This window comes from Staurois parvus, unplaced genomic scaffold, assembly GCF_062004578.1.
Source record: "Staurois parvus isolate SC_StPar_1 unplaced genomic scaffold, SC_StPar_1.0 ptg000440l, whole genome shotgun sequence".
In the NCBI taxonomy this organism is placed as follows: Eukaryota; Metazoa; Chordata; class Amphibia; order Anura; family Ranidae; genus Staurois; species Staurois parvus.
The window spans coordinates 2,236,384-2,308,472 of NW_028318236.1; positions in this window are offsets into that span (position 1 = coordinate 2,236,384).

Here is a 72,089-nt window from a genome sequence, read left to right on the forward strand (position 1 = left end):
GGCATTATAGGGCCTCAAGCAATGAGATAGGCTGCTTTTTCATCAAGACTGATCAATTTTCCTAAAAATATACCGTAGTTTGTGAACTCTATAACATTCTCACTGACTACATAATATAAATCTAATTTTGGTTATTCTAATTAAAATAGCAAAAAAATAAAAAACCCAGTGATAATTAAATACCACCAAAATAAAACTATATCTGTCTCACAAAAAAATTATTAAAGTTTCATTTGGGTACAGTTTTGCATGACTGAATAATTGGCATTTAAAGTGTGACAGCGCTGAAAGCTGAACATTGGCCTAGGCAGGGCAATACTAAGACAGGCCATAGACAAGTCAAAAAACAAACGTTCTGTTGATTTAAAAACAAAAATGGCTTATATTATTGTGCCATCAATAAATTCAATTTTATAAAAAAAAAACCCAGCCTGTTGGATTAGGCACTTTCATTTGCTGCATGAAAATCACATGTCGCAGCTGGCAAACTCGACACGAGTTTTGTTCATTTTTTTCGACTCATCTATGGTCGATATAATGTTTCTTGTCATCTCTGTTACAGAACACTGCTCCTTTAATGAGAAATCTCTATTTAAAGTCTCTTTCTAAAAGAAACATCAGGAAGTGTTGATCTTGCGTTCCCCTGCTGCACTGAATGGTTCCTTCCACTGACCTCCACATCACTATAGGACACAAATGACACAATAGAGATATAGGGGTTGGCAGGGGGAACCACCCAGCACAGAGGGAAACCAGGATATTGAAACTCTTCAAAAGAACACTCTCAGTAATTAAGTGGCCTTTGGCCACAGGAGAGGTGAGAATTATCTTTCTTCTTTTGCAGTGACAGCAATTCAGCCAATTTAAAATATATGTAAACCCTAACAATAAATGCTTTTATTTGGGCCCTTTTAGTCTGTTAAATATACCAATGAAAGGATTTGCTGTCACTGATAACTGATAGCTGGTAACTGAGCTGGTAACTTTCTGTGTTTCTGCTTGTTCTAAATGTTATCAATTACAGTATGTTGATCTCAGAGAACTACAAAACCACACCCCTCTATGTTATAAAAACTAGGAAAGGGACAGGGTTTCATCAGTCCTATCTTGTATCCTAATACCGAAAGAGTGTTACAAGCCTAGGACTAGAAGTGTGTTACTAGCAAAATAACCAGGTCAAAATGAAATGGAAAAAGAAAAAAAAAACTAATGCAGCTCTCACAGATGCACGATCGCCACCTTCTCACCAAACTCGTGACCAAAGGACCGGCCAATCTAAAACCGTGATATGACGTGCGTAACAATGCCACACTCAGCTGCGCCCTGCACAACGATTGTCCAGCTAATGGAACGCAATCGACACACTGGCAGCCTGAATGCGCTTGTTACTGGGTCGGGTTAATTACGCAACTAACCCTTCACTGCCACCACCCCTTTTTTTACAGAGAAAGGGGAAACTCTCTTTATCCAGTATACACTGTAATGGTTGAAAAGTTGCCTGTCCAATACGGTCACCTCAGGCCGATTGGGCAGAGGATTAAACAAACACAGTAGCATCTCTTCAAAAGGCAGGAATTTGTGAATTGCAAGTAAGCCCTTAGAAACAGTTTAACACTTTCAGAAAGAAAGATTTATTACTAAAAGAGTCAAACAGGTGCAATAAAATATTTACAAAGAAAATGTAACTAGATATATATATTTATATATAGAAAACAGCTCAGCACAGAGATAACAGGAAGAAGTTAAAAGGTTAAGATACTTGCCATGTTCAGCCTTCAGGTAAGCAGATCCAAGTTGCAGAGCGAAGGGTCTTTGATCTCCTGCTGTTACGATGTTAAAATTAGTAGATCTCTTCAGCTTATCTTTAGGCCTGTTACCTCAGTTTTTAAAAGTCCCCCAGCAGGGGGAATGGCTCTGAGTAACTGACCAATAGGCTGTTTAGGGAGGGGTCAGTCGGGCGAACTCTGAATTAGAACCAACATCTGTCATAATCCATGACATGAAACAGGGGAAAACCTGACTTGAGGAATGTTCATTTCATTCTGTCACCTTTAACTGTTAGGTTTTATGAGGTTACAATCTCTTTCAATTCCTGGGAGAAGCTGCCTTATCTGTTTTATTATGTGTGAGCCTACATAGGTTCTTGGGTCAGTGCTTTCCAATTCTCTGAGGAACACTGGCCTTATCATGACTTAGGTGAGGAAGGCCACACTTTCGCAGACTGCTCGGCACCGAACTAAGGATGCCTTAACCTGAGGTTGACCCATAACCAGCACACACCACATCTGTCACTGTGCCTCTCAGGATGGGAGGGGGGAAGGAGAATAAAGGATTGAGGAATACTTCTAATAGAAAAAAGGGGAACTCCGCATCCAACTCTGATGAGCAAGTTTGCTACAGCAGCCACTACATCTAAGGACTCGTAAGCTGTAAAATATTACATTTTTGTTTTGGGACTTAGATACTCTTTAAAGCAGAACTTCACCATCTCAATCAACATTAGCTATTATGAATCCTTATGTGGCTAGTATTAGTAAATAGATAGGAAAGAATATCATCTACTTGTTTTAAACAATTTTTTTTACTGTTTTTAGTTACTTCCTGGTTTCCATGTCTAGGTAAATGGTGTCATAAATCCCGTGGGTCCTTAGGAAGGGAAGAAGGGTTTTCTCAGCTAAGCACACCCTCCTGATTGCATGCCTGAGCTAAGGGCAGATAGATTCCAGGAAGTAATCACTACATGAATCATCTGCCCTTACTTAAAGCGGAGTTCCACCCAATTTGTGAAGCTGTGCCCATCACGTTGCTGATCACAGTGTCAGTAATGTTCGGAATGCTTTTGTTTTTTTTTTCAAAATATATTACCTTTAACCTCTTAGCACCGGCCGCAAGCAAATGTGCGGCCTCCCGGCATCTGGGCCTTGACATATTTGCGTGTAATTAAGAAAAACATATGTGCTGAGAGCACACACCCTGTGCGCTCCCAGCACAAATGTGAGGTACAGCACAGGCTGTGAACATGGGCACCATTTATAAATGGCAACCCGCTCCTGCACTGCTCCCATCCGGTCGTTTATGTACGTGGGCCGGATGGGATTTGGTTAAACAGGTCCACTTCCGCTGTACCTCACTGCTGCAAGGTACGTCATATCCGGCTGTCCGTTGGCTACTGGGTTATAAGTGTCATCGATCCCAGGAGTCAATGGACAGCCTCCGCTTCTAGCATTGCGGTATTTCCAAACCGGAAATGACGAGATGTCAGGCGGAGATAAGCGGAGATGACTGTGCCGCACTGCGCATGCATGAGATCAGGAGGTGCATGCTGGGTAGCCAGCAGCACCTTATCCCAGAATGGAGCTACAAGTGGGCTTCAGATGCCCACACTGAAGATGGGAGTGCGGTTGCTACAGAGGTGACAGCGAATACATTGCATAACAATATAGCATAAAAGACTACATATAATACATATGTCGGAATGTATTATATAAGCTGCGACCATCTGTGGGGTGTTTTTTTGGAAAAAAAAAAAAAGGCTGGAACTCTGCTTTAGGATGGCCACAATCAGAAATGCTAGAGATGTGTTTTTCCAAGTGACCTCTCAGCAAAAGAAAGCATGGAGACATTGGTGGATGGGGGAGTTTGCTTTGAATCTTAAAAATGAATAAATAGTGTTTTTGATATGTGGTGCTCAGTGTAGCTCAGCTTTAATTTACGTAACAGTGTCATGTTAGATTTGGAACAATTGCTCTCCCAAATGTCTGCTAATATTGGATGGTTTACCCATTATCAAGGACAACATTTATCTGGATATACTGTATTACTACCTGCCACCTTCACCCTGTTCAGATGCCTTGCCTGGTTCTAAATTGTACAAAACCCTCAACGGGATGAATGAAACTTCTTAACAAAAAGTACCACCTCCTTATATCTGTTTAGTTCCCCATAAACAAACCTTACAATCTTTTATGTTACAGACTATTCTGAATATAGCAACACAACAATGAAACATTGGCAATGTTCTGTACAAAACATTATGCCATAAAGTTATTTGTGGAACTCAATAAAAATATATTTATTCAACTTCCAGACTTAGGGAACCAGTAGCCTGTCAAACCCATAACGAATGGCCAAACTGAGGCTTGATGTTTCAGTACGGAGCCTGATATAAAAATCATCAATGCATTAAGTCATATTAATAAATCATACTCGTAATCGATAGAATGTAATTGCCTAAATAACAGGATTCATTGTTAGAATTATAATCCTGGCTCACAGGACGAACACTGTCTGCAGAAATACAATTAAATGCTGTACTACGAGGTAGTTCCACTTTATAAATCCTTCAGGAATTAATCCATTTTAATGCTTTCCATGATTCTTGTATTGTTAGCGGATACCAGGGAGTACAGCCATATCTCACTTCTATGAAGCGCACCCTTTATTTCGGTGTTTTACTGCCAGTGTCTTTTTGTTACAGCAGAATAGAAAATTAACGAGGCAAACTTTGCAAATAGTTGTATTCCCCTAAAGAGACAGAGAAATTAGAAGTCTGTTCTTGCTTGCTCTATGTATATTATATGCATATATAGTATGAGATATATATATATATACTGTATACAATTACATATATATACTGCTCAAAAAATAAAGGAACACTTTGAAAACACATCAGATCGCAATGGGGAAAAATATCATGCTGGATATCTATACTGATATGGACTGGGTAATGTGTTAGTACCGTAAGGATGCCCCATCGTTTGATGGAAATGAAAATTAACCTACAGAGGATTGAATTCAAAGACACCCCAAAAATCAAAGTGAAAAATGATGCAGCAGGTTAGTCCATTTTGTTGAAATTTAATTGCAGCAACTCAATGGTACTAAGTAGTTTGTATGTATGGCCCCCACGTGCTTGTATGCATGTCTGACAACATCGGGGCATGCTCCTAATGAGACAACGGATGGTGTCCTGGGGTATTTCCTCCCAGATCTGGACCAGGGCATCACTGAGCTCCTGGACAGTCTGAGGTTCAACCTGGCGGCATTGGATGGACCGAAACATGATATCCCAGAGGTGTTCTACAGGTGAGCGTGGGGGCCATTCAATGGTATCAATTCCTTCATCCTCCAGGAACTGCCTGCATACTCTCACCACATGAGGCCGGGCATTGTCGTGCACCTGGTGGAACCCAGGACCCACTGCACCAGCGTAGGGTCTGAAAATGGGTCCAAGGATTTCTTCCCGATACCTAATGGCAGTCAGGGTGCCATTGTCTAGCCTGTAGAGGTCTGTGCATCCCTCCATGGATATGCCTCCCCAGACCATCACTGACCCACCACCAAAACAGTTATGCTGAACCATGTAACCGCAAGTATAACATTCTCCACGGCTTCTCCAAACCCTTTCACATCTGTCACACGTGCTCAGGGTGATCCTGCTCTCATCTGTGAAAAGCACAGAGCGCCAGTGGAAGACTTGCCAGTTCTGGTGTTCAATGGCAAATGAAAATTGAGCTCTATGGTGCCAGGCAGTGAGCACAGGGCCCACTAGATGTTGAGCCCTCAGGCCACCCTCATGAAGTCTGTTTCTGATTGTTTGGTCAGACACATTCACACCATTGGCCTGCTGGAGCTCATTTTGTAGGGCTCTGGCAGTGCTCATCCTGTTCCTCCTTGCACAAAGGAGCAGATACCGGTCCTGCTGATGGGTTAGGGACCTTCTACGGCCCTGTCCAGCTCTCCTAGAGTAACTGCCTGTCTCCTGGAATCTCCTCCATGCTCTTGAGACTGTGCTGGGAGACACAGCAAACCTTCTGGTAAAGGCACATTCTGATGTGCCATCTTTAAGAAGTTGGACTGCCTGCGCAACCTCTGTAGGGTCCAGGTATCACCTCATGCTATTAGTAGTGACACTGACCCTAGCCAAATGCAAAACTAGTGAAAAACAGTCAGAAAAGATGAGTAGGGAAAAAAACTTTCAGTGGCCTCCACCTGTAAAGCCAAATAAATAGAACAGTACATTCTTGAGCACTCTAAACCTGCAATGCCTTCGGTGTAATAGACATCAATGTGTGTGGCCTCCTCAGAGCAGAATCGAGAAGTATGGAAGCAAAGAAAGCTGAATATGTGCTGGAAGGGGTGTATTAAAGCACCGGTTTGTTTTGAAGCCCAATTCCATCTTGTCACTGGAGGTCGTGTATTTCTGAATCCTTTTTAGTGTACTTACCTGCAGGACTTTTCTTCAGTGGGAATGCAGGAGAACGCAGTTCCAGCGCCTCCAGTACTAAATGTGTGTAAATGGGCAGGGATGATGGGGTGTGCTGGAGGGTCTATTGATGCTGGCTGCTGGGAAATCTATTGTTCTTGAAAGGATCTATTTCTGCTGGGAGGTCAATTGTTGCTGGGAGGCATCCACTGTTGAAGGAGGAGGTCTATTATTGCTAGCCTTTGGAGGGTTTATTGATCCTGGCTGCTGGGAAATCTATTGTTCTTGAAAGGATCTATTTCTGCTGGGAGGTCAATTGTTGCTGGGAGGGATCCACTGTTGAAGGAGGAGGTCTATTATTGCTGGCCATTGGAGGGTTTATTGATGTTGGCTGCTGGTAGATCTGTTGTTGCTAGGAGGGGTCTACTTTTGAAGGTGTGGATCTATTGCTGTTGTGGGGGTATTTTGTTGCGGGGGGTCTAATCTTGCAGGGGAGTCTATTGTTGGTGGTTTTGGAGGATCTATTGTTGCTGGCTTAGGGGGACCTATTTTACTGCTTTGTTGTTATTATTAACAAATTCTGTACAAATTATTTAGCATCACAAAATGATACTTAGTTCTGTATTCTCTAAAATGGAGACAAGGGGTGACTCGGAAGGGGGGGGAGTTCCTGCACCTATTCTCTGAGAAAAAAAAAGCCCTGCTCACCTGTTTCCAAAGGTCTTCTGGCTGGTCATGTGGCATGCAGGATTCTTTTTCTCCTATCTTTGAGCCCAGCAATAAGGGGTCCCTTATGAGGCAGAGAGTGTTGCTGAGTTTAGGATGCCGACACTATTCTCTGAATCAGCGAAATGTGAGTTCAGCCATGATGAGGCTCTCCTAAGGAATGGGGTCAATGACACCTACATGCACACAGAGTGTGTTGACTGATGCTGGGCACCAATGAAACTGAACGAGTACCGGTGCTGTACTGCAAAGCAGTGAGTGTTCAGAAGACAGATTTGAAGAGGATTTAATTATATAAAACAGTTGAGCAAAGGGAAAAAGTAACCTGGAATTGGGCTTTGGGGCTACCAAAAACCCAAAGTCATGTTGAGACTAATAATGAGAGGGTTGATATAGATAGAAGCCACAATATGTTCCAGCCTGGTAGGTTAAATCCCAACTCCAGGAATTACAAAAACCTACCTTTCCAGTGGGTCCCCCTGCACTGCAAGGACTAAATGGTCATTAACTCTAAGGGATGAGGAATAAGTTGTAATACCTGCAGTACCTTACTCCCTTTATCTGTGGGACTAGTCCCCCAAAACCTATTCCATAACACACTTTTTTCCTGCATCCGGAACGCACTGGAACTGCAAGATGTGAACTATGACATTGACAACCATATAACCTACTTTTTGTGCATTTTGGATACAGAAAAAAACACAATTAAAATGCATGTAGTGTGAACTGGCCCGTAGCCTCACTCGCGGGAGTGTAGCTCGGGGTAAAGTTTCAGTACCACAAGCGGTAACCCCGAGCTACACTCGGGAATACCTTGCAGCGCTGCTTCGGGATCTGTTCTTCTCTTACCTTGTCCTGCGCTCCTGCGATGTCCCTCCTGCAGTGTCCCCTGTAATGTCCTACGGCCGATGCCGGCATCTGTCTTCTGGGTTCCGTTCCCTGTGACGTCGGGACGTACGGGGAACGGAACGGCGGGAAATTTGAAAATGACAAAAAGTGACATTCACTAAATGCATTAAAATCACCTAGTAAAACATTACTGTATCAAAGCATTTCACATACATTTTGTCCCGAGTGCTTTGTTCTGTGCCCTGCCTGCATTTTTACTGTTCTTTCTGCCTGGAAACTGAGAAACGTCCATGGCGTCCAAAAAGCATCCCTTTAGGTCAAAAGCGGCTTTAGACCAGCTAGAGAACAGCGATAGTAAATCAGAACCACTTGCAGAATTGAGTGATAATGATTCGTGGGGAAATTCGTCATCAGACACTGAAAATGATTTTGCGACTTTGCTCAGTGATGTGCGAACTTGGCGCTATATTTCAAATTTCAGTGTTGATTATATTATTGAATTAAATTTATTATTATTTTTTATGATTATTTATTAACTTATAATATATGATTTTGTGTTTCAAATTTTAACATACCTGGGATGTTTACTAGACTCTTGTTCGGACAGATTTCAGTGAGTTATTCCTAAAAATTACAGGCCTACAATAAAAAAATACATGTTTTCATGCAAAAAAAGTACCGCTTTGAGTACAGAAATATGGACATAATCAGACCGCTAGGGAGGTTAAAGTGCAGGGGGACACCAATGCAAGGGTAGTTTTTTGTAATGCCCGGAGTTGGCTTTAATTGTAAGGCTCCATGCAAACTAGTATTTTTTTTAGCTTAAAACACTGGGGAAAATGCTGGATAAAAAACGCTGGCAATAGTGTTGTTTAGCAGCATTCAGAAGATTTTAGGAGCATTAGTGTTTTATTAGGGTTTTTACAGTACATGTAGAGGGGGAAAAGAGCTAGAAAAAAAGCTGGTAGGAACATTTTATCAGCGTTTAGTAGCATTTAGCATTTTTTTCTGCTGGAGAAACACTCCAAAAAAACTACAAAAACTATTCTTTTTTCTGCTCCTAGATGATGAAGCTCAAAAAATATTAATAGCCTAAAGCAGAGTGCATGGACACATAGGATAACACACTTTAGCTTCTAGGAGCAGAAAAAAGTACGCGGATAATAGCTTCTAGGAGCTTAAAAAAAACACTAGTGTGCATGGAGCCTAATAATGCAAAAATGACAATGTAGAAGCAAAAGTGAGGCAAAAAGTGTCCCCATTCTTTTGAAGTACTGAAGTACTGACAGTTTTTGGTCAGAGGTGAGGGGGCAGTGGCAGGGTGGAGACCTTCATCTGTCTTCCAGGTGATTGTTATTACATGTCACATTGTGCTGAGTGATTTTACAGCAAGTATTGACTTTGGCCTTTGATGAAATCTTTTTCGTTAAGTTGATCTCTTTCAAAGGCATGAAACAGAATGAAAAGTAGATTTTTTTTTTGTCTGGAATAAAGGAAATGGCTATTCCTGAGCTCCCTATTGTCACTTAAGGCTAAACTCCAGATAAAGAAAAAAAAAACAAAAGAAAAAAATAATACATTTGTAGTCAGTAAAAAAAAAAACTTTTTTTTTTTTACGTAACTACTCTAGTATGGAGGTAAGTTGTGATGGAGTGAGCTGGGGTAAATTAGTGGAAATTAAGAATTTTTGTATGGACTCTGTTGTTGGTTGATGTGTGTCTGGATCATCTCTGATGTTGTATAAGGTTTGGTAGTAGGTTGCGAAAGCATCGGCTATGTCTTTAGGATTTGTGAGTGAGGTACGGGTATTTGGGTATAATATAGAGGGAATTTTGGATTTGAGGCGTTTTTGTTTAATTATTTTTGTCAGGAGAGAATTTGCTTTATTTCCAAGGGAGTAAAATTGTGATTTCGATTTTTGAAGATTAAGGTCATATTTGTATAGTAAGAGGGATCGGAGCTGATTTCTATCCGAGGCGAGGGATGCAGAAGTGGTGGTGTTGGGGTTTTGTTTGTTAAGTTGTTCGTTTAGTTTTATAGAAGCTAGGAGTTGGTCGATTTGTTTAGATCTCTGTTTGTTAATTCGAGAGTTGAGTTGTATGAGAATACCTCGCATGTATGCTTTATAGGCGGGCCAAAGTGTGGTTATAGAAATGTCAGGTGTGTTATTTAGATCAAAAAATAGGTTATGAGCATCTAATACATGTTTTAAATTTTCTGGATTCTTCAATATAGTAGAGTTCAGTCTCCATATGGGAGGAAGCGCTGAGCGGTGAGAGTCGTCCAGGAGTATGTTGATTGGAGCGTGATCTGACCATGTGATGGTGCCAATGTTGGATGGCGTTACATGTTGTAAAGTCCACTTATCTGTGATAAAGAAATCAATCCTGGAGTAGGACATGTGGGCAGGGGAGTAATAGGAGTAGTCTTTTTCGGTGCTATGTTGACACCTCCAGATGTCATAAAGATCGTGGTCGAACAGGAAACGGTTGAAGTTTTGTTTTGAGGATCTGTTCTTAGAGGATGAGTCCAGGAGAGGGTTGCCGATAATATTAAAGTCTCCGCCGATGATGAGTCTGCCTTGTTTTTTGGAGGAATAGATGTTATAGAGTTTCCGATGAAACTGGGTTTGATTGTTGTTTGGACCATAAACATTCACTAGGGTGTAGAGAGTGTCATTAATTTTACAGATCAGAATATGGTAGCGACCTTGGGGGTCAGCTACTTCCGAAACATGGCTAAATTGTACTGTGTCCTTAATTGCTGTAAGAACGCCATTATGCTTCTTGGGATTGGTGGCCATATACATGGTAGAGAATCGATGCAGTTGTAGTTTGGGGATCTTGGATGTTGCGAAGTGAGTTTCTTGTATGAAAATTATGTCCGCAAGGGATGCCCGAATTTCCTTTTGAAGCATCGATCTTTTGAAAGGGGAGTTTAGACCACTTACGTTTAGAGATGTTATGTTAATCATAGTGTATATTTTCTGTTCGGTGTGTAAGGTGGTCGAGTTGGCATTTAAAGCGTTGAACGCGTTGATCTACGTTGAGCGGATATAGTTTGAGTAGATAGATTGTCATGGTCTGGGTCATGCAAAGTTGGCTTATGCGGGGATTCAGAAGCTGTATTCTTGATGCATTCGGTAGAGGTAGTGAAACTGGTCATATGTCTATTTGACTGCTGGTGCATGAAGGGAAGGGTGCGGGTACGGTTAAAAAAGGCTTGCAAAAAATGCAAAAAACATGGGTAGCATGGTATGCTACTTCAAAACTGGGGGGTGAAAACAAGCATTGACCATCCATAGGGTCATGCCAAACAGTATTCTGTAACCAAATAATTTTCCTTAATCGGGCCGATCGCCAGATCTTGATATAATGGGACGTCGTAGAGATGAGCGACGGAGGTATGTAGTTTGAGGATGGATGAGGTACTAATGTTATATTCAGCCTGCTTCCATTTGATGAGCTTCGCAGGAAGAAGATTGTTGGGGGTCAGTGGGTATTATGTTCCACGTTTTCAATAATTCAATGCCCGCTTCTAGGTTTCTAATAGTGTAGGTTCTTCCCTGGTGTCTGACCGTTATTTTTGTGGGGAATCCCCATTGGTATGCGATACTGTGATTCCGCAGGGCTTTGGTGATGGTAACCAGTTTTTTACGGTTAAGGAGTGTAGTTTTAGAAAGGTCTGCGTATAACTTGATATTTGAGTAAGATGGTGATAATGATGGAGGGTTTCTGGCTGCTGACATTATTTTCTCCTTTATATGGTAAAAGTGAATCCGCGCCAGAACATCCCTAGGGATTGATGCTGACAGGAAAGACGGCTTGGGTATTCTGTGAGCGCGGTCAATTGCGATCTCTATATCTGAGAGAGATGGTATAAGAGATTTCATGTATTGTTGTATAAAGGGTAGTAGTGCCTCGTTGGTGATGTGTTCAGGAATACCTCTAAATTTGATGTTGTTGCGTCTTGAGCGGTCCTCCAGGTCCGCCAGCTTTAGGTTAATTTGTTCGATGTCTGAGGTATGGTCAGCGTGTGCATCAATCATGTCATTGTGGGCTGTAATGATTTCCCCCATCCGTGTCTCAATATGGCGCAGTCTGTGGTCTTGGTTCTGAATCACGGTAGTGATTTGGGCAAGCGATGATGTCAAATCACTATGTAGCGTCTGTCTTAGTGAGAGGAGCATATTTTTCATGCAAATCTCTGAGATAGGTTGGTCAGACACCGGGAACGACTCAATTATTGGGAGATCATTGGGATGCTGAGGGGATGGATGGATGAGGGTTTGGCACATGGATATATTGTCAATGTCCAGCCGTGGTCTGGACTTAGCTGGGCTGCCTGATGTGGGTGTCAGGGGAGGAGAAGACTCACCAGGGTCCCCTGGGTAGAGTGGATACTGCAGCCTGGGATCTGTGTGCTGTGCTCTGTCATCCTCTCCCTGCCTGTCAGCTCCGTTCCGACAGCCGGCGCCATCTTGGATCCCTGCCTGGATTGCAGGGAAGAAAAGAGTCAGTTTCCCGGGCTGTCCCGGGGTTTTCCGTCGGCGTGGCATAGGTAGGGAGGGTTGTACACCTCTGCCCTAATGTGCTGCGGGGTTGTTGTCCCTCAGAGCCGGTGTGTGCCGCGTCGGGTCTGGCTTATGGACGGAGCGGTGTTACTCCACGTCCATACAGGAGCCGGCCGCGCATGCGCCCCCACTACTCTAGTATGATTTACAAATAGAATGCATATAATAGGCAGTTATGGCTGCACCCATGTACATTGTGACAGTGCAAGGCCCTGCTTGAAGACTTGAAGACAACATAGAATTCAGAGTGAGGCACTCCAAGGTTCAGTTCTAAGCAGAAAAGACTGACTTTTCAGTTTTCTCCTGCTTTTGTAATCTGGGTCTGGGGCTTGGAGGCTTCGAAGAGCTTTGAGTGGGAAGAAACCTCCAATCCTGTGTCCAGTTCTTGCTGGAGACCAGCAGGCAGGGTGTGCAGCTGTGCACACTTGTTAAAATCAAGGGCATAGCAGCAATCAGGACTGTGGATAAGGGGGTACCACCAGTCCCCTGTACAGGGCCCAGGCCAGCAGGGGGGCCCAGGCAGCTGGGTGGATCAGATGTGGGCAGAGAGGGTGATCAGCATTGCGGGGGGCAATTACTGGAACCAATCCCCCCTATATGGCTCTCTCTGCAGCAGCTGAATGCCCACTTCTTCTCCTTTCTCTCCTGCTAGCTTTCAGCTGCAGGGGATTGGCTCCAGTAATTGCCTCCACGCAACACGCATCAACCTCCTTGTGCACCATATGTTTCCCCCTTCTTCCCAGGACCCCCTGTGTTCCCCCACCCTTGCAGTGCTGTCGGCTTCCCTCCTCTCCTTCTCACAGACAGCTGCAAGCACGTAATAGGATCCTTCAGGATGGAGACTGGGGAAAAGGTCAGTTAATAAGTCACATTTACCAGCGCCTTCCTTTCCTGAACGAACACTGATTGGTACCGATCACTCACAGTGTTTATTCATAACAGAAGCATAGTAAACTGTTTTTTGGGGTGTGGGGCCCCATGGTTTCTAACAGCAGCCCTGGCAGCAATTCATGGATTCACCCCTCCCCAGGAGTCAGTGAAGCTGTAAAGGAGATGCCATTCATGCGTGTCTGCATGGTGCAGATATAGTTTGTGATGTTACAGGTCAGAGCTGCAGGGAGCTGTGAGAGAGCTGGGTATCAGGTGCGGAGGTTGCACGAAAGCACAACGATGCTGAGAGTGAGTTGGTCTGTGGGACCAAACCAGAGGTCTGAGCCTGAGACCTGAGCAGCAGTGCTGCCAAATCAATCCTGGAAGCTAAAGGATGTTTTTGTTTCCAATTTGAAATGATGGTGGAAACCCCTGCGAAGGAAACCAGTCTGTTTAAACTTTTTCTCTCTGCTCAATAAAAGTGGACCAACAAGCCCTAAAAACAGCATATTTGGCTTGGACTGAACTCACTGGTGAGCACTGCACTTGAGCTAACAAATCTCCCCCCCCCAAACATTACAACATATATTATTACAAATGTATCAGATACAACAAAGCAGTGGTATATTTAAGGTCTCATGCATGCTGGATGGGGTTTTTAACTCTTTTAGAAGCCTCCTCTTGTCCAGTATTTTGGACAAAAACACATTTCTCTTGCCACTTCAAGCTTTTTGGTGTTAACCACTTGCCCTCCTGAGGATTTACCCCCCTTCCTGACCAGGCCATTTTTTGCGTTACAGCACTGCGTTATTTTAACTGAAAATTGCACGGTCAGGCAACGCTGCACCCAAATGAAATTTACATTCTTTTTTTCCCACACATTGAGCTTTCTTTAAGTGGTATCTTACAGCTTGTGCGGTTTTTATTTTTTGTGCTATATTAAAAAAAAAGACTGACAATTTTGAGAAAAAAACAATATTTTGGACTTTTCGCTATTAAATATGTCCAGTAAAAATTGCGTCATAAATTTAGGCCAAAATGTTTTCTGCTAACAAAAAACAAATCCCGTAAATTAATTGGTTTACGTGAAAGTTATAGTGTTTACAAATGACAGTATAGGTAATGGGATTTTTTTTTCTTCTTCTACTAGTAATAGTGGTGATCAGCAACTTTTAGTGGGACTGCGGGACTGCAGCGGACACTGGGGGGGAACTAACTTGGTGCCACTGACACGCCAGCGACCCTAATACAGTGATCAGTGCTAAAAACTGGGCAGGAAGAGGTTAATGTGAGGGGCGATCAAAGGGTTAACTGTGTGCTGGGAGTGTTTTGCTACGGGGTGGGGAGGGGTGTGCTTCACTGTAAGCACACTGATCGGGATGGCTTACTGTGCACTGCCATCCCAAGTAGTGTGCTCGAGCTGACAGGGAGGAAGATTGTTTGTAAACAAAACAATCTCCCCCCCCCCGGTCGGAGATGCTCGGCAATCACTGGGCGCCGGTGGGTAATTACTGGCCGGGATCTGGTGATTGACATCCGCGGCCGCAAATGGTAGTGTGGGTAGGGCGCACGGCTCGCATGCACCGCCTACCTGGAAATGCAGAATGACATATGTATACGTGATACTGCGCACAAGCAGTATATCTGCTATAGGGTGGTCCTTAAGCGGTTAAATCATTTCATTAGCCATAATAAATCACTAATTGTAGCCATTAAAATTAAGTAATGCTCAATCACCAAACGCTCCTAATGTTAATGTGCTTTTAGATGTGTTAACACTCGTCAAGCATTTTTTCTGCCAAAACCGCGTGGCTCCTGGACGCACTGGCAGTGGATTTTTTTCCTGCTTCTAAATTCTCCTGTCACTAAACACCTCTTAAAGTTTATGTGTGCATGGACATGGAATGGAGTTTAGAGACAGGAAAAAAAAATGCCAGACACTCCTAGGAGCAGCTTAAAAACATCCAGTCCTAAAGTGTATGTAGACCCTAATAATGAGCACCTCCTATTTTTACCCTTTTGGATTGTTACATAGAATATGTTGCTAAACCCCCTTATGGGACTTTCAAGGCACTCAATATACAACTTATAAAAAAAATATAATATAGATGTTATTTATGCAAGTTCAAAATAATAAAGATCACAAATATATGACTTTTTGTACATAGAATAAGTGTGATGTGTTTCCATTCACCCGACACGTTTCAGAGACACACAACTCCTTCCTCAAGGATATCAGGAATTTCACATCTCTACAATACAATTGTACACATTGAAAACACAAAATTATATATCTTATTTCATATATAATACGATGAATTGCATGTATCTACCCTCACAAAAATGACAATTTTTGCATATGAAGAAAGCCATAATATATAAAAACAACAAATGTAGACATCACCGATCCAGCCACGTGGACCAAAAGACGCGTAGATGACCAGGACTCATGGACAGCACGGGGGGATATTTGGGTTTGTTACATATAGCACTGAAAGGGTGTTATACCTGTTCAACACATGCAATAAAACAAAATACCTGTTCATCCTGCCAGAAATCTCTATGGACTACAGAACACCTCACCTCATGTTATGAAAAGAATTTAGAAGGGCAGGTATTCTCTAGTCCTAAAAAAATTTCTGTTTTAGGGTGACAATGCTGATCCTCTACAGATCAGTGAATGGGAGTTGTCATCATAGGACAGGAATTGTGTTACTGGCAGGGTCACCAGGGGAAAATAAAGGAAAGAAAAGCCTGAAAAAACGAATGCAGCCACCACATTTAGGGACCAGTAAGCTGCTATATATTACATTTACAGTTATGTTCATGGGTTTGGATACACCTGAAGAGGCTAGAATGGAATAGGGCCTGTTTATTTTAAAATGTACATATGCACTAAAGTGTCATTAAACCCATATCACTAAAAACTATCAGCAAATTCTGGATTAGATGCTGTTCACAGTCACTATGGGACATGTTTTCTATATTCTGCAAAAAAACTTGTTTATTCTGATGTTCTCTGTCTCCCCCTCCTGTCTATGTCCCCAATGCAGTTGGGGATTCTGCAGAACAGTGTTGGCAGCTAGTGCACATGCTCACTTTTCAGTGTATTTCTATCTTGAGCATTTCCTCCCTATCACATCTGAGCAGTCCATTTGACTATAGAGTTCAGGGGCGGACTGACAACTCATGGGGCCCCCGGGCAATAGGGGATCATGGGGCCCCTGTGTCCTTGCCCAAACTCAAAAAAGTCTATGAAAAAGGTACCAGGGGCATCTCATGGGGCCCCCTACTGACCCCGGGCCCTCGGGCAGTGCCCGTGTTTTCAAATGGTCAGTCCGCCCCTGATAGAGTCACACATGTTGACATATACACAGTGGTAAATGACAGTCCACTCCCTCCTTACTCCATCATGCTCACTAAGCAGGTAAACACAATGTGGGTGGGATATTACATCTTGATTGCTGGAGGTTTCACCTCCCTGTTATTCTAAGACACAGGCTGGGGGAGTCCTGTGACTGGCAGAAATCTGCCAACACAATGTTATTGCCAAAAAATAATAAAGATCTGATTTCAAATATATATTTATATGACGATTGGTTTATTGATATTCATTATTTATTTTTACTCTATATTCCAAAGGCTGTTTATTAATTTTGAACATGCTGCAGCCAGTAGAAGAGGACCAGAAGCTCCTCCTGCCACTGTGTCCCTACAGATAGGCTGGGAAAGAGCTGGGTCATGTGACAACTGTATATCGATTAGGAAAAAGGTACTTAGATTTTTTTTTATGAAAATAGTTACAGTGCCATCATCCATATACAGAAAGAGAAGGGATAATATTAATTAAATAGTATGAGTTTAGTATCACTTTAAGTCATATTAAAGTGGTTTTAAACTATCACATTGAGCACAATAAAATAAACATTCCCCAGTAAACTGTTTGTTAAAATACTCCAACGCTTTCAGTTTACAACTTTCAGTGCCGCTGACTCCTGTTTTCTCAGTACTGCTTCCAGTGGTGTATTTTGGTTTTGTGCTGCCCTAGGCAAGACTAAAATCGGACATCCCCCCACTTCTAAATTTGTCCCACCCCTTCCTGTTTAAGACCCACTGCTTCTGTAAACTCCACCCTTCCTCTTTAGGCTCCTCCTCTTCCTATTAGAGCTCCACCTCATTTTATTCAATTATTGGTGTCATTTGGAGGAATATTGCCCCATCACTGGTGTCAGTGGGAAGAATATTGCCCCATCACTGGTGTCAGTGGGAGGAATAGTGCCCCATCATTGGTGTCAGTGGGAGTAATAGTGCCCCATCATTGGTGTCAGTGTGGGAGGAATAGTGCCCCATCACTGATGTCAGTGGTAGCAATAGTTCCCCTTCATTGGTGTCAGTGGGAGGAATAGTGCCCCATAATTGGTGTCATTCGGAGGAATAGTGCCCCATCATTGGTGTCAGTGGGAGGAATAGTGCCCCATCATTGGTGTCAGTGGGAGGAATAGTGCCCCATAATTGGTGTCATTCGGAGATAGTGCCCCATCATTGGTGTCAGTAGGGGGAATAGTGCCCCATCATTGGTGTCAGTGGGAGTAATAGTGTCCCATCATTGGTGTCAGTGGAAGGAATAGTGCCCCATCATTGGTGTCAGTGGGAGGAATAGTGCCCCGTCATTGTTGTCAGTGGGAGGAATAGTGCCCCATCATTGGTGTCAGTGGGAAGAATAGTGTCCCATCATTAGTGTCAGTGGGAGGAATAGTGCCCCATCACTGGTGTCAGTGGGAGAAATAGTGCCCCATTACCGGTCTCAGTGGTAGGAATAGTGCCCCATCATTGGTGTCAGTGGGAGGAATAGTGCCCCATCATTAGTGTCAGTAGGAGGAATAGTGCCCCATCATTGTTGTCAGTGGGGGGAATAGTGCCCCATCATTGTTGTCAGTGGGGGAATAGTGCCCCATCATTGGTGTCAGTGGGAGGAATAGTGTCCCATCATTGGTGTCAGTGGAAGGAATAGTGCCCCATCATTGGTATCAGTAGGAGGAATAGTACCCCGTCATTGTTGTCATTGGGAGGAATAGTGCCCCATCATTGGTGTCAGTGGGAAGAACAGTGTCCCAACATTAGTGTCAGTGGGAGGAATAGTGCCCCATCACTGGTGTCAGTGGGAGGAATAGTGCCCCATTACTGGTCTCAGTGGGAGGAATAGTGCCCCATCATTGGTGTCAGTGGGAGGAATAGTGTCCCATCATTGGTGTCAGTGGGAGGAATAGTGCCCCATCATTGGTGTCAGTGGGAGGAATAGTGCCCAATCATTGGCGTCAGTGGGAGGACTAGTGCCCATCATTGGTGTCAATGAGAGGAATAGTGACCCATCATTGGTGTCAGTGACACCAATGATAGGGCACTATACCTTACACATTTACCTTACCGGACCCGACACAGACACTTACCTTACTGATCAGCTGTCTTCCTTCCCGGCCACTCTCGTCCTCTTCACTGGCTCTGGCCGGTCCCTCAGCTTCTTCGAACTTCGCGCTGCTGCTCGGCTCCTCCTCTCTGCTTGTGTGCTTTCCCTGGGCTACAGATCTGGCAGTCAATCACCTGTAAGGAGGCAGAGTTTGGAGAGGAAGGGACATGCTGCCATAGGCTGCCCATTGATCCTGGGGGTGTGGCCAGATGATAGGGGTGGCATGTCATCCCACCCACATCGTGATCCAAGATCCAGGGAAATAAAGACACCAGACTGGACAACCTCTCTACCCCTCCTCCAGCAGCGCCTCATGGACCGGATTGAAGTGGGACACGGAGTCACGGACACAGTTAAGACACAGCAGCCCCTGTTCTAAGCATCCCTTCCGTAGGGGCAGCGTGGCAAAAAGTGCCACCCTAGGCAAACACTTTGTTTGCTTCATGGCAAATACGCCCCAGACTGCTTCCCTGAACTTCCAGTCTTCACAAAAATCATTAACAGTGGACAGTGCAGTCTTGAGCAAGTCTGTTAACTTGGAAAAGAATGAAAGGGGGGGGGGCAAGGGAGTGCCTTGTCATCCTAGAGTATGGGGCTGTGTGTATCTATTGATGCACACAGTGTAGGGAGACGAAACACCAGTCCCTGCATGCAACTGTGTCGCTATAGGATTCTGCAAGAGAAAGGAACCAGCCTGAAACTGTAAAGTTGGTGGGGCATCGATCATGGCACCAGCCCAAAATAGAGCATAGGCAAGTATTAAGAAATAAAGAAGCTGCAGGCTCGGTAAGTGACTAAATCAGTTGTTGAAAGTGCTTAAAAACTGAGGCTGTAATATCACTTTGAGGAAAGATGAATTGTGTGGTTGCAATTAGTTATTGTACAGTAACCCACAAGCCTTCAGAAATTAGTCAAATGCACCTTTATGACTAATATAACATAAAAGAGGAACAACGCAGCAAAATATAAATACAAAAAAATAGCCGGGCACGTCGGAAATAGTCCAGCATGTCTAAAATGTGTTAGCATCTCAGTGTGTCACCAAAGCAATATGACAAACTGTAAAGCTGTCGGTTGACAGATAACCTTTAAAAAGCACAATGTTAAGTTCTCTGTTTGTGCGCTGCGATTTAAATTGTTTCTATTTAGTTTGACATTCTTGGCATGCTGTGCTTTGTTTTTCTTCTTTTCTTAATAAATGTTTGCTACTTAGATAAAACTTAGAGAAACTCGACCCCCTGTCATGCGTCTCTTATTAACCACTTGCCCTCCAAAGGATTTACCCCCCTTCCTGACCAGGCCATTTTTTGTGTTACGGCGCTGCGTTACTTTAACTGACAATTGCGTGGTCATGCAATGCTGTACATAAATGAAATTATGTCCTTTTTTCCCCACAAATAGAGCTTTCTTTTGGTGGTATTTGATCACCTCTGCGGTTTTTATTTTTTTGTGCTATAAACAAAAAAAGACCAACAATTTTGGGGAAAAAAACTATTTTTTGACTTTTTCCTATGACACATATCCAATAAAAAAATTAAAAAAATCAAATTTCATCATAAATTGAGGTCAAAATGTATTCCACTATACTTATATTCTTATATACTAGTAATGGTGGCAATCAACGACTTATAGTGGGACTGCGTCGGGCATTCTGACACTGGGGGGGGGACTGACTAACTGCCACTGACATCCAATTACAGTAATACAGTGATCAGTGCTAATAAAAAGCACTGACACTGTACTAATGGCACTGGGCAGGAAGGGGTCAACATCTGGGGTGATCAAAGAGTTAACTGTGTGCTGTGTGTGTTTTATTGTGTGCTGTTTTATTGTGTGCTGTGTGTGTTATACTTTGGAAACATGCTGTTTTGCTCTTCTCTGCTGTGCAGAGAGATACAAAGCAGCATGTCCATGCTGACAGGGGAGAGACCTGTGTTGTTTACACACATCTCTCCCCTGTCAGCTTTCCCTGACTGGGAATTGCCAGCTGGGACCTGGTGATTGACATCCCTAGCCGCCAATGGCGGAACGGGTAGGGTGGCGGCAGGGGCGGACTGACAACTCATGGGGCCCCCGGGAAATAGGGGATCATGGGGCCCCTGTGTCCTTGCCTAAACTCAAAAAAGCCTATGAAAAAGGTACCAGGGCATCTCTTGGGGCCCCCTACTTACCCCGGGCCCTCGGGCAGTGCCCGAGTTTCCAAATGGTCAGTCCGCCCCTGGGTGGCGGGCGTGCATGCCCCCTACCCGGAAATGCAAATCAGATATATACGTGATTTTGCACAGCCCTGCTGCTCTGTAGCAGTATTTCTATCTGTATGCTATAGGGAGGCGGGCAAGCAGTTAAAGTGGACCTAACACTTGCTAAATACAACACAAGATGCACATGTCAGATTTTGCATTCTGACTCGCAAAGATCGAGCCATTAGGGAAACAACTGGACCTTCAGGCTGGATATACTTACTGATGCAGATTGGATACATCAGCACTGAAGCATGGTCAAGGCTAGGCAGCTCTTGTCATAAGGTGCAGGTATGCATAGCATAAATGCACATTAAGGCAAATTTACCACTTGGCATGGTCTTCTCTAGTGCTAACAACTGCACGATTCCTGCGAAAACCTCCATCCCTGCCACTGCCTTATTCCACCGTGGCATCCTTTGCTTTAAAATGATTCATCAATTTTTTCAAAATCCTTAAGCCCAATAAAGGTCAGTAGATATTAATCAGTAAAACTGGATCTGAAGAACTGGGTACCTACTATTAATAAAAAGCACAAACAATTGTTGCTGACTGATAAATATCAAGGTCAATTCTGTACAAAGTGCATTTCTTTAAAACATAGCATAAATGAAACTGACCTTAAAATATCTGGATTATCATAAAATGCATGGTGAATAGTAAATAGAAAAAAAAAAGTTATAATATGAGCTTTTTCAGGATTTCTCTCTATGACGTTTTGTTTTTTTTTTTCAAAAAGATTCACTTCGAATAGAATGGAAGCTATTTATCATCCAAGTGATTATTTTTACTGTGGACAGGACTAACATGCAATTGTAAATTTCTTACTTTTTATATATGCACTAATTTCTTTATTTATTTTGCATTTTTATATCCTATATGTTTGTTCTTATAGACCCTGAAGAAGAGTGAGTCTGTTTTACCACTCCCCTTTCTTCCCAAACAGATGGACTTATCTGTGTTTTCCTATTATGAACTAATTTGTTTTTAAAAGTTTTGGACTCTGATAATATTTGAAGCTTTCATTAAACTACATATACAGATTCCCAAATTTGGATCCAAAAGAAGGGGTTCTTTAAGCGGTGTTCCTGATTTGGGAAAAGTTGCTCAACTCCTGCTGCTCCAGACCCTCCTTTTCTTATTTGTCTTTGCACGTCACAAGACAGACACAAGCAAGCTACCTGGAGTTGCTTCCTATTCCATTTGTGCAAAGTGAAGATTGGCTCAGGATTATCTCCATCAGCAGTTTGTATATGGACAAAATGTAATTACACAGATGGCAATCAATGCCAGAACTCTCAGCCCTATGATGAATGTCTACTTTTTCAAGAACTTTTGCAAGAACTGGGCTCTCCAGTTAAAAAGTGAATAGATTAGGCCAATAATTGCCTCCTCCTGCTTCACTGCATACACTACACACATTGGTGTCCATAATTACATCCTATCCCACCACAAAATCTTCTTATAATGGGGATCTTCAATATGACCACTTGTCCTGCACTGGACAGGTTGGGTTCTGACAATAGCTGGGATTCAGATTTATCCTGCTGGGCAGATTTATATCAACTACAGGATGTTTGGCGCTGGCGTCACCCCTTTGAGAAGATGTATACTTGCCATTGTGCCACATACAGATCTGTGTCACGCATTGATCTAATTTATGTGTCCTCTTGCTTTCTAAGGTGTATTATGTAACCATTATCTCACAGGGTATATCTGATCACCTGCCAGTGTCTTTGAGGCTTTTATTGACAGTTGCTCTGGAGTGTGCTCGGTGGAGGTTGTTTCATTACTGGATCACTGATCGTGTGGTTGAACCTTGGATACAGAATAAGCTAAGTAATTACTGGCTTCTGAATGTGAACTCTTCCTCCCCAGGTGTGCTCTGGGATGCCTTCAACGATTCCTTGAATGGGCACTATCAAGCTATTATTGGACAGCTCCACAAAAGTAGAAGCAGAGATCTGGTCCAGGCAGGATCGGGTACACCATTTGGAGCTTCAATGTGTTGGTCTGCGTTTCTACTCTCATCATCAAGTGGCTGTTAGGGAAGTTATGTTACTCTGTACTGCGTCCACCCATAAACAAATGTTGTACCAATCACAACGCATTTGTGAGCAGGAAGAAAAAAACTAGCGGCTTCTTGCATGGCTTGCCAAAGAACAGACCCCAGCTGTGGCCATAGCCACCATAGTTGATCAGTAGGCATACTGGTTACAGCTCTGGAACTAATCAACAATAGCTTTGTCACTCTATTCCTCCAAAGTGACCTGTACCTTGGATGTGCTGATCCTCTACTTGGACCAGATACAGTTTCCAACTCTTTCTTCCTTCCTGAAGGAAGAACTAGACTCCCCATTAACTTTTGAGGAACTACAGCTTTCTATCCACTCTCTGCAGTCCAGGAAAACAACACGCCCTGATGGACTCCCAGCAAATTTCTATACAACTTACCTAGAAAATCTGTATAGGATGTTTCATGTTACTATAATGGAAACCCTGCAGGGAGGTAGATTATCAGGGTCCATGTCGGAGGCCATAATTATAGTTCTTCCCAAACCCAGAAAAGACCTTACCCTTTGCTCTTCATACCGTCCTATCTCTCTACTGAACGCCAACCTCAAAATTATTGCATAACTTTTAGTTACTCACTTAATGAAGGTCCTGTCTACAGTTATCTACCTGAACCAAACCAATTTCATGCTTGGTAAGGGTGCTGATATCAATATTTAGTGCCCTTTTGTGAACATTTTGACTTTGCAACAGCGGGGGAGTGGAGGGGCGGTGGTGTGAGTGTTGTATGGGTCTATTTGTGGTAAATTTTGGATTACTTCGGATTTGGTACTCAATTTATCTCTTGGTTGCGGACTCTATATGCCAATCCCACTACAAGGGTTTTTGCACCAATGACATTACATCCTCAAAGTTTCCAGTGACCAGGTGCATAAGAGAGGGGTGCCTGCTTTCCTCAGGGTTATTCATTTTGGATATGGAACCCCTAGCTATCCTAATTAGAAAATTTGCTTTGATCAGGGGTCTGTTGGTGGGTCAGTGGAAGGAAAGAATTTCCTTGTGGTCGATGTTCAGCTATACCTGGGCGACACCATGACTTCGCTGTTGTTGGCGCTAGAAATTGTCAACACTTCTGGCTCCTTCTCAGGTATCAAAATTAACATGGAGAAGTCTCTCTTGTTCCCACTGGATCCATCAACACCATTAATTGCAGCATCCACTTCTGTCCGACAGGTAACCAGATTTAAATACTTAAGAGTAGTGGTTCAATCTGATCTCTCAAGCTACGTATCTGACAACCTGCATCCTACTGTGGACCAATTCACACACCAGTGTACGAGCTTGTCTTCCCTCCCTCTTAAGTCCGGTAGGTAGAGTCAAGATGATCAAGACGGTCATCTTGCCCATGTCATAATAACCTATGCCTTTTTTCGGACAATTGATAGAGCTGCTACTTCATTCATTTGAGCTAGGCTGACACCTATGTAGATTGGCCAAGATGGTTCTGCAGCATCTTCTTACGCTGGCTGGCCTCACTCTCCCCAGCTTTGTAAAATATTATTAGGTGGCAGTTCTAGTGATGGTCTATTGGTGGTTTGCCAGACCACATGGCAATGTGGCAGTAACATTAGAGGCTTGTCTTTTGGGTTCGTACATGGAGTTGAGAAATCCTTTTCCTTTTATGGTCCTCGATCAAACACAGCTGTTATGCTTCCTATACGCACTACCTTGAGGGTCTGGACACAAGCCTCTATGAGATATTATGAGCCTGGAGTTTACTATCCCCATACCCCGTTATGGGGGAACCTAAATTTACCACACTTATGCATGATACCTAACCCCCAGATATGGGCAAGATACGGCATTACCCTCCTGCAGCACATTGTTTCTCGAGGAAACCTCCTTAGTTTCAAACCTCTGAAAGTCACCTTTCGCTAACCCAATCATATGCTTTTCTTCTAAATAAAAAAACCGCAGCGCTTAACAGCATGAATAGTAACTCCAATTATATAAATAAATAAACATAAACCTATATAGTTGTCAGCAGTCTTTGTAACTAAGGAATACAGCATTAAGATCTGTGTCAATGGGCTTTGGGCTTGTGTCGATGGGCAAATGCATTAATGTGCATTCTTCCTGTATTTGATATCAGTTTGTGGTCCTGCTGAGATCATTCAGGGCTCCACCCCTTCCCATAAGTCAGCGAGGATGTAAAGGAGTAGCCATGCATGCATGTTTGCATGGTACAGATGTAGTCAGTGACAGAACACACGAAGGCTTTAATCCTGAGACTCATAGAAGCAAGGAGCTGCGAGAGAACTGATTATCAGCTGCAGAGAATGCACAGGAACATAATGTTGCTGAGAGTGAGTTGGTCTCTGGGACCAAACCAGAGGTCTAAGCTTGAGACCTGAGCAGTGGTGTTGCAGAACCAAGCCTGCAGGTGATGGTGGAAAGCTCTGCAAGAGAAACCAGTTTGTTTGGACTTTTTCTTTCTGCTCTACAAAAGTAGATCAACAACATTTGGCATGGAATTAACTTACTGGTGAGCAATACACTTGAGCTAACAATCTCCCCAAACATTACACTATATATTATCACAATTATTACAAATTTATCAGATACAATGAGGCAGTGGTATATTTAAAGTGTATGTACAGTAAATCCTAATGACAAATACCTTTTATTTTTACCCTTTTGGTTGTTACATATACCACTAAAAGTGTGTTATCTGTTAAATATGTGCAATAAAAAATACCTGTTAATCCTGCCAGAAATCTTGTTGACTGACAATTTAATGTGCTCTCTGCCTGGGCTACACTCTTATCAGATTACTGTTCCCAGTTTTCTCTGTCGACCCCAGAACACCTCACCTTAAATTGTGAAGAATAGTATAAGGGGAGGTATTCTGTAGTCCTAAAACGCTTTCTGTCTAAGGCCCCTTTCACATGGGCAGATTCCACTAGAGGATCCTCCTGCTCAGCAGGGGATTTTTCTGCTGATCTCTGCTGAGCAGGAGGATGACAAATCCTTGTCCAATCTGCTTATGCAGAGTGAACAGGGACACATCCCGCTTTCCTCTATCGACAGTCGGATGTAAACGGACCTCCTGTCCATTTACATCTGACTGTTTTTAGCAGCTTGGATCGGATGCAGGCAGGTGTAATTGGACACATATCCATTTACAATTGCTGTTCCATACAGGACAATGGATGGTCCCATTGGGTCCCAATCAATCAATCAGTGTGAAAGGGACCTTAGGGTGACAATGCTGTTCCTGTATAGAACAATGTGCGAAAGTTGTCACTAGGACAAGAATTGTGTTACTGGCAAGGTCACCAGGGGAAAATAAAGGAAAGAAAAGCCTGAAAAAACTCAGCCACCACATCTAAGGACCAGTAAGCTGCTATATAATAGAGTTATGTTTATGGGTTTGGATGAAGCTATCAGAAAATTCTGTATTACATGCTGTTCATACTCATTCACATGGGATTTGCTTTCTGTATTCTGCAAAAAACCTGGTTGGCCACTTGGTCGCTAAGGAAGACAGTATTAGGATCTGTGTCATTGGGCTTTGGGCTTGTGTTAATGGGCAAATACATTTTTGTGCATTCAGCTTGCATCTGAGATCAGTTTATGGTCCTTCTGAGATCATTCAGAATTAATCAACAGGTGCATTTGACCTGCAGTTAACTTCCTTCTGAACTGCATTCTAATCTTCACTAACCTACTACAAGTTGCTTTTGCATTCCCATTGACTTATATGAGGAAAAAGCTATCCTGAAGCTAAATAAAAACCCCATCAACAATGACTCTTGCCTGTGCCCTAAAATATCTATAGTAGCAAGCTTTTGTGGCCATTCTAAATGTTTGTATCCTTCTTCATGCAGGCCATAGGTACAGTGCTCAGCATAAATGAGTACACCCCAACAGATTTGTCAGAAAACCTTTACTTTCCTTTCAGAATCAACATTTTCTATGGGACACTATATTACGAAATACTCCCACAAATTCGGCCATTGATTGCAAACAAGATTTGTTAATTTGCACACACAAAAAAAGTATTTTTCCTAACAAATTCATTCTAGACCATGTTGCATGGTACTTACAGTGAAACATGGTGGTGGCAGTGTCCTTCTGTGGGGCTGCATGAGTGCTGCTGATGTCAGGGAGCTGCATTTCATTGATGGTATCATGACTTCACAGATGTACTGCTCTATATTGAAAGAGAAGATGCTCATCGCTTTGTGCCCTTGGTCGTTGTGCATTTTTCCAACATGACAATGATTCAAAACACACATCTAAGGCCACTTATGCATTTCTGAAGAACAGAGTGATAGTGATTCAGTGGCCAAGTATATCTCCAGATCTGAAACCTAATTGAACACCTATGGGAAATTCTGAAGAGGCAAGTTAAGTATCACTCTCCATCCAGCATCCAGGCTCTAAAAGAGGTCGTTCTTGAAAAATGGAAAAAGATAGATTTTGCGCTATGTCACCAACATGCCTAGAAGACTTGGTGCTGTCCTACAAATCATGGAGGTCATACAAAATACTAGATGTAGAAGTTTTTGTTGTTGTGTATTCATTTTCCCTAACTAATTTGAGTATACTGAAGATTTTGTAATCCAAGTTATATTATTAACCTTACTTTCATGTAACGAGCTAAACAAATGTTCTATAAAACTCAGTTTTGTCAAAATTTTGGAAATTGTTCATTGAGATATTGATAAAAATTTTACTTTTCAAAAGGGGTGTACTGTACATATGCCAGAAAGAGGGAAGCTCAATGACAATGCAGACCAAACAGGGGAGAGCTTTATTCACTTTGGTTTTCTGACTGTTTCCATTTTGTCCTTCATTGCTTGTTCCTCATGTGTGACTCACAAATCCTTGCTTTTTATCATTGCTGTCCCGGGGCTCTTCCAGAGGAAGTGGTGGAAGAATAGGATCTGCTCCGGTCTCGGTGGTTCTTTTCCAGAGAGCTGCTGAAGTCCGGCTCTGCACACCAGCTCTGGTACAGAGCACACAGCAGAGGATTCGATACTTTTTTGGGGGGCATTTTTTAATAAAAAACAAAATAAGAGTTCTACTTTAACAACAGGTTTCACATTTTTCCTAAAAGATAAAGAATTAATATACTTTTTTCAAACAGTAAGTGTTGACATAGTCCTTTTCTTCAACACAAGAGGCTTGTATTATGTAGTTCACCAAACATAATTAAGTTCAGTGTTCCATATTCACCGCAAGCCCTGGTTTTTAGTGGAGACAGACCTACTACAGTTCTTTAGTGAAAAAACAAGACAGGTGTAATCTAATTCTAAATTAATAAGGTCCAGCACCTTCTCAATGTCACAGCAATAATGGGGAAAACTACTTTTTATTGGAATAAAAATGCTTAAAAATAGATAATGCTTTTAAAGTAATGCAGAACTTCTAAAATAACTTTTAATTGGAAATTGAAGCTCTACACTGCTTTGAAATAACTTGGTTGGTTTAATGCAATTTGATTCTAATAAAAGAAAATTATTAAAGCAATAGTATTGGAACCGCAACTCATGATAACAGTTTCACAGAGGTGTACATGGATTTTACCAATTTCAGGTTTGGAAAGGCAGAAAAATCTTACTTTGTATCTAAATGGTCTTTTTTCTATTTTAAAGGGATATTATAGGAATGTGAATAATAATAATAACCAGCACACTTATATCAAATATATTAAAAGGTATTCAATCCCGGTTATTATTTTTTATTTGAGCGCACTGGTTATTATTATTGGTATATCTCTCTGTAAGGGGAATAAATTATATCCAACTGCCTGGGGAGGGATTGTACAATTTTTTTAAAAGGTTCCTGTGCGCTAATAAGATATAATTACATGTTACTAAACCAACAACAGTAAAATCAGTCTGCATATGTAGTAAAGCATTATAAGAAAACCTCAGTACATGTTGGAAGGAAAAGGCTGGCACATGCTCATACTTATGTTCATGCTCATAGTTCTGAGCAAAAGCTCAATACAAAACAGACATTGTCACACTTGCACTAACATATTAGTGTGTGCAGAAAACAACTGTGCATGCCCATGTTTACGCGCATGCGTATGAGCGCTGACGCAAAACAGCCTATTTAAGCTGCACTCTGACATGGATGGATGGCTGAGTGGTCTTCAGCTAGTTCCTGCTTTACCTGAGCCTTGACCTGCTATACCTGATTACCCGTGCACGACTCGGCTTGCCCCTGACCTGAGTTTGGATTTCTGCCTGCCTATTGTGACTCCGGCTTGTATTCTGACTCTGCTCCTGTCTTGCCTTCCTGTACCCCGCTGCCCGGCTGTTGATGACCTTTTTGGTTGTGTCTTGACTACACTCCTGTCTGCCAAACAAGTGTCACCGTGTTCCAGTTCCTGGTTCCTGCCTGGTGATCAACAGTCATCTGCTTACTGCAAACCCCAGCTGGTGCTACCTGCTACAACGGCCCTCATGCCACTCTGTGTCCCCACACTCCCTGTCACTACTAGGGGTGTTGGACAAGAGGTGCAAGAGAAGCCCCCTCTCCATCTCAATCTCCACCAGGTACGCAACAGTACTACACAGCCATATTTCAAAGACCGAGAGGGGAGTTTCGCCTCTGGAGGAACTTTGCCAACAAATCGCCTCCCTTTCCCAAGTAGTCAACAATCTGCAGGAGGGTTATTTCCAGCTGTAAGGCTGCATCCAGTCAATGGTCGCCTTCCCTGCAACTTCTGCATCTGCTGCAGCTCCTGAACCCTCCATGTCTGAACGAACCTACTGTGATCGTACCACCACCAGAACCCCAAGTACCAACTCCACAATGGTTCTCAGGCATTTAAGAACACTAGTGAGTTATATTTTTCCCTGCAATCACAAAGTTTCTTGCTTGAATCCACAAAGGTGGGGTTTGCCATTTCACTGCATCTCGGAGAACCACAGTCCTGGGACCATCACCTTCTGGAGCAAAATAGTCCATTCTTGAACAATATCAAATCATTCTTTGAAACAATGGCACAGCTCTATGATGATCCTCAGCAATCTTATACTGCTGAATCCACCCGATATGCTCTCCAGCAAGGTCGTCAACCTGTTGAAGATTATGTCGCTGAATTCCACAAGTTGAGCTCCGACACTGGCTGGAATGATGCAGCCCTACGGCATCAATTCTGTCTGGGCCTATCTGAAGGCCTTAAAGATGAACTTGCTAGAGTGGGAGTTCCCAGTTCTCTTGATGGCCTTATTAGCCTTGCTATCCAGCTTGAACGCAGACTCCAGGAAAGGCGAGCAGAGAGATCCAGTACCACCAGACCTACCTGGATGTTGCCAGAAGTGTCATCAGCTCCTATACCCCCCCACCTGTCAATGTACCTACACCCTCTGATGCAGAACCAATGCAACTGGGACTCATATGTTCACCGCTCACCAGTGAGGAGAGACTGCATAGACATGGGAATAACCTGTGCCTCTACTGTCCTGTGAGACCTAGTAAATTTCAACCTGCTCCCTCTACATATTTTGCCAACTGCTCTGTGGGAAATAAGTTTGCTCACAATACCTTATCTCTCTTACTACAGACATCTGGAAAGAACATTCAGGTTCCAGCCATCATTGACTCCTGGGCGTGCAGCTGCTTTATGGATACCAGCTTTTCTCAGCAGCACCAAATTCCCCTGCAACCCAAGATCCATCAATTGTCCATTCATCTGGCTGATGTATCTCATCTTAAGTCTGGACCAATAACTCAAGATACTTGCCCGCTACTGACTTCATCTGATACTGGTCGCTGAGAATATTTGTGATTACACATTATCCCATCTCTCCTGTTCCCTGTCATTCTGGGCATTCCCTGGTTACAAGCGCACAACCCACAATAAACTGGGGTTCAGGGAAAGGGACATTTCCTTCTACTTACTGCCAGCAGCATTGCTTCCAGTCAACGTCCATTAAACCTATGCCTGTTCTTGGCCTTCACTGTGATCCTTCTGCCTAAAAGCTTGTTCCTCCAGCATTCCGTGAGTTCCTGGATGTTTTTGATAAAAAGAAGGCTGACACCTTACACCCCATTGGCCATATGATTGTCCAATCGAATGGCTGCCAGGGACTGAAATACCTTTTGGGCACATCTTTCCCCTCTCTGAACTGGAATTTTAAGCTCTGCACCAATATATCGATGAAAGCTTGGATAAAGGCTTCATTCGGCCTTCCACATTTCCTGCAAGAGCAGGTATATTTTTTGAAGAAAATAAGGATCACTCCCTTTGTCCCTGTGTTGATTACAGGGAATTAAATAAAATCACCGTCAAAAACAGATATCCATTACCTCTAATTCCTGAACTTTTTCAGCGCTTTAGGACAGCTAAAGTATTCACAAAATTTTACTTACGAGAGGCATACAACCTGGTGCGGATTCGTGAAGGGGGAGAATGGAAGACTTTCGCACTAGATTCAGCCAATTTTAACCTCCCTGGCGGTATTCCCGAGTGTAGCTCGGGGTTAATTATCAGTGCCAAAAGCGGTAAACCCAAGCTACACTCAGGATTACCCTGCAGCGTTGCTCAGGGATTTCCAGTTTCACTTACCTTGTCCTGCGCTCCCGCGATGTGTCCCCTGCAGCGTCCCCGGCCATTTCCTCCGGCCGATGTCGGCATCCGTCTGCCGGGTTCCGGTCCCTGCGTGCGTCAGGATGTATGGGGGCTGGATCGGCGGGAAATTACAAATTTTAAAAAGTGACATTCACAAAATACACTAAAATCACATAGTAAAACATTCAGAACCACTTGCAGAACTGAGCGATAATGATTCATGGGAAAATTCGTCATCAGACACTGAAAACAATTTTGCGACTGAGCTCAGTGATGTGTGAACTTGCCACTATATTTCAAATTTCAGTGTTTTTGGTTTGATTATATTATTGAATTAAATTTATTATTATTATATTATTATTTATTATATTATAATTTATGATTTCGTGTTTCAAATTTTATCATACCCGGGATGTTTACTAGACTCTTGTTCGGACAGATTTCAGTGAGTTATTCCTAAAAATTACAGGCCTACAATAAAAAAACAACATATTTCCATGCAAAAAAATTTACCGCTTTGAACACAGAAATATTGACATAATCATACCGCTACTGTAGGTCCACCAGCATAGACACATACAGTTGTGTCCAAAATTATTCAACCCCCACTGAAATTGAGTGTTTTGGCCAGTTTGACATTGCTTTTGATCATTCAGTCATCTTGCTTACATTTACATTAAAGAGGCACTTGTAGGTCAGACAAATATAACATAACAGTTATAATGAAATAACCACAAATGTCTTTTCTGTGCTCACAGCATTATCAGTTTTATTCAACCCCCAAGTGACATTCAATCTTAGTACTTAGTACAGCATCCTTTTACAGTTATAACAGCTTTTAAACGTGAAGCATAGCTTGACACAAGTGTCTTGCAGCGATCTACGGGTATCTTCGCCCATTCTTCATGGGCAAAGGCCTCCAGTTCAGTCACATTCTTAGGCTTGCGCACTGCAACTGCTTTCTTTAAGTCCCACCAGAGGTTCTCAATCGGATTTAAGTCTGGTGACTGCGATGGCCACTCCAAAATGTTCCAGCCTTTCCTCTGCAACCATGCTCTAGTGGACTTGGAGGTATGCTTGGGATCATTGTCCTGTTGAAAGGTCCAACGTCTCCCAAGCCTCAGGTGTGTGACGGACTGCATCACGTTTCCATCCAATATCTCCTGGTACTGAAGAGAATTCATGGTACCTTGCACACGCTGAAGCTTCCCTGTACCTGCAGAAGCAAAACAGCCCCAAAGCATGATTGACCCTCCACCATGCTTCACAGTAGGCAAGGTGTTCTTTTCATCATAGGCCTTGTTCTTCCTCCTCCAAACATAGCGTTGATCCATGGGCCCAAACAGTTCTAATTTTGTTTCATCAGTCCACAGAACACTATCCCACAACTTTTGTGGTTTGTCCACATGGCTTTTGGCATACTGCAGTCGACTCTTCTTATTCTTTGGAGACAGCAAGGGGGTACGCCTGGGAGTTCTGGCACGGAGGCCTTCATTACGCAGTGTGCGTCTTATTGTCTGGGCTGAAACTTCTGTACCCACATCTGACAAATCTTTTCTCAGTTCCTCAGCAGTCACACGGGGACTTCTCTCCACTCTACGCTTCAGGTAGCGCACAGCAGTCGAAGTCAGCATCTTCTTTCTGCCACGACCAGGTAGCGTTTCAACAGTGCCCTTTGCCTTGAATTTGCGAATGATGCTTCCTAAGGTGTCTCTTGGTATGTTTAACATCTTTGCAATCTTCTTATAGCCATTGCCCTTCCTGTGAAGAGAAATCACCTCTTCTCTTGTCTTCCTGGACCATTCTCTTGCCTTCACCATGTTTGTAACCACACCAGTAAATGTCTAGAAGGAGCTGAGTATCACAGTCATTTTAAAGCTGCCTAATTGGTGCTTATTATGCTTGATTGCTGCTCGGTGACATCCACAGGTGTTTTCAATACCTGATGGAAAGCACCTGTATGAACCTCTGTTCTTCAGAGTGGTAGTCTTTAAGGGGTTGAATAATTGTGGCAATGAAGAAACCACATAAGAACCATTTACTACTGTATTACATAAACAATTGATGTCATTTTAGTTGCATTTGGGTAGTTACAACGTCCTTGTAGGATTTGATTCTGAATACAATTCCAAATGTACACTATAGTCCCTAAACCCCTTTACAGCATTGGGGGTTGAATAATTTTGGACACAACTGTAGGATAACATTGATAATGAGCCGCATAAATATTAATTAAAAATCACAAAAAAAACAATTTTAATTATGAGTGCAAAAACCCAAATTGTGATCTGAAAATGAATCTTCTAAATAAATCCAAAGGACACTAAAAATCATCCCGTGTACAAAAAATATTTTTCTTATGTAGTGAACTGTCCAAAGATATGCTTAGTCATACACAGTTCATCCTTGTTCCCATATTACCTCAAAATAAAGAAATAAACATAGTGCATTATCCTTATAACCTAATATGCCTACAAAACACCTCAGTGTTGTGGATACAATTGGAAAAGAGGAAATTCCTCATAGCAAACTGGAACTTCATGCCATGCCATGACAATTAGAGACTGCAATTACTGCCAGCAGTGGTTAAACAATATATAGGTTGGATGGGCTTCAGCACCACGTTCTGATTGTCAAATTACCAAAAAAAGAAGCATTTGTTTCAAATGGGGATTTTTTAAACTGTTTGAAAATATAAAGGCCTTTTGGGAGGCTCACAAAGCCACCATTAGGGGTCATTTGATTCAAATCGCCTCGTCCAGGAAACGGGCCAGAGAGAAGAGGATGTTGGAATTGACCTCAAGATTGGCCGTGGTGGACGCTACTTGGAAAGCCTGCCTGACTACGGCCAATAGGAAAGCTCGAGATGTGGTGGCTGCTAAACTTGATCTTCTCTCCACTACACGAGCTGAGAAGGCCTTACGTTGGGCCGGACATAGGTTTTATACATGCACAATAAACCGGGGCCAATGTTGGCCAAGAAACTTAATTCGCTTGGTCGCACGCATTAACCTGTTCAACTCCAAATGAGGGGCGGTGGCCTTACCTCAGACCCTGTGAAGATTACTCATAGATTTGCGGATTTTTTGTCCTCTCTTTACCAAAAACCGAACACCTTTGTCGCTGAACATGCTGATAGTTTTTTTGCTGAGCTACACCTACCATCTTTATCCGATGCAGCCCGAAATGCCCTGAATGCGGATATCTCTGAATCTGAACTCTACCAAGCCATCAGATATTTGAAGGCCTCCAAGGCTCCAGGCCCAGATGGGTTTTCTGGGCTCTACTATAAAATAATTGCCACCGTTCTGGTTCCTCATTTGACGGCCTTTTTCAAATCTTTGAAGCAGGGTTCCCGGCTTTCTTTGGAGTCTGTTCAGGTGCACATTACTATGATCCCTAAGAAAACTGAAGATGCCTTTGAACCGCAAGCTTTTAGACCGATCTCGCTGCTAAACGTGGACTTGAAGATTCTGGGAAAGGTTCTGAGCACCCGAATTAATAAGTATCTACTCTCACTTATTCGTCGAGATCAGGTTGGCTTCTTTCCGGTACATCAAGCTGCTGATAACATCTGTAAAGTCATCCATCTCATTCATATTTTACATCGCCGCAGGGTTCCTTTTATCCCTAGACATTTATAAAGCGTTTGATTCACTTTCTTGGGAATATTTGACATATATGCTGTCTAGATGTGGGTTTGGTGACGCATTTGTGGCTTGGATCTCGGCTTTATATTCGTCTCCCTTGACCTCTGTTAAATATGCAGGGTTTTTTTCCTGATCCTTCCCTATTTTCAGGGGCACGAGACAGAGATGCCCATTATCACCTGCTCTTTTTGTTCTCCCTCTTGAACCTTTAGCTGCAGCCTTTCGAAATCACCCGGATATTTCTGGTATCACCTATGCCGGCACTCAATACAAGGCCAACTTTTATGCAGATGATGCCCTTTTGGTTTTAACCAATCCTCTCATCACTCTCCCCAATCTCCAGGTCATATTGGACCGTTTTTCGACTATATCTGGCCTTCGCATCAATTTGTCTAAAACCACAGCATTGAATATTATGCTCCCTGCCGACCTGGTTTAATTGTTGCAGACACAATTTCCCTACCGTTGGGCATCCCATTCTCTGGCTTATCTTGGCGTTACACTTACTTCCTCCTACTCTGCCTTATTTTGGGCTAATTATTATTCCTTATTGCGCTCTATTACTTCCCTGCTTCATTCTTGGCAGTTTCCTTCTTTAACATGGATTGGCTAGATACATGCTGTCCAGATGACTATCTTGCCGAAGATCCTGTATTTTTTCCGTACTCTCCCTATTCATGTCCCTGCGTCTTTTCTTTGTGTACTACAGAACCAGATTCTCAGTTTTATTTGGGCTCATAAACGTTCCAGAGTGCCTAGAGCCACTCTGTATACTCATAGATTACAGGGAGGTTTGGGAGTTCCACACATTTCTAGATACTATTTGGCAGCTTAGATTTCCCAGTTGTCTATGTCGACAGATATCTCATTATGGGTTCTCTTAGAATTACCCAACTGTGCTCTGCTTTCCTTAACTACATTGCTTTGGCTCCCACCTAAGTTGCGCCCTCCGGATTTGAGCCCTATCAGGTAATTTGATTTTGTCATTTCTACCTCTTTTACCGATTACGCATAATCCTTTATTTCCGCCAGGCCTAGCACATCCCCCTTCTTTCTCTTGGTGGACCTCCCATGGCTTTGTTATTGTACATGATTTTCTGAGCGCTCGTACGCTTCCATTTTGGGAGTCTCTTTGAGATTCAAGGGGGGTCCCGTCACGGGAATATTATCGGTATTTGCAATTGCGCCACTGGGTCCTATCCCTCCGTCGTACCGCTACATACCCTTACCACAAAACGCCCTTTGAACACGCTTGTCAGCATTCCCCAGTGTCCCCTGGTCTCATTTCTGTAATTTATGCCTCTCTTAACAGTAGGTCTTCCTCACCAACCCTGTCTTATGTCTCTCAATGGGAGCGAGGTCTGGGTGTCTCGATTGCGGCGGAGGATTGGCGTAGGGCCTGGAGGATGGTGGTGAAATGTTCATTCAATACAGTCATTCTTGAGGCAGCCTACAAAGTTCTACTGCGGTGGTACTGGGTCCCGGCTCGGACTGCTTACTTTAATCTGACTGGCGGAGATAGGTGTTTCCGGAACTATGGTCTACGCGGGGACGTCTTGCACATTTGGTGGTCGTGCCTCCGATTGATAGGCTTCTGGTCTAGGGTTGTCAGGAAGGGACTTGCCAGTAATGGTGGGACTCACCTGCCTTGTGGGCTGCAGTACCAGGGCTGGCCAGCGGGTGCTCCCAGCAATCAGAGACTCAACCCTGCAGCCAGCCAAACACCTGAAGCTGATTATGCAGGTGTATTTAAGGGATGGCCAGACCTGCAGTCTCTGCCTTGGTGTGTGTTTTTCCTGGGCCCTGTATCTTGTTACCTGCATTCCTGTTCCTGTCCCTGTCCCTGTCTCTGTCTGACTGATTCGTTGCTGACCCTGCCTGATCCGGACCTCTGCTGACTTCTCCTGTTTGATCCCTGGCTTGTGACCCCGACCATTCTCTGCCTGACCCCCTGTTCCTACCTGCCCGATTGTTATTGACTCGGCCTGCCTGACGATGCTTGCATTGTATGTATTGTTATCTGTGGGTGGTTTGGTTCGTTTGCACTGTGTTATGTTTTAGTATTGCACTGCGTTTATGTATTGTTAGTGTTAATAAATTATATTGTTTATATCATATCTGAAGCCTGCGTTTCCCTGCGTCAGTTCACATACCTCTGGTCATACCCTGGAGCCCTGACAAGGGTTTTTGGTTTGCTACAAACGCTATTTCATATTACGATCCATAGGGATGCAAAGGTGGCCCTCCTGCATTGCCCAATTTTGGGTCTGTCTAGGTCTCAGCAGAAATTGGCATCCTACCTATTCATTTCGGCCAAACGTGCGATAGCTCAAGCTTGGAGAACCCCTTCGGTAGTCTTCCAGGGGGTGAAGACCCGGATGAATGCTATGTTGTTCAATGAACAGATGTCTAGCATTCTTCATGATTCTCATCCGAGATTCCTTAAGGTTTGGGAACCTTGGATACGCTATTCCTTGCCATTCCTGCCTCCTACTAGTTCTGGCCTCCTATAGTCGCTGCCTGTGATAGCCCCGGATCCGTGATCCCTCTAGTTTCCCTTCTTTCATGTTTTCTTTCTGATTCCCTTTTGTTTTATTTTCTTTTTCTTTTCTTCTAACCTCTTTTTATTTCTTTTCTTTTCTGTTCCGATATTATGTTGGATTACTGCTGCTATTTGGTTCGGCTTTTTGCCGTCCCTTCTTGATGTCATTGGACATTTCGTTATTTGACTAATACATGTCAGCAGGATGTCTCGGTTTATGTGTTATTGTTCTACTCTGCCCCTACGAGGGCGTATTTTGAGCTTGTTATATTCTTATAAACAAAACTTTCTTAATAAAAATATTATATTATATATATATTATATATTTTTATATATTATATTATATTAAAATATAAACAACAGTGCGTAGAGAGTTCAGCTGCATCTAAGCCTTACATCACCAAGTGCAATGCAAAGTGTCGGATGCAGTGGTGTAAAGTACGCCGCAACTGGACTCTAGAGCAGTGGAGATGTGTTCTCTAGAGTGATGAATCATGCTTCTCTGACTGCCAATCCGATGAACGTGTCTAGGTTTGTTGGTTGCCAGGAGTGCTGTACTTGCCTGACTGAATTGTGCTAAGTGTAAAGTTTGGTGGAGGAGGAATTATGGTGCGGGGTTGTTTTTCAGGGGTTGGGCTTGGCCCCTTACTTCCAGTGAAGGGAACTCTTAAGGCGTCAGCATACCAAGACATTTTGGACAATTTCATGCTCCCAACTTTGTGGAAACAGTTTGGGGATGGCCCCACCTGTTCCAGCAAGGTCCATAAAGACATGGATGAGCGAGTTTGGGGTGGAGGAACTTGACTGACCTGGGTGAGCCAACTCAATATTGAACCCTACGGACCAAGACTGGGATGCCATTAAAGTTCATGTGCGTGTAACGGCAGGCGTCCCAATACTTTTGGCAATATAGTGTATAGCTGAATATTGCTTTTTTATTTGTATTTTGACAAGAGTTTGCCTTATTGGCTTGTTGTGCACTATTGTTTGGTATATAATAAAGCATTGTTGAATACATAGAGACCATTTACCAACAGTCCTACTCTGTATGAATATCTGTCCCCTTAACACTTAATTACTATGTTCATTATAAAGTATGTGGGAAGAAAGACAAGTGGCAATCCACATTACAAACTCCATTTTTGACTAATACATCACCAGGATATTATAGGCAGCTTACACTACATCCAGCAAGAAATAGAAATCTGCGTTCATGGAAGGAATAATTAATAGACCACAGGTATTAAATATGGAAAATAAGAAGACCCTCATATAATGTTACATATATTGAAGTACTGTTTACGCATCTGTACTATTTATAAATGACAGCTTTTTTTTTTAATCCATTTCAACCTTTTGAATGGTTAATCCGATGTATCCCCTCTAGTTACAGTATAACCAATCATTGGCATTCATTTAACCTGCTTAAGGGTTTATATTTATAGTGGAAATAAATATAATAAATTTATTGATATTGATCATAGAATAATATATTGAGGGATTTATTGCCTTTAAATATAGGCCAAGATTTAATCATGTGTGGTTACATAGTGCATCCACATATTTGAATTTTGTATGGGTAGTTCAAGAGGAATCAATTTACCCTTGCCAGATTTATTCAACCATTAGTATCCATTTTCAACTATTCAATGGTAAATATTTGTGCTTATCTTATTATTATATTGATCAGTCTATAGTATGAAGGAATGTATTGAGGAATTTGTATTATTAAATATAGACAACAATTTAATTACATTAAATTAAAGTGGTTGTAAAAGCTTAAGGTTTTTTACCTTCATTAATTTAATGCATGAAGGTAAAAGACGTTCTGCGTGCGCCCTAAAACCTACCTGAGCCTCATCTCAATCCCGCTACTGTCAATCACAGGCAGTGAGCTAATGAGGAGAGAACGGGGCGGGACAGTGCCATGTCTGTGTGTGAATGGACACACAGAGCAGTGGCTCGGGAGCAAGCCTACTCAAGTGCCCTCATAGCAAGCTGCTTGCTATGGGGGCACTTGGCAGGAGGGAAAGACCTGGAGCGCTATCGGGGGACCTGAGAAGAGAAAGATCGGGGCTGCTCTGTGAAAAACCACTGCACAGATCAGGTACGTATGACATGTTTGTCATCTACCTTTACAATCCCTTTAATTTATTTGAGAGAATACATAATGTTTTCATGGTCTTGAACTGTATTGAAGCAGTATAGAGAAGAAACCACCTACCCTTGCCAGACTTGATATTAACACAATCCTGAATTAACAGGGTAAATCAATCATGGTTTTTACTGTATTATGTTAGATATTTTTGCTAGTACAATTATATGACAATTATAGTTTGAGGACAAGTGTTCATTGATCATGGGCTCTTTTGATGTATCCTGGATGTGGAGAGCTAGGGTGATCTTGGCCTCCTGTCTTAGCCTGACTGCCAGAGGGAACATTGTAAATTTGTAAGAACCTTTTTTATAGGGTTATTTTTAAAGAGTATAGTACAATGCAGAAAAGACACAAGAAAATATATGTTCTTTACATACAGAGGGTAAAATAAGTATTGAATAAGTTTACTATTTTTCTCCATAAATACACTGCTCAAAAAAATTAAAGGAACGCTTTGAAAACACATCAGATCTCAATGGAGAAAAATCTCATGCTGGATATCTATACTGATATGGACTGGGTAGTGTGTTAGGAACGTAAGGATACCTCATTATTTGATGGAAATAAAAATGATCAACCTAGATAAGACTGAATTCAAAGAAACCGCAAAAATCAAAGTGAAAAAACTATGCAGCAGGCTAGTCCAATTGGTGAAATTTCATTGAAGCAACTCAAAATGGTACTCAGTAGTTTGTATGGCCCCCAAGTGCTTGTATGCATGCCTGACAACTTCGAGGCATGCTCCTAATGAGACAACGGATGGTGTCCTGGGGTATTTCTTCCCAGATCTGGACCAGGGCATTACTGAGCTCCTGGACAGTCTGAGGTGCAACCTGGCGGCATCGAATGGACTGAAACATAATATCCCAGAGGTGTTCTATTGGATTTATGTCAGATGAGATTGGGGGCCATTTAATGGTATCAATTCCTTCATCCTCCAGGAACTGCCTGTATACTCTCACCACATGAGGCTGGGCATTGCCATGCACCAGGATGAACCCAGGACTAACTGCACCAGAGTAGGGTCTGACAATGGGTCCAAGAATTTCATCCCGATACCTAATGGCAGTCAGGGTGCCATTGTCTAGCCGGTAGAGGTCTGTGCATCCCTCCATGGATATGCCTCCCCAGACCATCACTGACCCACCACCAAAACGGTCATGCTGAACAATGTTACAGGCAGCATAACGTTCTCAACAGCTTCTCCAGACGCTTTCACATCTGTTACAGACAGGGTGAACCTGCTCTCATCTATGAAAAAGCACAGGCGCCAGTAGCCAACCTGCCAATTCTGGTGTTTAATGGCAAATGCCAATCAAGCTCTCTGGGGCCAGGCAGTGAGCACAGGGCCCACTAGAGGACATTGGGCCCTCAGGTCACACTCATGAAGTCTGTTTCTGATTGTTTGGTCAGAGACATTCACACCAGTGGCCTGCTGGAGGTCATTTTGTAGGTCTCTGGCAGTGCTCATCCTGTTTCTCCTTGCATAAAGGAGCAGATACCATTCCTGCTAATGGATTAAAGACCTTTTATGGCCCTGTCCAGCTCTCCTGGAGTAACTGCCTGTCTCCTGTAATCCCCTCCATGCTCTTGAGACTGTGGTGGGAGACACAGCAAACCTTCTGGCAATAGCACGTATTGATGTGCCATCCTGGAGGAGTTGGACTGCCTGTACAACCACTTTAGGGTACAGGTATCGCCTCAAACTAGTGAAAAACAGTCAGAAAAGATGAGTATGGGAAATAATGTCAGGGGCCTCCACCTGTAAAACCATTTCTGTTTTGGGGGTCATCTCATTGTTGCCCATCTAGTGCACTTGTTGTTAATTTAATTAACACCAAAGCAGCTGAAACTGATTAGCAAAACCCCCCTGCTACTTAACTGAACAGATCAAAATTAATTGACTTGATGCTATATTCTGATTATAAAGTGTTCCTTTAAGTTTTTTGAGCAGTGTATATTTCTAACGGTGCTGTTGACATGAAATTTTCACCATATGTTCGTAACAACCCATGCAATCCATACGTACAAAGAAACCAAAACAAATAAGTTCAGCAATTGTGTTATGTGGAATAAAATGGAATTATCCTAACTGAAATTTTTTTATTACTTTGTACAAAATCCTTTGTTAGTTTGCTGGGCCATTCTAACAGCTTTATTTTCTTTCTTTGAAACCAGTTGAGAGTTTTCTTGGCTTTGTGTTTGGGATCAATGTTTTGCTGAAATGTCCACCCTCGTTTCATCTTCATCATCCTGGTAGATGGCAGCAGATTTTTATCAAGAATGTCTTGGTACAGTTTTCCATTCATCCTTCCTTCAATTAGATGAAGTTTACCAGTACCATATGCCGAAAAACAGCCCCACACCATGGTGTTCCCACCTCCAAACTCCACTGTTGGTATGGTGTTTTGGGGGAGATGTGCAGTGCCATTTGACCTCCAAACATGGTGTGTATTATGGCTTCCAAAGAGGTCAATTTTGGTCTCATCTGACCAAACTATATTCTCCCAGTATTTCACAGGCTTGTCTAAATGTTGTACAGCAAATTTTAAATGAGCTTCAACATGCTTTTTCTTCAGCAATGGAGTCTTGCATGGTGAGCGTGCATACGTTTTCTTTGAAATAATTGTACCTGCTAATTCCAAGTCTTTCTGAAGCTCTCCACAAGTGGTCCTTGGCTCTTGGACAACTCTTCAGATAATTCTTTTCAATTCTCTGTCTCAAATCTTGAGAGGAGCACCTGGTCGTGACTGGTTTATGGTGAAATGTTGTTCTTTCTACTTCTTGATCATGGCCTCAACAGTGCTCACTGAAACATTCAGAAGTTTAGAAATCCTTCTGTAACCAATGCCATCAGTATGTTTTGCAACATTAAGGTTGCGAAGGTCATGAGAGCTGTTAGCTTTTACCCATCAAGAGGTGTTTCTTGTGTGACACCTTGGTAATGAGACACCTTTATATAGGCCATTAGTTGAGAATGAACCTGCTGATATGAAGTTTCGCTAACAAAGTCCAGGATTGCTTTCTAATTACTGATAGATTTCAGATGGTGTCTTGGTTTTCCATGCCTTTTTGCACCTCCCTTTCTTCATGTGTTCAATACTTTTTCCCTGAGTCATTCCATTTTATTACACATAACTTAATTTCTGAACTTATTTGTTTTGGTTTCTTTGTATGTATGGGTTATTACCGACATGTGGCGAAAATTTCATGTCAATAGCACCTTTAGAAATATATTTATCTAGAAAAATGGTGACAGCGCCAATACTTATTTTACCCGCTGTATAGCAATACAGCTACATATTGAAATAACACATGTGATTGAACTTATGGGTGAATGCTTCTTTGATTATCTGACGATACAACTTGCGAAATGCATTGAGAGAGAAGACTGCCTTGTATACAGTATGTCACCAAATATTTAATGAGATTTTCTGAAAGACTGGTTGTAGTAACAAGATAGCGATCTGTTAAGGGCAGGTTAACATGGTGACTAATTGCTTTGTCAGTACTGGCATATCGATACCATGCTTTGTTTACCACGTTGTGAAATTTTAGGCTAATTTCAACATAATCTAAAGTGGAAGAAAACCTTAACTATAACTATTCTTAAAATGCCCCCTCCCCCTTATGCTGCCTAACTTGTGCAAAAAAAGATCTGTATACTCACTTATTATTAGTCCACCCTGGTCTGGTTATGTGCAGAGGAAAGGAGGGATGGGAGCGTATGGGTGACATTACGGCTCCTGGAATTCACAGCTGTTGTCAAGCGCTCCCTTATACACAACTGCAGGATCTTGTGACCAGACCAGGGTGGATTGAAAATAGGTAAGTGCACAGATCTTTTTTAAAACAGATTAGGCAGGATAGGCGGAGGGGGCGGGGGCATTTTTAAAAACAGATATAGTTAGGCTTTTCTTTCACTTTAAGTGAAGGCAAACTCAATAATTTTGATGCAAAGTTCAGAAACCATCAAGTTCCTTATTCACCTAGTAAGCATTAAATATTGCTTATAAATAATATGCAGCCTTTTTATTGAATAATTATGTTGAGTTCCATTCAACCAGCAGGTGGAATTTTGGGCTCCTTTGCACACTTTTTCACTTTCTCAATACCACCTGCCAAAGATGTGAATATGAATATTGTGTTGCTATGGCTTAGTTGGTGATTTTTTTTTTTATAGCTTAGATATGTGAATTTTAAGAACATGTGCTGTTTTAGAGGCTAAGCTTCCCCTATTGATATGCAAATTAACTAGTTGGACTGGTTTATGAGCTCAGCAGAGGATATGATATAACAGGAAATAGGGGGAGGGGGGTGACTTTGAACAACCATGTGGTGAGAGACAAAGACAGAGTTATTCTGATAGACAAGGAAGCAACAGCCATTCTAGAGACTTGGAAGAAGAAATGGTGTGTTGGAGGACATTGAGATTTTTGCTGTGATGGACTCTGAAGGAAGATCCCAGAACCATGAGAAGACTTCATGACCAGAAATAACTAAATTAAGTAACTTTTAGTGTATATCTATCACATATATAGTCAGCTTGTGCATGTTTTAGACCTCATGTACACATGAACTCACCTAGTTGTTAATGTCTCCTGGCAGCAGAAAAACGCTAAACGGGGCATAAGCATGTGTAAATGTGGTACCGTGTTTAGCCATATTTACCCGTGTTTAGTGCTTGGACGTTTTTTTCGTTTGATTAGCCAGAGTATTTTTTGTTGACATGGATAAATGCTCAAATGCTAAACGCGACTAGCTAGTTTTTGTTGTGTTTATCGTTTTTTGGCCAAAACTTTCCTCTCCTAAACGTGATAATTCTGCATTCAGAACATTTAACTGCCCCTAAACTCTTCTGCTCCTAAACTCTGGTAAAAGCCTATGTGTACATGGACACACAGGGGGAGATTTACTAAAACAGGAGAGTGCAACATCTGGTGCAGCTCCGCATAGAAACCAATCAGCAATCAACTTTTTATTGTCAAAGCTTAATTGAACCAGCTGAAGTTAGAAGCTGATTGGCTAACATGTACAGCTGCCACAGGCTTTTATTGAGTTGAGTTCAGGGGCTTTGGCAAAAACCGCCAAAAGCTTCTAAACTTACGTTTACGAGCAGTAATGTACATGAGACCCTAGGCATATTTTGTTATGACTTAAGCAGTTGTATGTGCAGATTTTCTGTTCAGTAAAGCACATTATTACACTACAGAGTTTTATTTGCTTCCTTGGTTTGTACTGCAAAAGAACCTTGATAGACCAAGCTAAACAGATATGCATCTCCTGGGGCTAAAATTTTAAAACAGCTAGTGGGGAAAAGAGGAATTCCTGGATTGATTAATGAAGTAGCATATGGTTTATAAATCAAGCAAATAAAAAATATGCTATTTGGTTGAAAATAAAGTCATAAAAATGTCCAACCCCTTATAAATGGGCTCCTATATATATGCCAATTGCATAAATAAAGACACAAGTCAGTTTTTGCAGTGTGTCATTTGTGCTGGAATCCATTCTTTTAATGATAGTGTTCTTGCCTCCACTGTCTCTTGAGTTAGACAGCTTGGGGGTTTCTCAGCATTTTCCAGATTAATAGAACATAACCAGTATTTCCATCATCCAAAACAACCTAGGCAGCATCTCTACAGAAAAAATAAATCATAACCTGAACATTATTTACTATATGGGCAATAGAACTAACACACTCTCTAATTCCACACATTGTCTACCTGTTAAGAACAGAACCCAAGAATTCAGTGCTGCAAAACCATGGAGATATTCGCTTACAGCAACTCTGTATAAGGTAAAAAGTATTGAAAATGATGGAGAAGTACTGTGGTGATGGTAGGCCCCATAATCTGCTCATACCTTGTCAGTGCTTCCCAGTAATAGATATCCAGAAGTGCTATGATCCCAAATACCTTATGCAAAATCTAACTATCTGAAAGCCGGTATTTGCATCAAGCCACTTTCATCATCTCCTCACAGAGACCATTTTTTCATGCATTATGCATGACAGTAATCAGACCTAGTTTGTGGATCTCATTATTATTATTATTATTATTATACAGTATTTATAAAGCGCCAATAGTTCGCTCAGCGCTGTACATTACAAAGGGAGACAGAACATGCGACAGTACAATAACAATACAATGTGATACACGAGGGGTTCGAGGGCCCTGCTCCTTTGAGCTTCTAGGAGGGAGGGGATAATGGTACAGGAGGAGATAGCTGTGGGGGATGGAGTGGTAGGAAGAGTAGAGGAGATCGGCAATTAGCAGGGGGTGGGGTAGGGTTCTCTGAAGAGGTGGGTTTTCAGGGTTGGGGCAGGGAGTTCCAGAGGATGGATGATGCCCTGGAGAAACCCTGGAGGCGGGCATGGGAGGAGGAGACCAGGGAACTAGAGAGAAGGAGGTCTTGAGAGGAGCGGAGTGTGCGTGATGGGTGGTACTTGGATATTAGGTCGAGATATCATTTGGGGCAGTATGATGGACAGCATTGTACGTCAGTGTTAGGATTTTGAATTTGATCCGTTGGGCGATCGGAAGCCAGTGGAGGGATTGGCAGAGGGGGTGGCAGAAACGGAGCGGTTTGTAAGGTGAATGAGTCTGGCTGCTGTATTCAGGATCGACTGAAGCGGGGATAGCCTGTGGCGAGGCAGGCCAGTGAGGGGGGGGGGAGTTGCAGTAGTCGAGTCGTGATATGATGAGGGAGTGGACGAACTGTTTAGTGGTTTCTAGGGTTAGGAAAGTGCGGATTTTGGCGATGTTGCGGAGGTGGAGCCTGCATGAGTTAGTTGGTGATTGGGCTTGGGGCTGGAAGGATAGGTAAGAGTCCAGAATGACCCCAAGTACTCTGGCCTGCGGAGCGGGCCTAATAGTGGCATTGTTGGACGTGATGGAGAAGTCAATGGGGGGGTGTGAGGGCTGGGGGGAAGACTAGGAGCTCGGTTTTGGAGAGGTTCAGTTTAAGGAAGTGGAGCGACATCCAGTCTGATATGTCGTTTAGTAGGTTTGTGATTCGGGCGGAGATTGTGGGGTGAGGCGAGGGGTTGAGAGATATATTTGTGTGTCGTCGGCATAGAGGTGATAGTTGAAGCCGTGAGAGTGTATGAGTTGACCAAGGGAGGAGGTGTAGATGGAGAAGAGAAGGGGGCAGAGGACGGAGCCTTGAAGGACCCCAACAGAGAGGGGGAGTAAGGGGGAGGTGGTAGCGTTATAGGTAACACTGAAGGAGCGTTGTGATAGGTAGGATGAGAGCCAGGAGAGAGTAGAATCTCTGATGCCAAGGGAGTGTAGTTTTTTGAGGAGGAGGGGGTGGTCGACTGTGTCGAAGGCAGCGGAGAGGTCGAGGAGTAGGAGCACCGAGTAGTGGCCTTAGCTTTGGCGGTTAGAAGGTCGTACAACTATGTCTACCTCATTGGCATCCTATATCTATTTTAAAAATAAAATGATGCTTACACTGTAACTTCTCATTTGTTATGTTATCTATGTGATAACAAATTCAATAAAAATATTATGGAACAAAAATATTAAAACTACATTTATGTATTTTACATTTTGTTGGTAGAGTAGGGATTGGCAAGCTGGCTAGTTTAAAGAGGAGCTCCATCCAAAAGAGGATGTTTCACTTTAAGGCTCCCTGTTAAAGATTGGCACCTTTGGGAAGTGGGGTAGGGGGTACCCGAATTTGACAGGTACCCGCTCCCACTTTTGTTGCGATCACCTAGGCTATTGGAAACTGAAGTTGTCCTCCCTCTCCCTCTCTGTAGTTTTCTGGGGCATGAAAGAGGTCCCAGAAGACTACAGGACTTCACAAAGCGCAGAGCTTCTCGCTCATGAGCAGTGAGCACCCAGCTGTGAAGCCGCAAGCTGTCACAGTCAGGTGCCCACACTGAAAATGCTGGTGCCAGGGACACAGGACGGCCAGTTAACCTGGCCGGTGTGAGGACACCGCGAGACCGAGGGACAGGTGAATGGCTGTTTTTAAAAAGTCAGCAGCAACAGTTTATGTAGCTGCTAACTTTTATTTTTTTTTTTATTTTGACTGGACCTCCACTCTAAAGTGAACCTGTGCCCAGAAAACTACTTTTAAGTATTTACATATTCTTAACAAGTAACAAATCCTAACAAATAAAAAAGCTTTAACGTCCTCAGTGACATTTTTAGCTACAGACAATATGGAGAAATTAATCTTCACAGTTCACAACAAAGGCATTGACGTCCCATATTTTTGACAAGTAAAAAAGTTTTAACAAATCCTTACTGACTTCTGTAGCTTTAGGCATTAAAATTCACAATAGAGGTATTATTTTATATGACAGCAGAAACTTGACAACCTGCCAGGATTCTAATGTAACAAACAGCAGGTGCTATAGGCAAAAATAGTAGTCGCTCGTTTTAAAACTAGGAAAAAAAGGAATGGTGTGTATTGGCAGGGTAATAAACATAACTATACAAACATTCCCCAGCAGACTTTCAAACCTAACTAAGCAGTTTCAACATCTCAGAATAATACATAGGTTTTTATTCACAAACACATGCAAAGCCACACTGCTCACTCAAGGCACCTCTGAAATGGGTAGTCCCTAATGCTCCTTAACCCTATCATACCTAGACAGTTTTTTCTTCCTAGAGGGCTGGTTCACACCACATTCAGTTCAGTGCATTTTTTACTGCATCAAAAATGCATGGATAGTAGGTTATATGGTTTCCAATGACATAGTTCACATCAGTGTGGTCAATTCCAGTACATTCTAGTTCCAGAAAAAAAAAGTAGAATATGCTCCATTTATTTTCTGCACTGAACTGTACTGGAACTCAGTAACATGCGACAAAAAAACAACGGAACACACCTAAATGCACCAAAAATGCACCAGAATGTCCTTATTTAACCTCCCTAGCGGTCTGATTATGTCCCTATTTCTGTGCTCAAAGAGGTACATTTTTTTGCATGGAATTATGTATTTTTTTTATGGTAGGCCTGTAATTTTTAGGAATAACTCACTGAAATCTGTCCGAACAAGAGTCTAGTAAACATCCCGGGTAGGATAAAACTTGAAACACGAAATCATAAATTATAATTTAATAAATAATCATAAAAAATAATAATATAATAATAATAATACATTTAATTCAATAATATAATCAAACCAAAAACACTGACATTTTAAATATAGCGCCAAGTTTGCACATCACTGAGCAAAGTCGCAAAATCGTTTTCAGTGTCTGATGACGAATTTCCCCACGAATCATTATCACTCAATTCTGCAAGTGGTTCTGATTTACTATCGCTGTTCTCTAGCTGGTCTAAAACTGCTTTTGACCTAAAGGGATGCTTTTTGGATGCCATGGACTTTTCTCAGTTTCCAGGCAGAAAGAACAGTAAAAATGCAGGCAGGGCACAGGACAAAGCACTCGGGACAAAATGTATGTGAAATGGTTTGATACAGTAATGTTTTACTATGTGATTTTAGTGATTTTAGTGAATGTCACTTTTTATCATTTTTGAATTTCCCGCCGTTCCGTCCCCCGTACGTCCCGACGCTCGCAGGGGACAGAACCCAGATGACAGATGCCGGCATCCGCCGGATTACATTGCCAGGGACACTGCAGGAGGGACATCGCGGAGCGCAGGACAAGGTAAGTGATCGAGGGATCGTGGAGCAGCGCCGCATGGTAAGCCCGAGTGTAGCTCGGGGTTACCGCTTGTGGTACTGAAACTTTACCCCGAGCTACACTCAGGAATACCGCCAGGGGGGATAAAGTGGTAGTAAACTTTGAATTTTTATTTTAACCTACAGGTAAGCTTATAAGAAAACTAATAATAAATAGGTAGGCGCTGTGCATGAAATTAACAAGAGTTCATCCAAGTGACACAATATAATTGCTGGATATTGGTTATCTTTGGGTGGACAACCTGTTGGTAAACTATTCATCAAGTAATATAATCAACTGCCATAGATTAATCCTATTGCCATAAAAAGGCTTCCTGAAGATGCTGCCAGGCGAAACGTACGTCGAATAAATGTGATTCCGTCATATCCGGGCTCTGGTGATGTCACATCCGGCCAGAACAGAATCATTTTAATTGATTATACAGGCAATACATGCTGGTGCTAGCTTCATATGCACTTCAATATGTGAGTGTACAGAGTTTGTTTATAATTTTTCTGTAGCTTCATTAAATAGTACGGCTTTATTTTCTCTGATATGTTTGAGTGGTATGGCATAACCAGCAAGGATCACCTGTCATAATCCCTTTATACATTTTTTGGTAAATATATTGGCAATTTCACGTCAGTCTTCCTGGATATACAACTATGAAGTGTGGGTGATGAAGACCTTGTTTGGAGGAACCTTAAGAGAATATCTTGGCTTATAAAACACAATGTGATATATGACTACCGGAATGGGGTCATATAGGTCTGAGTGAGTGAGCCATTTGTTTGCCTTTGCACCGAGGTGTGGATACATGGATCTTCTTGTCACCATTATTGAACTTAAAAAAAAGGAATATTACACTTTATGTTTATTTAGCACGTGGTGGAAGCACAAGGACTTTTTATGGGAATAGGACTAATATATGGCTATTGATTATATTGTTTGATGAATAGTTTACCAATGGGTTGTCCACCCACAGATAACCAATATCCAGCAAATACATTGGGTTCACTTGGGTGAAATCTTGCTCATTTTATGCACAGCACCTACCTATTTATTATTAGTTCACATATAAGTGTCACTTTCACTTTTTAGGGGCAGCTGCAAAACCCAGAGCGGGTAAATATTAATTAAACACCAATTTATTCTTCATTATAAATTTTTTTTTTCACTTCTAGTATTCCTGTGTTATCTCCAGTGAAAATGGGACTTTGTATGTGTCAGCCACTGGGAGGATAAATCTGTAATATCACATCGAAAAACAGTAATAAAATTTATATATACGTTTATTGCTTCATCATTAATAAACAAAGTCACACTTCACATTTTAAAACCAGATGGTCTTCAGCATGTGGTTACATTCATATAGCGAAAGGATGCACAATAAGTTTATAGGATCAACGCGTTTCGCTGCATTTGCTTCCTTAGGATCTACGCTTTAGATGAACCACTAGTATTGACTGCAAGTATATCAAAGCATTGGACTTTAGTAAACAGTGCTTAGCTGTATAAAGCGAGGGTCATAAGCTCTCCTCAGGATGTTCCTAATGTCTGTAGAAGTCTGGAAAAAATATATATGGCTCACCAACAGCTACAGGCTCAAATGGCCAAACCCTGCTTCCACCACACAGCTGAATATACCTTGCCTTCCACTTGCTAGCTAATCACAAAAGGACTGGCCACCAGGCCTCAATACTGACCAGAAACTGCCAGAACATCTATCCAAACTGCCTGCACCCTTCGCTAAGACCAAACAACAGTTGATCCTATATGCCTATTGTGCATCAGTTTGCTATATGAATGTAACCACATGCTGATGTTAACTTTAAAGACCATCTGGTTTTAAAATGTGAAGTGTGACTTTGATTTTTAATGATGAACCAATAAAAGTACAGTATATATATTTTGTATTACTGTTGTTCGATGTGATATTACAGATTTATCCTCCTGGTGGCTGACACATACAAAGTCCCATTTTCACAGGAGATAGAACAGGACCACCCGGTTTGACCAGATGCAACTTTACACTCCAGTTTTCTGTTCTAGATTTAAGGAAGCTTACCTGACAGTGCACCGTGGCAGTGTACCGCTGAAAGGCTTCAATTCAAGGTAAATCCTTCATAGTGTGCTAGTATGCAATGCATACTAGCACATTATGCCTTTACCTTGCAGGGGGTCCATATGCCTTTTCCTTGCAGAAATGCATCTGGACTGCGATTCTATGGTGTGAATCGGCCCTAAAAGAAGAGAAATGTACCTGTAGCCGAGACTTCGCGCCAAAGGCAGCTCAAGAATTTTTAAAGGAACATTCACTCTTTTGAAAACAAATCCTTCTTTTGTCTTCAACTGTTCCTCTTCTTAGTCTGCTATATGAATATCTATAAATATTGTACTTTTTAACTACCAAAAGTGTCCTTCACTAAAGCTTTCATTCAGGAAAAGTAGTGGTGAAAAAAAAAGACACAAGTTCAACCAATCTTTTTTTTATGTATTAAGCCAGCTATAGACTACTCGAAAACCAAACGTTCCGGTGATTGAAAAGCTAAAAACTTGTTCATTTTATCATACGATTGGGACATCATTTGTTTAGTTTTTCTAAAACAAATTCAGCATGTTGGATCAGGCACTTTTGATTGTGGCATGAAATTCACATGTTGCAGCTGGCACACTAATGATACAAAAGACGAACAATCTGATGATTGACAAAAGTTTTCGTTTGGTTTTTGGCTCATCTATTGCCTGCTTTAACTCTTCATGGGTCATGTACTGTATCTAGGGCCATGACAAGTACATGCCCTTTGCCTACATAAAGATAAAAGGTGTCCCTCTTCCTTATCTAATAAGTTTGAATAAATGGCTAAAACCTCCGGAGTGTATCTGAACACAAAAACAATAAAAAAAACAATAAAAACATGTTACATCACATGTTCAATTATCAATGTACACCTGTGCCCAGAATTTAGAAATTAACCAATTCAATTTTACCCCCTTCCTGCCCAGGCCATTTTTCAGGTTTCAGCGCTCTCACACTTTGAATGACAATTGCGCAGTCATACAACATTGTACCCAAACTAAAATTTTATCATTATTAAAAAACATGTTTTTCTTTGTTTCTGTTATAAAAGTTTACAAATAAATAATTGTTCTTCATAAATTTAGGCCGAGATGTATTCTGCTACATGTCTTTAGTGAAAATAACCCAAATTAGGATGTATTTTTTAGTTTGTAGGAAAGTTATAGAGTTCAAAAAACTATGGTATAGATCTGAATATTGATCAATCCTGAAGTACTGACAGCCAATCTAATTTCTTGAGGCCCAAGAATGTCAGAACAGTACAGATATCCCCCAAATGACCTCTTTTTGTAAAGTAGACAGTCCGACATGAGGCATGGCAAGTTTTTTGAAGTTGTATTTTTTTTGTCATAATTTTTCGGAAAATTAAAAAATTAAAAAAATTATTTTCACTATTTTTTTTTACATAATGTCACCAGTGCAGTACAGCGTCATCATATAACTGGCATAGCGGTGATCAGGGACACTGAATGGTGACAGTATGTAAAAAAATATATATATATTTATTTTTTTTTATTACTTTTTTTTATTTTTTTTAAGATTTTTTTTCATATTTTACTATGACCAAAGTAGTACAATGTTACCATAGTAACATTGTACTACTTTGGGGAAGTGATCAGTATTTTATTTTTTTTACACAATTTCCTTATAGCAAAGAATTACTTTGCTATAAGCAAGCATTTGACTGAATGACATCGATTTTTTTTTGTGCTTAGCTGTGATTTGGCCACAGCTAATCACATGACATGTGCATGTGATTAGCTGTGACCATTCACAGCTAGACACTAGTATACAATGGATGGCATGAATGAAGTCATCCATTGTATACAACTGTCATGTGACCTGCTGTGATTGGTCACAGCAGGTCACATGGTAACGGCAACGGGGCCGATACTCAGATCTGTCATCGGCCATGTCCGAGGTATACAGCCGGTGACAGATTGCGCCGCTGCGCGGCTCTGCAACCGCGCGAACTGTGCATGTGCGGGAGGACGCCAAATGGCGTACACCCCGGAAAGGTAATGCATTTTTGCGGCCGCCAAACGGCTATAGGCTGGGCGGCAAATGGTTAAAAGAGAAGTTTGGGGTTTATGAAGAAAAATGTTATGCTGCACTCATGGTGTGATCCTGCTGCTGTCCCGTGTCGGCTCTAAGATCAAGAATCGAGTGATCACATGACTACTGATCACTCAGCTTGCAATCTGCTCAGAGCAGAGAGTGGTGACTCAGTTACCGTTCTCCACTCTGCTCCTCCAGTACTCACTGGAGCACCAGGCTGGGGAGGGGGTGGATGCAGCTACACGCAAGGCAGAGACAGCTGTCAGACAATATTGTTGGGATTTTGCCCATAAATCTGTCTTAAAGTATTTACATATTCTTAACATGCCGAAAAGAATTTTAAAACAAGACATTTCTCACTATCTAGATGTTTGTACTGAAAAGAAAAAAAGTCATTCTCAAAAATCCCTAAAAATCATAAAGACTCTAAAGTCGGGTTTCAGCCACTTTTTAAATACTTAGAGATATGTGGTGTGCATTTTCATTAAGGGGCTGGCAAGCTGCCAAGCTTCTACAATGAAATATAATAAGATATCAGTGCCATTGCTTGAAGAGGAATTTCTCCACAATGACTTTAGCTACAGAAGTAAATGAGGGTGTGTTTTAAAATACTTTTACCACTTGTTTAGAATATGTAAATACTTTAGTGTGAATAGTCTGGACACAGGTTCACTTTAAAGGCATAACAGTTGATTTACCTTAAAGGGAGAGTGCATGGTAGCCAATTAGCTGCTAACGCTAGCTTGTTCAGTTAAAGCAGAGCTCTACCCAAAAGGGAAAGTTCTGCTTTAAGGACTGCAATTGACAGGTACCCGCTCCCACTTCTGCTGCGATCACCTAGACCAGAGCTTAAAATTACAAGTCCTGAGCTACTAGCCATGTCTTAGAGTTACTCACCACCAACAAGCACACACAAACAGAGACACCTGTACACACACACGGACATGTACATACACACACAGAAACATGTACACACACGCACAGAGACACATGTACACACACACATACAGACACATGTATACACACACAGGCACATACAGACATGCATACACATGTACATACACAGAAATACACACGCACAGACACATGTACATAGACACAGACACATGTACATACATACACAGACACATGTACACACAGACACGTGTACATACATACACACAAACACATGTACATGCACACACACACAGACACATGTACACACACACATACATGTACATTACACACAGACACATGTACAGATACACACATGTACATACACACAGACACATGTACAATTGTACATGCATACACAGACACACACAAACACACACACACACAAAAAGTTGCAGTACTTCGTTGTTCACTCACAGAGCCAGGTACTGCACTCTAGGGGGAGGCAGAGAGCACATCACACACTCCTTCCTTTGCTTTCACTGCGCTCAGCTATTGAGCAGTCTGACAGCTCCCAGTGCCAATGACAGATCCGGACTGAGCTCCGAGCCTGCTCAGCAAGACGGCCCTGGGGGACACGCTTGCCCCCACCATAATTTCCACTCGCCGTTGGCGAGCAGGCGAATGGAAATTTCAAGCCCTGGCCTAGACGATTGGAAACGGAAGTTGTTCTCCCCCCCCTCCCTCCCCATAGTCTTCTGGGACATGTGACAAGCCACAGAAGACCACAGGACCATTCATAAAGCTCAGCACTACTTGCGCATGCGCAGTGAGCACCCATCTGTGAAGCTGCAACACAGAGCAGCCATGAAACAGGCTGTGGGGGGGCCACCACGAGATGAAGGGACAGGTAAGTGTCCATTTTTTTAAAAGTCAGCAGCTACAGTTTTTGTAGCTACTGACTTGAATTTGTTTTATTTTCACTGGAACTCCACTTTAACATTTGACAAAAAAAAAATCCTGGAAGTTGATTGGTTTCTGTGCTGAGTTGCACCAGACTTTGTACTCTTCAGTTTTAGTAAACCAACCCCATAGTACAGTAGTGTTGTCCTTATTTTATTTATTATGTTAAGAACTAAAAAAATGACATATAAAAAAATAGTCAAGTAAATATGAAATATAGCATAATAATTATATGTATTAACTCCTATAGATTTTCCAACTGCTTAAAACTGGAGGGTTTTTTTTTTTTCTGTTTGCAGCTTATAATATTAAATTAGATTGCAATTAATAAGTGTCAAAACTATTTAGACAAGCTGCTATACCTGCAGTGAATCGTAAAAGTCATTTTTATCTTGTAAAGTCCACTTTGTCAGGGATCTTGTTACAGAAGTTTCCTGCAACTTATGGTTGCTAGTACAGCACTTTTTTATGTTGACAGAAAGCCAAAAGAAGTCAATTAGGTCTAGTACTTCATTAATGATCCCCACAAATCACATTTATAGCAAGGCTCATATTGAGTGCTCCACTAGACAGTCGCTTTCAGAGATACAGTTTTGACATATTGGTATTAAGGCTCTGCATACAGCGTTGGGATAATTAACTTTTACTTTTACTATAGTGAATTCAAGCAAGACTCTTTAAGACGCTTGCCCAATTACAGGCTCTTTGGAGTCCTATAAGCTTATGTACATATTAAAAGGTGGGAGAAAATGTTGATAAAATTGCTGTGTGGCACAAACTGCTCGACTATTAAAGGATAAAAAAGAATTAGCGTTCAACGTTAGATTTATTGCAACCTTCTGCTTCATTTTGACTTATGTTAATTTCCCAAGGTAAGAACCCATGGCACTCTTAGCTGTATGAAATGAATGTCTGTGTTCCATTAGGAAGAAATTGTTTCTTTCAAATCAGATGCTTCATATCATTATTTTTATGTATTTTATGTGGAAAAGGCAGTTCCAGTCATATCTTCCTTTGTGAAGGGAAGGACTTTTTCTGTGTCCCCTTCTAAATATTCAGATTCTCCAAGTCATGCACTGAGGATATAAATAAAATAAAATGGTCATTGTGGTCAGATTATTGACAAGTGTTAATTTAACTTTAATGAATCACAACTAAAGAAGACAAACTTCTGCAGCCATTCACCTGACTTGACCCCTCTATAGTACATGATTGCCGAATATTAATCTGGTGGCCTGATAGCAGACATACATGTGTATTTGTGAATTCCTATGGCTAGAACATGCTGCTCCTTCAGCTACATCACCAACCTGGTCTCAAAATATCAACCAAACCACTCTCTTCGATCCTCCCAAGACCTTCTGCTCTCTATTTCCTGTGTCACCTCCTCCAATGCTCACCTCTAGGACTTCTCCTGAGCTTCTCCCATCCTATGGAACTCTCTACCCCAATCTGTCTGGCTGTCTCCTAATCTATCCACCTTTAAATGATCCCTGAAAACCTTTCTCTTTACAGAAGTCTATCCTGCTTCTACCTAGTAAACCGCCATTTATTTCCTCCATTAGCTCATCCCCCCCACAGCTATTACCTTTTGTATCACTCAACCCTTCCTCCTAGATTGTAAGCTCTAACTGTTTCCTCTTGTACCAAATTGTATTGTAACTGTAATGTCTACCTTCATTTTGTAAAGCGCTGTGCAAACTGTTGGCTCTATAAAAATCCTGTATAATAATGATAATAATAATAATAATAATAATAATAATAATAAAAACTCCCAAATATGCTATCATGCTCATCCTTGACTTACCTCTAAAGAATCTCTCATCTGGAGAAAGCATACAGCAAGTAGAGCTGGAAAAGCTGAACTCCTTTCTTGAACAGTTGTTTTGGAGCTCACTAATGTACAGAAGCATTTTCAATACTTTTAATGAAAAGTCAGCGGTGGTAGCTTCCATATTTTTTCCACAGGTTCCATTATAGTTAAGTTATTTGTATAATCAAAGTTGTTTTGTTACATTTGGATAGAGTAAATAGGGATTAGAACTTATGTTAGGATTTTTGGTTGTATTTGTCCTCACTAGGTAGATTCACCCTCTCTGGTATAGCAAACATTTTACAGTTGTCACTTGAACAAGGGTAAGAGTAAATCTTCCAATAGAGACACCTTTCTGATGATAATTGTCAAAGACCACCACCAGCACTCCCACACTTTGATTTCCTCTCATTTTTTTTTGAGTCACCAATCTTCCTAAAAATACACAGACAGACAAAAAAAAAAGTTTCTGTTCTAGCCAAAAAAGTTGGCTATAGATACACTTGAAGAGCTAAAATGCATGTGAACCTTAATTTAATCAATTCTAAAGTCTATGTTTAATTTCATTATTGAGCCTTTTTATATCTTCTGCATCCCAAAGAAGTCCAAATACCCCACCCCTTAGACTCCATGCATGCAGCACTAGATGGCGGTCAATTGACAGTCTGTGAAATTAGAGCTGTTGGCTTGTAAAATGTATTCAGAATATTTTAAAGTGTATGTATATCCAAAAGTTTTATTTTTAATTTTTGATTATGGAAGGGCTAAAACCACTACCCAGTTATTTTTTGCTGTTTGTGTCTCACTAGAAAAATTTACCTCGCTTCCTGTCCTGCCCTGGAAACAGAACAGTGATGTTCCCATTGAAGGCCTTTTCCTCCTTCGCTTATTTTATTTCCCCTCACTTTCTGTTTTGCTGACAGTATTCACCAGGACAAATAGAGGGTGAATCCCCCAAGTGTTGACACAAAAATAAAAAAAAAAACTTTAATAAAAGTTGAGGGATACAATTTTTAACCTGTAACAAAGAATCACCAGTCTTAGCTTTGGCAGCTCTCCAAAAAGCAGGACCTCCCAGGGGTCACCCAAATTGAGAATCTACAAGAAATAAGAAGCTAAAAAATTGTTAGAGTTCTAGGAGCCTATTCACACCTATGCATCAGAGATTTATCTTCATTTTACTTTACTTGTGATATTCAATGGACGTTGTAACATGTTATGACATGCCATCACATTATTTTCTCACACCTCACAAGGCTGTAGAATGGAACGAAAATCAGATATGTGATATTTTCCAAATGGTCTGCAAACAGCGCAGAGATGTAAACACCACACATGAACACCACACATTTATAACATTAGGACGTGTTTTTGTATTGCAACGGCACAGCATAAATAGGCCCTAACTCTTCCCTACTCTATCCAAAACCTAAAAAGAGGCAATGACTAAAATTTACTTTGTGTTTTCTAAATAAGAAAGGGTCCTTTCCTTTAATTAACAGGGGTTATATTTAGATACTTTAGCTCCAGATCTACTTCAGCTATGGACCTTAATTTAATTCAGCAATAACGTTGAGATTTCTTTTTATCGGCGACTGAGAACATAATAAAGATAGGGTTTCAACACAACAGCCAGTCAATTTGAATTTTCAGAAGGAATTCACTTGGGTCAGCAATAGGAACATATTTTACTCAAGACAAGTTTTCTCTAACCATGTAACTCCTAATGATTCATTTAGTTTTTTTTTACATCTGCTAAAGTTAATCTTTTCTTTTTCTATTTTTTAATTGAAAATACTTTCTTTACAACAGGTCCACTTTAGTATCACTTACATTAGAAAGTGGCTTTTTTTTAAGTGTTATTCATGTTTTTTTTGGGGGGTTGGGTTGTTTTTTTCATTTTTAACCCCCACTCTTGTGTTTTTAAAAAAATAAAAATAAAAGTTCTTCTTACCATCTCCACTCTGCTGTGCTGTGCCCAGCATCTTCCTCAGTCAAGAGCTGGCAGTTCTCTTTAGGCAGAAAAGTCATTCTGCCCTTTTCCTGTGAGCTCAGACTGTCATTTACATGCCCACTGAGGCTGTGCTCACAGTAATCCAGGACTGACAGATGCTCACACATAATTACATAAGAACTGCTAAGTCAAGAAAGGATACCTGCAGCCCTTGGAAAAAGAAGCAGAACCTGTCATGATATCAAAGGACTGGCTAAAAGACTTCAATTAAAAATGTTTAGCACTATCCCTAGAGGAGCCACTGAATTGTCTTGTGATTTCATTGCACACCTGAAGATGACACACCTCACTCACATAGCACCTGCCAACACACCTTGATGTATTTCAAATAACTTATTAGGCCAAGGATAGCCTAAAAGAATAAAGTAATAGCAAATGTACTGATACTAACAATCAATAAGACAATCATGTTATTCTAAGAGATGTGGTTTAACACTTTCTGTATTCTGACTAACAGTAATTAACTGAACTAAACTGCATTTACCAAGCAACAGTATATTAAGACAGTCCTAACTTGTTTTAACAGTCTCCATTTTCTCAAACTGGCTAGTTAATGATGAAAAAAAATGTTGGCCAGCACAGTTGGGGCCCTTGAAGAAAGCACAACAGTTCCAAAGATTAACTTGTGCAGTGTTGGTCTCTTACCAGACCCAGGGCACCTATTTTGGGTGTTTGAATACCTGCTCTGTTTCAGTAAAAGTCGAGTTGAAGTCAGACAGGCATAGAAGTTGCTGTGATTTCTCTCTTTCAGTTCTGCTGAGACAGACTCCCTTTTCCTTCCTTACAAGTGGTGAGAGTGCTCTCTAGAACAGTCCAATCACACCAGGCTTCTAAATCACACATCACACCCTCCCAGGCAGAAAGTTCTCACTCTCTGAGACAAAGTCCTGCACAATTAGAAGTGTCTTTGTTTCTCTGATTGTGGTCAGCTATGGCAGGGTTCTGTTCAGTCAGCAGCCAAGTCTCTTTATGTTCACCCCTCCTCGTTCGTTAACCCCTCTTTTCCGATTAGTAGACTGCAGACACACACTATCTAACTTTGCTGCATCAGCCAACCTCCAGGGTTGATAGAGACACACCATAAACGGGGATTGGAAAGTGGTCTTCTTAAATATAGCTGCTGTACTTCTGCATTAATGAACATTCAGTTTAACCCTGTCCACACTGCAAAAGGTTAATACAGTAGCAACAAAGGAAGAAGTTCTTCAACATTTATCAGTTACAGTCGAGGTTAAAAATGTATATATTGAGGTTTTAATTTTAAACAATTTCTGCCAGGGACCTTTTAAGGGTGGGGGGGCATGACATTCAACTTTAATTCTGTCTTGTTTCATAATAACATGCAACATGCTGGAACGGCCCTTTAATTCCATTATTCTTGTTCAAAAGCAGAGTTTTGCTGAATTTTTGTGAAGTGGCGAGGATGTATCAGTCAAGTATATCAGTGATACTTTTTTCCCCTAAATGGCGAAATGTCCTCTATTACATTATTCTGTAATACACTGAAGGACCCTTTGGAAGAACAGAGATTAGCTATCACTAAAAAGATTCCGGTAAAAGAACATGCAATCACTGAGACTACGGAGTGTGTTTGACTCTATGGAACAGAAATAAAAGGGTTATGGAATTGATTGCAAGATCAAGGGCTGAAAGAAAAACAATCTCAACACTGCATTAAAAAGTCTAGACATATTACAGAACGATAATAGGATTTATATTTCTGGCTGTATAATCAGATGGCAAGACACGGAACTTTAATACCTAAACTAATCATGGCACCTAATACAGGTTTGTTTTGTACAAAATTATTCCTCGATATTATGGCTTTTCTTTTTCCTTGATGCGTTTTCAGCCAGGGCAGGAAAAAAAGACATTTTATTTGGTGTGTGTAGGCTGATGTTCTGCAATGAAGGCCAGCTTTAGAGGCAGATATCTGGTGAACAACATTTTGTACTGTCTCATTGTTCCCGGAGCCCTACTCCACAGAAACCACGGTTTTTATTTCTTGCACTGATGAGAGCTAACAAGCTTGAAACAGCCGTGTGTAAGTAAGATGAATGGATTTATGTTCTGGGTTGTTTCTTTACTATTGTCAATTATTTTGATTGCACAGATGGCCAAGGAGCCTTAAAATGGACCTATCATTAAAGTAAAACAGCTCCCATATACAGTATGTATTTAATTTGTTTATTTAGCTGTTTGCCTGGAGTTCAGTTTTAAAGAAAAAGGTAGATGATAAAGATAGAAATAATGTAGCTAAATAGCTAAACAAGCAAGAATAAGAAAAAAAATTCAATATAAGCAATTGCCTCAACTCTTTAACAGGCAGAAGGTTCAATACAACAAATCAATAGTTCTAAATTAATTAGAACAGTTTTAGTAGGAGAAATAATTATTTAATCCCAGCCTAAACAAAGATGGCAATTCTTATGATGAATCCAATTTAATTTTGCACTTGTATCCGATGTAAGTCCCAGCAACACCAGAGGAATTATTCTTTTATGGCAGCAAAAACCAGCCTTATCTTCAAGAAAAACATTTTGCTTCTGTTTTTTTTCTTGGTGTGAAATATCGCCCACTAACTATGCTTGTCTATACTGTAAAGGATATTTAACAGGAGCGAGCAACTTACAGTGATAAGTTCTCATGCTGTTGACAAGACAAAGGATTATTTCCAATTATTTTAACTAAGACAATTATGCATATTCATAGCAATTTAATGTCTTTTGTCAGTCAACGCTAAACGTAAACTGCTTAAAATGTATAGTAAGCTTTCTTTTTTCTCCTGGAAAAAAAAATAATAATTACACCTCATTAAACTCCAAAATAATAATTAAAAATATATATATATATGATATGCTTGGCTTATATTTGTGTTGTGTGATTACAAATGAAGTCTTGCTGAAAAAAAGTCCAGGATGGTGTTGTTCCCACTTGCAGAAAAAAAAACAGGCCAGAATTGTTTTGTTCCTGCTTATTTTGCAAAAAATACGTTTTTGTCATTGAAACTAATTTAGAAAAACACTAAATATTTAATTTAAAACAAGTTGGTACAAATATCCTACATTAGTGCTTTAACAACTGCAATACCAGGCACATTTACCCCTTCCTGCCCATTTGCAGCTTTCAGAGCTCTCACAGTTTGAATTATAATTGCGCGGTCATGCAACATTGTACCCAAATTACATTTTTACCATTTCGTTTACATAGCTAGAGCTATCTTTTGGTGGTATTTAAACACCACTGGGTTTTTTATTGTTTGTTAAATAAATGAAAAAAGAACAAAAATTTAAAAAAAAAAAAACAAGTGTTTCTTTGCTTCTGTTATAAATTTTGCAAATAAATAATTGTGCTTCATAAATTTAGACCAAAATGTATACTGCTACATTTCTTTAGTGAAAATAACCTAAATTCGTGTATATTATTTAGTCTGTAGGAAAGTCCACAAACTATGGTATATGTCTGAAAATCGGTCAATCCTGATGTACTGTTATAGCCTCATCTCATTACTCATTTGCCCAAAAATACAAGGACAGTACAGATATGCCCCAAATTACCCCTTCTTTGAAAGTAGACAGTCTGCAGTATTTAGTAAGAGGCATGGCAAGTTTTTAGATGTTGTAAGTTTCATTATTTACGGAAGATGAAGAAATTAAGAAAAAAAAAGTCACCATTTTTTCTTTACATACTGTCACCTGTGTAGTACAGTGTCATCATATAACTGGTGTGGTGGTGATCAGGGACACTGACTGGTGACCAAGTGGAAAAGAAAATTTTTTTTTTTTACTTTTTTTTTCTTAATTACATTTTTCTATAAAACACTGTGACCAGAGCAGGGGCGGACTGACAACTCATGGGGCAATAGGGGATCATGGGGCCCCTGTGTCCTTGCCCAAACTCAAAAAAGCCTATGAAAAAGGTACCAGGAGCATCTCATGAGGCCCCCACTGACTCCAGACCCTCGGGCAGTGCCCGAGTTTCCAAATGGTCAGTCTGCCCCTGGACCAGAGTAATATAATGTTACCATAGTAGCATTGCACTACTCTGGTAAAGTGATAAGTATTTATTTTTTACATATTATGATTGCCTATAGCAGTGAATTTCATTGCTATAGGCAAGCATTTAATTGAATGAAATTGATTAATTCAGGGTTTGTTGTTGTGATTAGCTGTGATTGGTCAGAGCTAATCACATGATACAGATGGGTTGTGATTGGCTCATTCTGTACCGTGTGATTACTGTGACCAATCACAGCTATCAACACAATTGTATACAATGGATAGCATGAAAGGAAGCCATCCATTGTTTACAATTGTCATGTGTCCTGCTGTGATTGGTCATAGCAAGCACATGGTACCAGCAATGGGCCGGTACACAGAACGGTCATCGGCCGCAGGGGCGGACTGACCATTTGAAAACAGGGAATTTTGACACGAACTTGCAGTCCCCTTTAAGCAGGCCTCAGAACTGTGTGTGCTAGCTCTCCACCATCTTGTCAGTTTAGCAGTTTCAAGGTGATTACAACATCAGCTACCCATATGGAAACACTCAAGAACAATTGCCAAGTAAGGAAACATTGCAGATTTTGTTCCCGTCCTTGCTTGCATGTGGGCTGAAACAAAAATTGGATTTAAAGCTATTACTCATTTTTACTTATTAGCATGTCAACTGAGAAAGATGGAGAGTCAGCAGGCAATGCACTAATGGAGCATGAAGGAAAGAGAATAGACACATTGAAAGGCAGAAGGAACAACACGTCTGACAAAGGGAAAACACCAGTAACATTGCTGCGTGCTTTGTTTTGTTTGTACAGGGTGATAGATTAGGTTTGCTGAACAAGTATGATTTTGTGTGTTTGTTTCTTTTGTTCAACACCCTCTATACAAGAATAAATAGGCTTAATAGACGGAGCTTTGTACACCTGGGTAACAATAGCTGTCGTTAGTGTATTCTCCATGTTATATAGCACTATAGAAAACTAATAACATTCCTATGAAGTAAATCCTAACTCTATTTGGTCAGTTAAATGTCCCATGGCAAATGTTTTGTTATACCACTTCAAAAGTGAAAAAACATGCCCATTGATCCTTCCAGAAATCTGATTAGCTGATAACTTCCTGCCTCTGCTGACCGTTATCAGTTTGGATTGTTTCCAGTCCTCTATGCGGGATACAGAACACTTCCATCTATGAAGATGAGGAAGGTGTTCTGTATTCTTAATACATTAAGGCAGAACTAAACCCATGTAGCGCCACTCCCATAGGAGCTGCAGGAATACTGTCCAGGTCTTCCCCAAAAGCTTTGCCCCGCAGCCAGGCACATAAGCTCACACGTTTCTTTGAAGACCAGTCGTATGGTGTTATTTTTGTTTTTTTATTTTTGGAGAACTTGGATAGGGATGGGAAATGAGATGGGATACTCAAAAAAAAGAACTATGTACAGTTGAGGACTTTAAGTATTCTCATGGATAAGCTATGACAAAGTCCATGCTTGAAGCAAAGAGTAGACTTCAGCTTTAATGCAGCAGTAGTAATGGTAGTAGAGAGCTTGAACAAAGTCCATTGTAGTAAGAGGTTAAATGAACAAAGCTCTTCGAAACACCAGCTGGTGTCCCCTTTAGCCCAGACCTACAGCTGATTCCTTAGCACCAGAGAGGGTTAAGTAGAACACAATCTCAAAGATTCTTTAGGGGTGTCTGTACTCACAAGTCCCAAGAGCAGATAGTAGCCTTCCTCTGTGATACCATATCAGATCTTCAGTAGACGGCCCCTTAGTCAGCTTTAGTAGAATCCAGGTCTCAGCACTCAGGCCCTCAGGTCACCAGCCTGGGAGGGCAACATGCTCTCTCCCAACATGCTCTCTCACAGGCTGGACCAATGCTATACAGGAAAGACCTAGAGCCCAGTGCGCTCACTGAATATATACAGTTATCCAGCATGCCATCAGAGCCAGTCTCTCTAGGATAGGCTGAGGCTGTATCAGGGGCAGACTGACCATTTGGAAACTCGGGCACCGCCCGAGGGCCCAGGGTCACTAGGGAGCCCCATGAGATGCCCCTGCTACCTTTTTCATAGGCTTTTTTGAGTTTGGGCAAGGACACAGGGGCCCCATGATCCCCTATTGCCCGGGGGCCCCATGAGTTGTCAGTCCGCCCCTGGGCTGTATCAATATTCATGCTGCCATCTGCATAGATCCATATCTATGATCTGGAAACTTCCCAAGCCTCTAGCAGAGGGAGCTAGCAGGCTGGCAGCAGCTGAGCAAACTGAGCAGACATAACTAGCAGTGCACAGCAATACTGATTACAGTGTGCAAGTTATGCTTTTACCTAGAAACAATTACATCCACACTGTATACAGTGTGACAACTAAATTTACCTAACAAAATGCAAACTAAATCTACAAAAACTGTAGCTGCTGACTTTTAAAGAATGGACCTCACCTGTCACTCAATCCCACAGTGTCCTCACACTGGCTGGGTTGACCAACCGTCCTATCTCCTTGGTGCTGGCATCTTCAGTGTGGGCACCGGCTGTGACAGCAGGCAGCTTCACAGCTGGGTGCGCACTGCGCATGCGTGAGTAGCGCTGCGCTTTGTGAATGGTCCCGCAGTCTTCTGGGACCTGTCATGTGTCCCAGAAGACTATAGGGAGGGGGGAAGGACAACTTCCGCTTCTGATCACCTAGGCCAGGGGTCTCCAAACTATGGCCCTCTAGCTGTTGAAATACTACAAGTCCCATCATGCTTCTGCCTCTGGGAGTTTTACCTGTGGCTGTCAGAGTCTTGCAAGGCCTCATGGGACTTGCAGTTCTTCAACATCTGGACGGCCATAGTTTGGAAACCCCTGGCCTAGGTGATCGCAGAGGAAGTGGGTACCTGTCAAATTCGGGTACCCCCCACTCCCCAAAGGTACCAATTCTTAATGGGAATGGGGGACGAAGCCTTAAAGCTTAACTTCCCATTTTTGTTGGAGCTCCACTTTAAGGAAAGTTGCTGAAGGGAACCTGCCTTTGGAAGCTCGGCTGGAGAGGTTGATGCCTTTTGTCTAAAGCTCCAGATACAGAACTGCTCACCAAGGAAGAGACACCAGAGGTTGCTGCTCTCATAGGGTCTCAGATATGCTGGCTGTCCCCTCTTTCTTCAGCATTATTGGTGAGACTGCTACTAAAAGGCCAAATACTGCTGGAACAACATTTTTCAGGAAAGCTGCTTTCTAAGATTTTGTGCCTTGAGTATTCTACAACTAAACCCTCCTCCCTGCCTTTGTTCAAGATCTGTAATATATTTTCAAAAGACACTCCTAGATTAAGTCTGAGTTTGTGTGCTTCTGAGGCTGAATACAGGGCAGCAGCGTCTGAACAGTAAGGGGGACCTCTATAATTCCAGCAGCCCTTCTGGGAATTAGCACCTGTGATCCTCTTTTGGGGTATGAGAAATGGCCAGAACCTTTGCAAAGTGAGGAAAGAGCAGTGGGCAGAGCCGGACCACACTCTGTGTTGCTTATGGACATACAGAGCTGGCTCGGAAGTGAGACCATACATGCGCTCCAATAGCAAGTGAGAAGAGGAGCCAGAAGACCCCGAGAAGAGGAGGACTGGGACTGATCTGTGCAAAACTATTGCACAGATCAAACAAAAGAGATAAAAATCCTAAAACACAAAAAATAATAGATCTTCCAGCATAAAATAAAAAACTAATACTCCCAAAATAAATTACATCTCAAAAATACAATCCTCATATTCATAAAGAGAAAAAAACAGGGACATTCATTAAAAGTGAAAAAAAGATAGAAAAGGCGCTACCCAAAAAAGCTAGCAATCAAAATTAAAGCACAGTTTCCTAACTGACTCTGATCTCTCCATATGCAGTTTACTAGCCTATACTTACCCCAATCTTCAAATTCAATGACACTAATGTTGCGCTGTGCCCCTCCTTTTATAACTATATATCTAAAAACCCCTTATTATGCCTTCTAACCCCGCTGGCCAGAATTGAAAAGCCATGCTTTGCATTATGCATAATGGTTTAATTTTTTTTTTCTCTGGGAGAATCTGTCTATACAGTGCCTTGGAAAATATTAATACCACTTAAAATTGTCCACATTTTGTCATTTTACAACCAAAATATAAATGTATTTTATTGGGATTTTATGTGATAGACCAACACAAAATTGTGAAGTGGAAGGAAAATAATATATGGTTTTTAAATTGTTTTACAAATAAATATGTGAAAAGTGTGGCATGCATTTGTATTGAGCCCCCTTTACTCTGATACCCCTAACAAAAATCTAGTGGAAACAATTACCTTCAGAATTCACCTAATTAGTAAATAGAGTCCACCTGTGTGTAATTTAATCTCAGTATAAATACAGATGTTCTGTGAAGCCCTCAGAGGTTTGTTAGAGAACATTAGTTAACAAACAGCATCAAAAAGGCCAAGGAACCAGACAGGTCAGGGATAAATTTGTGAAGAAGTTTAAAGCAGGGTTAGGTTATAAAAAAAATCCCAAGCTTTGAAAATTTTACGGAGCACTTTCCAATCCATCATCTGAAAATGGAAAGAGTATGGCAGCTGTCCCTTCTGCATTCTGAACAGAGGAGGTTGGCTGCTCAGCACAGGCACCATTCAGAGAATGATTTACATTTTCTGAATGAGTGCAAAGCATTCTCTGATTGGATAAGGTGGAGAGGTGGGGTAGTGACATTGACCAATGTAATTATGTATAAAATATCCATGCCTGGAATTCATCTTTAAGAAGGTCTAACTTATTGGGAGGCTTTTCGGAACATTTTCAAAATACATGGAACAACTATTTGCTTCAAATGCTGTCTGCTGACTGTTACCACTATCAATACTTTCCCTGCCACTTTAAACTTTTTATTTTGGATTGAGGGAAGACTTGTGTTACTGCTACTTCAGCCATGTGACATCCATCTTTTTTGGTGGCATCTTGAGTAGCAGCAACTCATTTTTGTAAGCTGATATATAACCTTTTCTGACAAGCATGATACTTTAGCAAACACATTTTAATTTTTTTGCTGTAACAGTACTGATAGCATTAATCAACCTGACAGTGAAAATAGATTGACACTTCTAACCAGTAACTTATTTTGAAAAACAGGACTCGATTTTTTTTTCCAAAAGAGTGCAAATACATTGTCAGCTGCTGGGATTACAACAGCGAAGTATTTTGTAAAAACAAACCTATATACAGGTGAAACTCAAAAAATTAGAATATCGTGCAAAAGTTCACTTATTTCAGTAATGCAACTTAAAAGGTGAAACTAATATATGAGATAGACTCATTACATGCAAAGCAAGATAGTTCAAGCCATGATTTGTCATAATTGTGATGATTATGGCTTACAGCTCATGAAAACCCCAAATCCACAATCTCAGAAAATGAGAAAATTGTGAAAAGGTGCAATATTCTCGGCTCAAAGTGTCCCACTCTAATCAGCTAATTAAGCCATAACACATGCAAAGGGTTCCTGAGCCTTTAAATGGTCTCTCAGTCTGGTTCAGTAGGAATCACAATCATGGGAATGACTGCTGACCTGACAGTTGTGCAGAAAACCATCATTGACACCCTCCATAAGGAGGGAAAGCCTCAAAAGGTAATTGCAAAAGAACTTGGATGTTCCCAAAGTGCTGTATCAAAGCACTTTCACAAGGAGTGGACTGAGGCTGGAGTCAGTGCATCAAGAGCCACCACACACAGACGGATCCTGGACATGTGCTTCAAATGCCGTATTCCTCTTGTCAAGCCGCTCCTGAACAACAAACAACGTCAGAAGCGTCTTACCTTTGCTAAAGAAAAACAGACCTGGTCTGTTGATCAGTGGTCCAAAGTCCTCTTTTCTGATGAGAGCAACTTTTGCATCTCATTTGGAAACCAAGGACCCAGAGTATGGAGGAAGAATGGAGAGGCACACACTGCAAGATGTCTGAAGTCCAGTGTGAAGTTTCCACAGTCTGTGTTGATTTGGGGAGCCATGTCATCTGCTGGTGTAAGTCCAGGGTCAACGCATCCGTCTACCAGGAGATTTTGGAGCACTTCATGCTTCCTTCCACAGACTAGCTTTATGGGGATGCTGACTTCATTTTCCAGCAGGACTTGGCACCTGCCCACACTGCCAAAAGCACCAAAATCTGGTTCAATGACCGTCAGATTACAGTGCTTGATTGGCCAGCAAACTCGCCTGACCTGAACCCCATAGAGAATCTATGGGGCATTGCCAAGAGAAAGATGAGAGACATGAGACCGAACAATGTAGAAGAGCTGAAGGCCGCTATTGAAGCATCCTGGTCTTCCATAACACCTCAGCAGTGCCACAGGCTGATAGCTTCCATGCCACACCGCATTGAGGCAGTAATTGCTGCAAAAGTGGCCCAAACCAAGTACTGAGTACATATGCATGCTTATACTTTTCAGAGGTCCGATATTGTTCTAGGTACAATCCTTGTTTTATTGATTGCATGTAATATTCTAATTTTCTGAGATTGTGGATTTGGGGTTTTCATGAGCTGTAAGCCATAATCATCACAATTATGACAAATCACGGCTTGAACTATCTTGCTTTGCATGTAATGAGTCTATCTCATATATTAGTTTCACCTTTTAAGTTGCATTACTGAAATAAATGAACTTTTGCACGACATTCTAATTTTTCGAGTTTCACCTGTATGTGACCCAAAACAGTGCAGCTCTTGGTGTGCCAAGTCTGAACAATATGATTCTATGAAAAGAAGCTTTTACTACACTGAGTTTTGATATTAAAATGTCAGTGTCCAGGACTAAGAACAGCGGGAAACTAATAATAATAATATAAAAATATAATGAAGAGGTGAAGACCAATTGAACTTTTAATTTTAATTACCTAAACTCAATGTGCATCAAATCTAAAGAGGTTCAAAGTCTTACAGTTTGTTTTCATTACAAAGCAACCACAGCTTGTAGAGAAGCCTGTCCCCTGCCAAAGAAGGACCCGGGCTTTCTGTGTGGAAGCAGTTGTCACTCCCCACGTTGAATCAGTGCTATGAGATTTGCTGATTGCAAAATGATATCTCTGATTCTGAAAGTGTTGTACCTCTGCAGAGAGACTACTGCATTAACAGTGACAGAAAAGGTTGTTCTCTGTATGTATGAGGTTTGGGTTTGCTGCTATCATGGGTTTCCATTAAAGTGTACTAAACCCAGGACCCTGCATTCACTATATCAGGTCTCCCACAGTACACACAACATGGAAATGCAATTATTATAAACTGCTAAATATCTTTTCTCATCAGAAGTACATAGTAATCTTGTGACTTCTATCACTGTTCAGCTGAGCACTGGTTAAAGCTTGTAGGAGGAGTTTTCTTTCTGCTCTAGTAGGATGTGTAAACCCCTGACCCTCTGTCTGGACAGTGCTGATCACAAGCACTCTCCCAAGAAAAAAAAAACCTCTCTAGCAATACACACTAAACTGAGCATGTGCATGGCTACAAGTTCTGTCTGACTTATCAGGTGGACATTTTAACAAGAGGAGAGGCAGAGAAGACAGTATAAAATGGCCTTTTTACACAATGCAGAGGATTTACCCCTTAGGTTCCACAGTGAGTATAACAAGCATGCTTTACTGCATATACAGACTGATTTTACTGTTGTGGGTTTAGTAACACATTACGATCTCTGGATATATCCATGCTTTTCCACAATTTTTGTTCTCAAATCCTCAGACAATTCTTTGCTGCTCTTTCTCTTCTCCACACAGAGACACACAAAAGAAAGGTTGAGTCAATTTTTCACCATTATAACTAGTTGCCGGTGTAATTTCTATATTGTCAGCACCTGTTAATTGATATAGGTGAGTTTAATTACAAATAAAAGGAGCATCACAAACTTGGAAAGCAATTATTTATTACAAAGAAGGTGCCAATAATTTTGTCCAGTCCATTTTTGGAGTTTTGCGTGGAATGAGTCAGATTTGGCTTTTTGTTTCTCCACTTTTTTTTGTGTCATACCAATACTTGATCTAGAACAGTTGGCAAAAGAAGAGTGGTCCAAAATTCCAGTGGAGAGGTGTAAGAAATTAAATGATGGTTACAGGAAGCGATTGATTTCAGTTATTTTTTCCAAGGGGTGTGTTACCAAATTTTAAATTGAGGGTGTCAATAATTCTGTCCAGTCCGTTTTTGGGTGTTGCGTGGAATGTGTCAGATTTGACTTTTTGTTTCTCTACTTTTTTGTGTCATACCAATACAAACAAAAGAATTAAACATTAGAATAGCTAAACATTTGTAATTGCAACACTTTTCTGGGCAAAGTGGTGCACAGGGGTGGACTGACAACACATGGGGCCCCCGGGCAATAGGGGATCATGGGGCCCCTGTGTCCTTGCCCAAACTCAAAAAAGCCTATGAAAAAGGTACCAGGGGCATCTCATGGGGCCCCCTACTGACCCCAGGCCCTCGGGCAGTGCCCGAGTTTCCAAATGGTCAGTCCGCCCCTGGAGGTGCATTATCTGACAGAAATTCAGGGGTGCCAATATTTTTGGCAAGTATTTTAACAAACTTTGTAGCAGATTCCTACCTTTTGTTATTTTGAAGACACAACTATGTTTGTCTGTGTCCATGTGAGTGAATCTGTATGGAAGTGATTTTATAATTATTAGTCAGTTGCTGTACCTGCAGGGCTCCAATGAGGAAAGTGGCAGGGTCTGCATCCTTCTAGACGTGATTTCCCACCATGTCTCGCCTAAAATTAC